The sequence below is a fragment of the Martes martes genome (assembly GCF_963455335.1).
Source record: "Martes martes genome assembly, chromosome: 7".
Classification (NCBI taxonomy): Eukaryota; Metazoa; Chordata; class Mammalia; order Carnivora; family Mustelidae; genus Martes; species Martes martes.
Window position 1 is genome coordinate 135,310,721 of NC_137894.1, and position 71,534 is coordinate 135,382,254.

The window sequence follows — 71,534 nt, forward strand, 5'->3', positions numbered from 1 at the left end:
CCCCATGCCACAACTTCTCTGTTCCTCTCTGGAAGGTTACCAGAGAGGAACAGAGAAGTTGTGGCATGGGGAAAAAAGCAGGCCTTTTTGGAACAAAAGGGAAGGTGGCAGGTGCCCAAGTCGGGTGTCAAAGGTTCTCCTCTGAGCGGAGAGGGGTAAAGAATGAGGGAGGAGGGGTCAGACAGATGCCATTTCCTGGTGTCTTCATGGTGTCTCCCCGGCAGTAGCTAGCTGGGAGATTCCCCCCTCTCGGAGCCCCCAGCTCCTCACTGATCAAATGCAACAATCATGGTCCTGGCTCACAGGGAGAGGGGTGAAAGGAGCCCCGGATATACAGCATGTCAATGTCCTTGCACGGCATTCGGTGCTCAAAACACAGTGGCTCTTAGGGACAGCATTTTTCAGTAGATGCCCTCGAAGATCTTAATGACATGTCCATACCTAGCGGAATCTCCAATGGGCAGTGGTGATTAATAAATCTGGAAACAATCACGTAGGACTTCAGAAATGCCACGTCAGGTAAGCCTGATCTACCAAAATGTTGCTTCCATTGGCAAAGCTAATCAAAGGGGGTGTGGTAGACTGGACTGTGCCCCACTCTGAGATTCATTTGTTGAAGCCCTAACCCCCATCTTTGGAGACGGGGCTTTTAAGGAGGTCACTGAGGTTACGTGAGGTCGTGAGGGTGGGGCCCTGATTTGATGGGATTGTGGTCCTTATAAGCAGAGGAAAGGAGAGCAGGAGGGGCCCTGGAAAGGCAAGGAGAGGAGGCAGCTGTCTGCAGGCCAGAAAGCCAGACCTCCAGGCACCTTGATCTTGGACTTGAAGCCTCCAGAACCATGAGAAGGTAAATGTCTGTCCCTTAAGCCACCCACTTCCTGATATTTTGTTTTGGCAGCCCACGCTGACTGACCCAGTGGGTACCAGTCCCAACCGTCCCTTGCTGCCACTAGAGTCATCTTCCTGGCACTTGTGGGTGTGCCCTGTGGGTGCCACGGGATAGTCCTGGGGCCTCAGAGCACGCATGGGTCACCTTCAGATGACCAGACAGTGAGCGTCCAAGGGAGAGGTCTGCCGCAGACCCTCTTAGAACGAGGAGCATGTATGAGAGATGTTTCAGCCTCTGCCAAGAACTGGGCTCACAGCTGTCCCTCCTTTTCTTCCTTCCTGGAGTGGGCCCTGTGGTGGCCCCCAAAAGATGTGCCCACGTCCCAACCTTGGGAACCCCTGAATGTGACCACCCATGGGAAAAGGGTCTTTGCAGATGTCATTAAGGATCTCGAGATCATCCTGGATTTAGGATGGGCCGTAAATGCCGTGAAAGTGTCCTTGTCAGACAAAAGCAGAAGGAGATCTGAAACAGAGATGCCCAGGGAGCCGGCCACCAACAACACAGAGATGGGTGTGACGCGGCCAGGAGCCCCGACTGCCCGAGGCCCTTGGAAGCTGGCAGAGGCGAGCATCCGAACCTCCCCGAGAGCCTTCGGAGGGATCAGCTCCCGCCAGCAGGTCGACTTCAGACTTCTGGTGCCCAGAACCATGAGAGAAGCATCTCTCCTATGTTAAGCCACCAAGGGAGGTGGTAACTTGGCCGGAAGTGGGTGCGCCTCCCGTCGCCTGCTTCAGCCCCTAAGCTTAGCTGACCGCACAGGCGAGATCATGTCATGACACAAAGCTCCTGATGGCAATAGTTCCGGTGTTTTCTTAAGAACTTGCTCCATGTGGACACTGGGCTAAGAACATTACACGTTCTTGTTATGGGTGAAGAAAAGGAAACTCAGGCAGGTTAGGGGACGTGCCCAAGGTCACAAAGCCTGCATCGGTCTTGAAGTGAGGCCATCAGGGTGGGGCCCTGCTCTGATAGGTTAGTGCAGGAATGAGGACCAAATGTGTCTAACTCCAAAGCCAGTGGGACCCTGAATATCCAGGTAACAGCAACAAACACTGTGTAAACACCAACTCGTGCCACAATGACAAGTAGAGTCAAAATCACAACCCCCAGCACAGCCAAGGAATCGGTGGTTCTCTGGGGTTTGTAGCAATCAGATTTTATCTCTGGGAACATTCTGGGGTCTGGGCAGGATCATCACCATGCCCTTAAGTCCCCCTGGTGACCTTAGAAGACCCAAATACCTGGTCACATTGCATGAGCCCCATCGTTCAGCAAAAATCCAAATTCAGTAGCCTTTACAGCGCTCCGGTCTGTGTGCTGCTGACTCTGCCGTCCATCCTGCCCACGGCGGGGTTCAGAGGAAGGAGAGGCAGGTGTGCACGGACAGCCCCCCTCTCCTCTGACATACACAGCAGGGCCTGGGAAGGAGAACCACAAGCTGGTGGCAAAAGGCACTCACTCACTCATTCATTCTACAGATCTCTCCTAGGTCCCAAAGTCAGAAGCAAGAACTACGTAACTAGTCCGAACACTCTTTAATCCCCACCATCTAACTAACACCCGGCCTAATACAGAGTAGAGGCTTAGTAAACGCCTCTAAGCTGAGCTAAACTGACAGGAAGGGAAACTGAAGCCCCGAGAGGAGGTGGGAGTCTTCTCCAGGCTCAAACCCAGGATGGGAAGGCAGAGTCTCTGAATCAGGCCAGTGATAAGTTCCCTGCTTCCTGCTCCCTGAGCCGCTCCGCAGGACTGACGGGATTTCAGGAGCCAGCATCACAGGGAGGCATCCTGGACAGGAGGAACCGCATGGACAGATGCCCAAGGAGGGAAATGGTGAGCTGTGGCTAAGGGCAGGACCAGCCCAGCCTGCCTGAGCACTGGCCTTTTTCTCCTCTCCTGGAGGCCACACACTCAACTCTCGGAGCTGCAAAGGGCTGGAGATGTTTTCCCTGTAAATGTCATCCTATAATGTTTCCAGAAGGAAAATCATGTTAGTTTCCTAAGTTCAAAGGAGTCATCGGGTTTCCTTGCTGCCTTCTCGCAGATCCTCAGATGCAATGGAACGTGGAAACACTGACACCATGGAATCGGAAAGAACAAGTCAGGGTCGCCATTCTTGTGTCATTACAAACAATAGTAGGATGAGTCAGATTTAGGGGACAGCATTTCGGGGCAAAGCAGGTGTATTCGTTTGTTCCAGCTGCTACGAGAAATTGCTGCAAGCTTGGTAGCTTGAAACAACAGAAAGCTTTCATCTTACAGTTCTGGAGGCCAGAAGTCCAAAATTACAGTGTGGATGGAGCCACGGTACCTCCGGGGGCTCTCAGGGAGACCCCTTCCTTGCCTTCTTACAGCTCCACGTGGCTACAGGTGTTCCTTGGCTTGTGATGGCATCAGCCTCATCTGCCTCTAGGTTTCAAGGTCTTCTCCCTGGTGAGTATCCTCTCCTTCTTCTTCTTTTTTAAGGTTTTTATTTTATTTATTTTTTTAATTTATTTTATTTTATTTATTTATTTTTATTTATTTTATTTTATTTTATTTATTTATTTTTTAAGGTTTTATTTTAAAGAGAGAGAGAGATCCCGAGCAGGGGGGAGGAGTAGAGGGAGAAGCAGACTCCCTGCTGAGCAGGGAGCCCAACGTGGGGCTCAATCCCAGGACCCTGGGATCATGACCTGAGCCAAAGGCAGACCCTTAACCAACTGAGCCACCCAGGTGCCCCTCCTCTTCTTCTTATAAGAACACCCCAAATCCAGGATGATTTCATCTTGAGATCTTTAACTTAATTACATCTATAAAGACCCTTTTACCAAAAACGGCACATTTGGAGGTTCCCGAGTTTAGGATGAGGACCTAACTTTTGGGGAACACAGTTTCTGCTCCAGGAAAAGAACAAAGAGGTCCAATGCTTGTGGAGGCCCCGCGCTCCCCTCAAAGGGCACAAACTCAATGTTCTAGATGTTTCTGTGGCCCACATTCCAAGGGAGCCACCTAACACATGGCAGGGGCCTTCCATCTCTGGCCGGGCTAGTGACTGGGCTGGATACTTCCATCATTCTAGGAGGCAACATGGAGGTGGGAGAGACCAAACAGTAGAGGTAAAGAATGTCAAAGTTGACAGCAACCCTGCCAGGTCCAAGGTCAAGTCTTCATGCCACCAGGGACTTTGCCTGACACCTGATTGCAGGACCCATCACACCGAGTGTCCACGCTCATCAAATCAGGTGACCCTCTCAACAACCCTACCAGGCCTAATGACTCTCCCTAACAGATGGGGAAACTGAGGCCCGGAGGCTGAGTGTGGTGGCCAAGTTTCACCAAGCCTGCAAGTGGCCCAAGCCTAACTTTTGATGGCGAATCCTGCTCTCTCTCTGCCCCATTCCTCTGCCCCTGCTGCCCCTCACTCCATCACCCTGTCCTCACTCACAGCCTCGAGGGACACCCCCCGCCCATCGTGATGCGGTAACACTCGCCCCAGCGAGAAGCTGTGTGCAACAATCAATCGGACTGCAAAGGCCTTGCCAGCACTCACAGACTTCGCTACCAAAACTGACCTGGGTCTGATCCCCGGGGGTGAGGCCACACTCGGGAATTAACAGACCTCCTCCTGGTTTGGTCTTTGCCAGAGGTTTTGAATGAAGGTGATCCCTCTTGCTATGCAAGGGGTGAGATTCTCTGCCAGTGCCATGGACGTTGGTACAGAGGTGGGGGAGGGTGGTAGCGACAGCTGTTTGGGGCAAATCTGCTCCCTGAAGCCTTAGAATCCCAGGGTCCCTGGCAAAAGCAGAGCCTGATTTATTTGGGGAGGGGACCAGCACGGCAATATGGGTCTGTATGGAGTCCCAGCCCGCCCTTTACAAACTCTTAGAATGCACAAGCACGCAGGCCAAAGTCTCGGAGGGCTACGAAAGGCTGGAGTGGTCCGAGAAGGCTGCCTGGAGGAAGGGGCTTCGGGAGGATTCGGTTACCGGGAGGGGCATGAGTTTGAGCCTCACTCCACGCAGAAACAAACGCGCTGCCACATCCAGAAAGAACAGCTACGCTCCTGCAAGTAGACAGAGCCAGATAGAGATGGAAAGTTCCGGGCTGGAGACTTCTGCTCTTCCACTCTTCTGGTCATGACTGTGTAATCTTAGGAAAGCAGCGTGATGGCCTATCCAGGTCCCCCTCTGTAAAATGGGAAGAACAGACCCCACCCTGCCCGCATCCCATGCTTGCCATAGACACAGAATTAAGAGCCGTGAAGGCCGTTCTGTGAGATGCTGCCCGCGTGCCTGGGACAGTTCCCGTGGGGTAGGATCACTGCCTGAGGCTGGAAGGGGGACTCGGAGCACAGGGGAGGCAGAAGAGAGGAGGCAGTTTTGACGTGTCAGCTGCCCAAAAATTACAGCATCTGGAAAAATCACTTTGATGAACTCAACTACCGCCACAAATCACTGTATTTTAAAATCCCTTCCAAAACAAAACAAAACAAAACAAAAAAACCCCTTCACTGCAGAAGGCTCCGAGTGAGATGTTTTTTTTTTCTCCCCTGATAGAAGATGGCAAGGACGTCCAGCAGATGCTGACAGGACACGGCCCCCAGGGGGCCACGAAGGCTGGTGCTTGGCAATGGCCGTGACGCATCCACCTGTCCGTGTGACCCTGGCCACCTCTCTGGCTATTGTCCGACATCTGGGAGGGCAGGGACCCCTATTCTGCAGGTTAGTTTTTATAAAACAGTGATCTGAGTCCCGCACAGTCCGACTCGCACCCTCATTGCCCTCCAGCCTCTACCCTGCCAAAGCCTCCCAGGCTCACCTCCACCCCTGCCCTCCCACCTCCCCGCATTTGCTCAAGCTGCTTCCTCTTCCTGAGGGCTCTCTCCCTCTTCGCCGTCCCCATCGCCCCCACCGCCACCCCGGGCCCCTCACCATGTGCCCAAAGCATGTGGCTCCAAGGATTCACTCTCAGAAGCTTCTAGGGCCCCAATGCTGCTCAACCATGGCACTGGTCATTTAGTGCTGGAGCAGCCCAAACCTCATGCCTCGATCTAGCGGCTCTGCTCGTGTTCGGGATCCAGTGCCGCACAGGGACTTCCCGGGTGTGGCAGGGGTGTGGCAAATGTAGGAGGAATGGAGGGAGCGTCAGCCTCCTCTCGCATTAGGTCGTCTCCTTTCCGCCATCTTACTTGCCTGTCCTGGTACTTCGGCTCTGTCCAGCCAAATACTAAACCCCCTGCGACTCCTGCTTCCTCCAGGAAGCCTTCCAGGGTTGCGGCTCTCTTCCCTCTTTGTCTCCTAGTCTATACCACATAATTGACTACTTCTTGACACACTGTTGTCCATTGTTCTAAAATTGTTTCTTGCACATCATTGAGAAAGCAGCACCCGGAGTCAGGCACCATATCGTGTTCCACCAGACCCACCTTATATCCTCCCCTCTGGCCCCATCACAGGGGCCCGATGCTGCACTAAAAGCAGAGAAGGAAATGACGCATTAGGCAAACAGGTATAAATCCTTGCTCCACCCCTTATTAGCCACAGTTTCCATTTTCGGCTTAAACTCTAAACTTTAGACCAGGGGTCGGCAAAGTCACCCTGTGGAACACCAAACAGCAGATATTTCCCGTCTGCGGGCCCTGTAGCTTCTGCTGCAACTACTCAGCTCCGCCTCTACAGGGGAAAGCGACCGTAGACAAGACATAAATGAACCAGGCACTGACTGTGTTCCAATAAAACTTTATTGACTAAACAGGCAGGTGGCCATATTAGCCCTAGCTAGGGCTATCGTTAGCCAGCCCTGGTACTGCAGGATTATTGGAGGTAACCTTTAATCCCCTTACCACACAGACCTCAGACCCGTCTGTGAAATAGCACAACTCTGCCCCAGCCCCAGCCCCCAGCCCCCTCTTCTCTTAGTTTTCAGTGTGGAACTTGGCATGGTCTGAAATGACGGCCTCTTTGGTGAGTGACTACCTTCTCCAATAGAACACAAACTCTAGGAGGGCACAGGCTCTCTCCCAGCACCTGGAACAGTACCGAGCAGACACTGGACACCCTTTTTGTATCTGTGGGCTGAAAGAAGGCCGTCATTACTACCGTTTCATTGAAGATCTTGAATAAGTATATTGTTTGAGTATGCGCTCATGAGGATTGTTATACTGTGTTGATATATTTCCCGTGATTAACCACTGGCATTTGCAAAGCCCCAGGTAATTTTCATGTGTTGCGGGAAATGATAATGCTGTTTTGGATATGAGGCGGCTGACACATAAAGAGGACACGGCCTGTTGGCGACCAGGCTGAGACTCAAACCCAGACCTCCTGGCTGGTCCTTATTCAGGAAGCCCAGCAGGACAGAAAGAAAAGTGGACTTGGAGTCTTAAGATCCAACCTTACTCAAATAGGTATGTCCTCTCACTTTCTGCTAGTGGTGAGGACAACACTAGCTTCGTGGGGACCTGGACAGGATGGATTCACCAGACGACAGAGGGGTTAAGCCAGACACAGGGCAGAAACTGTGGAAGTAGCCATTATGTGACCAGATGACGGTCACTCCTCTGCCCTGCCTCTTAAGGCTTAGAAGGGATTAGATAAGGACATGGCCAGGAAAATGATCACAAAACTTGTCAATTCCCAAATTAACCTAAGATTATTTTTTTTTTTCTTTACAACACCCTCTTGGAGTTGCCAAAAAGTATCTCTTCTTTAAAGAAAGAAAAACTATACGTGTACCTCTTCTATAAAGACAGAGATAAACCATAAAGACCTACAATTTTTTGAGAGTTGTAATGACAGTCCAGAAAAGGGTTAGGTTTTCAGTCAGTCACATTCTTAGCGGAGACCAGTTAGCACACAGGCCCACGCTGAAACAAAACCAGGAGGGTTTCACCACACCGAGGACAAAAGGACAGGGGTCTCCATTTTCACCCCCGTGCCCTGGGAGTCCGAAAGCAAAAGCAGACATGGAATAGAAAAACAGAATGGAACCCCAGCCGAGGAAGCACCCCCACCTCGCTCCTGGCGTCCTGCACCCACCGAAGGCGGGGTGGGGGGGGCACCCTCTCTGAAGGTTCCGAGCGTGGCTGGAGTGATGTTTGGGACAGCAGGGGACATCCACCAGCACACACAACTTTCCATCCCTGCCCACTTTAGTAGAAAGCGATTCACTCCGTTTCAGATTTAAATATTTATTCCTCAAATACAGAACAATGTCGAACACGCGCATCCCCTCATGTCCCAGCCATCTGGCCCCGGAGCCAGAACATCTTCAGATGAAGCCACCAGCTGGGATTCCGACTTCACAGAGTTCTGAGTCTCCCTCGCAGAGGGGGACTTTCCAAGCGCTTTGGGCCTCCCTGTTTCTCGGAGAAGGGGCAGTTCTCCTTTTCTGGTGCCATGGTTAGCACTTTGAGGATTTTCAAAGGAGGATTAGGCATACTCCATCTGGAAAGGCAGCGTCTCTAGGCCTTTGCCGGGCAGTGTCATTAATTTGCTTGGGACACGATTAAAGTGGACACAGTCACGGTGAGGCCGGCCAATGTGAGTCAGACCGCGGTGGGGCCCCGAGGCTGGCCTGCACGCCGGTAGCCGCTACCTAGCTGGCCCCAGCCGTCCCCGGCCACAAGCTTCCCCTCTCCGGAGGCACAGCCCCACCAGGAGGTCAAGTCTCCGGGCAGCCCAATGGCCACGTGCAGGGCAGCCACCTGGGACACCACACCTGTGATATGCCACCTTCTCACGGGAGGCTGCTGGACATTATGGGTTTGCTTTCCTCCGAAAATTTCTTACTTTTAAGTATTTCTGTCTCCGCCCCATCCTCCCCCCTCCCCAACACACACACACAAACACATTTTTTTAAACAAGTTACCATGTGTTCTGAGCATTGGGAGCACAGCAAATAGTCCGAAGGAAAGAATGTTCCCGCCAGGGAAAGGAGCTCAGCCTCCCTCTGTCTGACAAAGAGAATCTGTCTCCTTAACCTGCTGGCAGTTTTCTGTGGTCAGGAGCCTCCCGGATAACGCAGAGGCCGGGAGCATTCCCAGGGCTCCGCGTTCTAGGACCCGCAGATGAGGAAGGAAAGGATACGGACACTTCTGAACTCTGTCCATCACAGCTAAAATGATCTCACTAATGACAGCTTCCATAAATCAGCTCAGGTTAAGGGAGGGAGGCTGCAAACACTCGGCAAAACGCAGCTCACCCGACTGAACCCCGTCGTTCGCTTCGGTCAGCGGACTCTAGAGGACCTCGGAATTAGGAAAACAGAAGGTAGGAGTGGAACGAATCCCAGGGAAGAGAGGAGGGTTTGGGAGAGGGATTCTTAAGATCGCTCTTCACGGAGGCTTCCCAGGGCTGGACACTTGAGAACAAATGAGCGCTGCTGGAATCCAAAAATTATAGACCCACTTAAAAATACCGCAACATGCTGTAATTCATCCTGTTGTCCCATGGGTCTTTCGGACTGCAAAAGACAACTGTTTTTCCCCACTCCACCCCACTCCCAGATTTAAAACCAAGCCAGAGGTCCTCTGCATTGTCACATGGCTCTACGGATGGGCCTCGGGGACACACCACGTCTCCCCGAGAAGGCCCTGCACCCGGAAGACCCTGCTGGCTCCGTCTCTTCTAGAACTTTCGAGGAGCTCTGCCCCGGCTGCCGTCTTCCGTTTTCATTTTACTTTTGAAAAACTCCAAGGTCGTTTCATAAAACTTGGAAATGGAATCCAAACCCATGCCGAAGTCTCTCCTTTGCCCTGTATCTCCTCGTCCTAAACCTCTTGGGGGAGAATGCAACCTATCCCAACTTACCAGATGCTTCTTTGGCTTAAACCCATGGTGGTCACGTTTAATGTCATTACAGTCTGCGTCCTGCGGTCACACATGAACTCCTACACCAGCGACAATTAAAAACCAATGGGCATTCCTCAGTTCCTAGTTCCAACCTACTTACGGAGGGCATTATCCCGCCAACCTGAAGGTGCTCTTCAAAGGACACAATAAAAAATGTGTCAGACACTCTGCTGGGTTCTCAGACTATTATTCTAATCCTTCACCGCAGCTCACTGCGTAGGTGAGGAAGGAACCTCTCCCGGGTGACAGGATGCGCACATGGCCTCATCCAGATGCACACCTGTACCAGTCCCCCAGCCATCCCCTTGCCACCCCGCCGTCAGCATCGCCCTTGCCCTCCCTGGGCTGGAATTCCATCTTCCTTAAGGGAGAGGTTTCCATCTGCAGTTTGCCATGAATAAGGGAAAGTCGACTTGGGGGACCTGACCGGGATCTCTGGCTGGGAGTCTGGATGCCTGAACGATTTTACTTGTCACTTAAAACCCCCGTACAAGTCACAAAGATCACCCTCCCCACCTCCCAGCCTCCGGCTGCCCCCCCCCACACACATACACACAGAAACGAAAGAGAAATCTACCAGCTTCGATCTCACACATACCCATTAAAAAGACGTCCTTCACAAGGGGCTTAAGACAAGAGCTCACAGTTCTAAAGTCAGTAAAAAAGAATTTGATTCAAGAACTGTCACTGAAATATACACCCCAGGGGTGCGGTTTGTAAAACAATTGTTTCCAGGCCCTTTTGCCCCACGGGGCAAGCGCACAGCTCATGGCAACGATGAGAAGTATCTGCTCCACAGCATACCCAGAACCACCAGCAGCCCATCTCTTGCCCCACACACTCCACTCTCCGTACTTGTCAGCTGCCGGCAGCCAGGGTCCTTCTTGATCCAGGTGACCTGTGGCAGCTGGAAGCCATTACCTCATACCTTGCTATCACCCCAAGAGGTGTGTGGGAGAGTCTGCTCAGGTCTGGGGTTTTCGGGACCTGCCACACCATTTACTCTGTGTTCAAGGCAAGGCATGTCATCTGAGCCTCTACTTCCCATCTGCGAAATGGGCTGCAATTCTCTTCTCCAGAGGGCCAGAGATGGATGTGGGAGGGCTCCACGGTGAGAAGTGCGACTCCTAGGAGCGGCTGTGATTGTCATTCTTCTTTACCAGATATTTCTGGCACTTTAGGGCAGATTAATCCTATGTCCCCCAGAGGCAAAGTACACTCACTCCCACGATCATCTGCTGTTGGAGAACTTTTACCCACAGCTGCCTCCCCACCAAAAAGAATGTTCTCTGTTCAGTGGGGCAGCCTGATTTACAGAGATTTTAAAAGCCTCATCCCTTGAACATAACAGTTCTCGTTTTGGTCCCTTGTGCTCACCCCGTGCCTCAGCTGCTCTCAACTGTCCAACGGGGACAACGCCTTCATTTGAGGGTTTGGTGGGAGGTGTCATATAGGCGACCGGCCATTCAGGAAGTCGCTTGCTTTACGCCTTGCCCTTATACGTGCATACACACCACTTTCCAACACTGTGAGCCGAAGTCTCCAAGACAACGACAAGGCCCAAAGACAGCCCTTAAAGGCCAGGTGCCTTCCGCTCCAAGACAGACCTGTCCTTCTCTGATTCCAATGGCCAGGCTGAGACACAGCTGACCGGGGAATGCAAAAGGTGGGTGAACTATATATAATTAAGACCATCCCAACATTTCCCTCTTTGTTCCAGATGTTTATTATATTTCCAGTTGAGCTCGGCCTCGGCTGAGTCACTGTGGGGGGACAGGGAAGGATCTCCATCTTGCCACCTTGCCATTCGCCCGGAGTGAGCAGGGAGGAGCTCCCTGGTTCTTCTCCCTCCCCCTTCTGCAATACCCCATTTGTCCTGGCTTTTCACCAGGTGCTCCTTGGGGGGAAGAATGTCTGAGAACCTATGCCTCTTGCAATCCCTCTCTTCCTGTCACCTGACAGGGACACCTCTCCAGATCAGACAAATGCAGATCATGAGAAAAAATGGAAGATCCCAGTTTATAGGGAGTCAAAGGGCAAGTCATGGACCGTGACACAGGAGTTTACCACAGAGTTCTGGAACATCTGATGTCTCAGGGTAGAATAATGCTGCCCACTTAGGTCCTATATTAGAATGTTCTAGACTGGAGAAAGAGTAGAAGTGAGAGCTCTTCTTGCCCCCCACTCCGCCGGGGTTGAATTACTCTCTTTCCAATAGGACAGAGAACAACACCTAGAAACAGCAATGGAGGAGGATGGGTGCAGGGCAAGTCATCTTTACCATGAAGTCTGAGGTCTATGGAAGAGATGTCACAGCCATCGCAAGATTCGCTAGAAAATTAATGTAACAGCCTCTGAGTATTTCTCATCAGGACTAGTATCAGTGGGAAGATTCCCAATTACAGTTTAAGACCTACCTGGGCAAAAATACCCAAATACGATTATCTTCTGAAACTGAATGTTGTTAAAAGGCTTAGCTCTTAGGAGCCTTAATTTTCTTATCTGTAAAATGGTGGAAACTCCACACCTCAAGAGTTTTTTTGAAGGGCAAAACGAGAAGGAACATAAAAGCCCAAAATGCTGAGTCTGATAAAATATAACTAGCAGTATTTTAAAAAGGCAGGTAGCCATGCTGAAGGATTCCCCAAGCCAGCTGTTAACTCTAGAAGAGTTCAGTGCCTTTCCTGTCCACACCAGCCCCTGAAAGCAGAGATCATGGCTGTGCCCATTTTACAGTCCCAGAAGGTGCAAACAAACCCAAGGGGGTTCAGTCATTTGCTCAAGGTCACACATAAGCCAAGGCAACCTTGACCCTCTAGGCACCTGATCTCCAAACAGTGGTCTCCTGCTTCCATCTAGGGGATCCTCCTTATTAAACAGGTGACTGACTGGGCATCCCTCCTTATTTCCTACGTGTCCCCTTCACCCACTCGAGGAGTCAGTTTTCCTTTTAAACAAGAAAAGGCCATGGCCCGTTGGGGGGTGGGGTGGGGTGGAATATTGCCTCTTGTAAAAAGCCCTCCTTCCGCATGTGCTGTGCTCCACAGACTGGACGCACAGTCCTCCCCTGGAGGGTCCTTCCACCAAATACCCCAGACAGCTGAAAAGGTAGAACAAGGTCATTGCTCCCAGAGCGGGGGTGGGCCGGGGGATGGGGGGGTGGGGGGGGTGGGTGCACACACATAGCCGCCAACCCCAGCAGCTCTCAGAGTCTTAGCTTCCGTATCTATTAAAAAATGGATTTAGGTAAAATAAAGCTGAAGCATTAAAAACCACTCCTGCCTGCCTTTGGTCCTCACCCACCCCAACTACTGGCCCGGGGTCTGGGGAACCATACAGTATGCACGTTCTTGTCTTCATCCCTGTCCCAAGCACCCCGAGCTCTCAGCTGAGCCGGCACCCACACCAGGAAGCTTCTCTGCCTCTCCAGTCCTTCACACGCTGCTGACCAGCCCACCCACCAGCTGCGCTCTGGGGGTGCTCCCCCTCGGGCCCCATCTAGTGCACAGAGAAGATGGTCAGGGAGAAAGCCAAAGACGTCAGCACTCCCGCCTCCAAGTGCCTTGGTGGCCACCCCACACTCTAGTACCGGGTTGGCCAACAGAACTCAGGGCGCAGACCTGGCCACCCCAGGTGCCTGGGCCAAAGGACAATGGGCCCAGTGCCTGCAGAGGTTCCCAGTGGGCCCCAGACCGCTGCTTAGAGCCGCCAGACAGGATAGCAGCCAGCAGTGTTGTAGGGTGTTCACGCTGCCCCACAAAAAGGGCACTGGCAGAGCAGCCAGAAGATCCAGAAAAGATGTGGGGCGAGAGGCATGCCCATCCACCTAACTCCCCCTAAGAGTCCCAGCCTTAAAAGCGGGGATTTCGTGGGAACAGGGATAGGCTGAGCTAGCTCTCGGAGTGGCTCCCAGGATAGCCCAGCTCCCCACAGATCCTGCTTTCCCGCTATGGCTTCCCAGCAGCGGCAAGGGGAACAGGAACCCCATGCTGTCCCCTCTCTCGTAGGCAATGCTACCCACCCCCCACCAACCCCCCCCCCCCCCGCAGCAGCCTGCAAATCCCCTCTCCACCTCTTCCAGAAGACTACCAGACGAAGTGGACGGACACCCGTCCTGGAACGAATTCACGCCCAGAATTTTCCTCTTCTTTTTTTCTGGTAAGGGTCAGAGCTGCCCCGTTTTTCTTTGGAAGCTACAAGACTGAATAAATTTCTTTTTTGGGCCTCAGAAGGGGGTGGGGGAGGTGGGTACGAAATACAGAATGTGGCCCGTCTACATCGCCATCGCTTTATTGTATTGTCGCCGTTAACTTAACTATAAATACTACGATGGGGAGTGAGGCGCCGGCGGTCTAGGACTTCGGGGCTGTGAGCCCCGGCGCGACCCCCGACCCCAGGCGCCGACCCTCCCAGTTCTGTACACTATTTACAGCTCCTCATTCCTCTTTCTCGACCCCCTCCCGCAAGGCAGCGCGTGTGCAAGAAAGTAGCATCGTCTGTCTGTGCAAGTCCTTCGAGTTAGGCAAGAGCCACAGCCGGCCCGCAGCCGTCAGCTGTCCGAGTCCAAATCGCTTTTACCTTCCTCTTCCCTCTTCTCCGGCGACGCCTTAGACGACGTCTTGTTCCACTTCTCGGCGTTTTCCGACTCCTCCGACGAGGACCGCTTCTGCCGCCTCCATTTGGCACGGCGGTTTTTAAACCAGACCTGTTGCGCAACGGAAAACAAAACAAGAGTTAAGATCAAAGGCGCGCTCCCCGCACCGCCCTCCCCCCCCCCCCCACCGCCGCGGCCCGGGCACCCCTCGGGGCCCTGGGCAGCCGCGAGTGACGCCGGTAGGCTCGGAACCCGGGGATCCCGCGCGCACGCCCACAAAAAGAAGGGAGAGTCGCTCCCGCTTCCGCATTTCCGTGCAACTTCCTGGGCCTAAAGCGCCCTCCAGCAGCCTCCGGGCCGCCGCGGGATGTCGGTCAAGTTCAGGGAGACCGGAGGCGAGCCCAGCTGCAGAGCCAAGCTAAGCCGGCGGGGGCCCGAACTCGCCGGGAAGGGCCGGGCGGCGCGCGCACCTCCACTTTCTCCTCGCGGAGGTGCACCTTCCGGGCCAGCTGCTCGCGGGTGCCCACGTCTGGGTACTTGGTCTCCTGGAAGAGGTTCTCCAGCGCTTCCAGCTGCTCGTCGGTGAAGATGGTGCGGTGGCGCCGCTTCCGCCGACAGTGCAGCTGGTTGAGAAGTTGCAGCTCGGTGCGCGACAGCGTGCCCACGTTCATATAGGGCAACATCTGGTGCGGGACCGGGGACACCAGCACCGAGCCGGGGCCCTCGTAGCCTGCGACAGAGGAGCACGCACGGTCGGCCTTGCCGCGGCGCACACCGCCAGCCGGCCTGCCCCGCGACCCACTCCCTCTAAAAAGTCCTCTGCAACGGGGTGCTGGGAATTGGGGACGCGCGGAAATCGACAACGCAGGGAAATGGGGGAACCGTGCTAGAGAGTCCACCCGCTCACTCTCAAAGCCAGTTAGGGAATCCCTAAAAGCCTCGTCTTCCCCACGCAGCCAGTAAGTTAGTTTCCTCTAACTCTCGCCTCAAGTTTGCAGCAAGTGTACAATACAAACCCCCGTGCCCGATCGGCCAGGAAAAATGGGGAGAGAAGATCGTTAGTGCAAAAAACGAAGTTAGTACAGACTTAAGAAAAGCCAGCGCCACCGCCCACCCATGCCCCAGGGACCGAGGACCGCGGCAAGGCGGCCGGCGCGAGCGCGACCCTACCTGGGGGCGTCGGGACGCAGGAGCACTGCTGGGCACCCAGCGGCGGCACGGCCCCGCAGCAGGCCGGGCCCACCGGAGCCGCCTGCACGTGCAGCTGCCCGTAGAAGTAGTTGTTGTAGCCGAGGCGGGAGCCGCCGACCGCGGCCGGGAGGCCTGCGCCGCCGGGGGCCACGGGGCGCGGATAGAAGGCGCCATAGTCCGAGGAGGCACCGCCGCCGGCGCCGTAGAGCGAGTCCCCGTGCAGGGCCGGGAAGACGACGGGAGCCGCGGCGCTGGGCGCCACGGGCAGCACCGAGTCCTTGCAGCGCGGCCGGGCGGCCAGGATGTTGTCGATGCTGAACATGCTGGCGGGCATCCCCGAGCCCCGCGCCGGGACCGGGGGGCGGCGGGGAGGCGCCGGGGAAAAAGCCTCAAAGCCGGGGGGCGGGGGGCGGGGGTCCACGCTCCTCCAGCGGCGGACCAAAACGAAACAGAGCGCGGGCGAGCGCGCAGCCCCGCGCCCCTCCCCGCCCCCTGCGTCCGCTCTCCCTCCTCCCGCCCTCCCCTCGCTGCAGCGTTCGCCGAACTCAACCCGCGGGTAGGACGGAGTTTAGACCAGCTGAACCTCTTGTTGGTTTTATACTGAGTCGACGTCATCCTGGATTTAGTTCCTGGTAATATGCAGATGACAAACAGAACCAGATTTGGCCCTTTCTGTTCCTTGGGGGGGGGGGGCTTTAAGGAAGGGGGAAGGGGAGAGGTGCCAAGGGGAGGGGGTTGCGGGGGCCAGAAAAGGGATTGTGGATTGCAAATTAATGAAATTAACCTAATCTTTCCCATTCAGCGGCCCCGCCGCGGGCCGGCGGAGTTGGGCGGGCTTCCTAATTGCTCGGGTTAATCTCATTAATTCCATTGTGCGGCGCAGTTAACAACTCCCGCCGCCCGACCCCCCGCCCCCACCCCTTTTTCTCAGATTGGGTCCTATTATTGGGTGCGATTTCCTCTGCTAGAAACTCCAATTCATTGTGGCCAGTTTTACTTTGGGGCTACTTTTTGCCCCGTTTCGGAACTTGGTTTGTTTCAGAAAATGCAGAGGGGCTGCGTCCTTTCTCAAGATTAAAAAGTTCGCTCTTCCTCCGGATCCGCAAGCCCTCACCGCTAAATTTCTCCTCTATTTTTTTTTTTTTTTTTAAATCTCGAGATTCTCTCCCGAGTGGAACTGGTTAACCCCACCCCCAACCCTTTTGTTTTTGCAAAGGCCAAAATTTGTAAAAGCGAAATCGACGAAAGAGGTGCGTTGTGGTTCTTAAAATATGTGTATCTATTTTTTCCGCAGGCACTTTGGGTCTGAAAATTACTTTAGGAATCCGAAGGCCCCTACCCAGCAGAGACCAAATTCAGCCGATCATTAAACTTCGCCACCGAGAGTAGCTCGCTCCAGCGACGCTTCCAGCTGCTCCCCGCGTGGGTGTCGGTAGATTTTCTGTTTTTTTCTTTTGCTTTTAAAAAATTATTCTTGGAAATGGGGTGTCTTCTCCCGCATACTGTTTTTATTTTCAATGCAAAATCTGAAAACGGGGCTTTGGGGATTCCCCACCCCCTTCCCCAACAGTAAGTGGCATTTTCCCCATCCGTCTCGCCGGCTCCCTGACTGGGACAGGCCCCCTAGCTGTCTTTCTACCCGACAGGCCCGGGCTGGGCTCTGCAGCCCCAGCGGCCTGGCCGAAGGCGGGCTCTGCTCGCGGCAGGCGGCCCCCGCACTGGCCGTCCGCCGGAGCTGCTGGAGACGCACCCAGACCACGACGGTGCGCAGGCGACAGAACGCCCTTCGAAAAGGTAGGCGACGGTGCGCGCGGAACGAAAGTAGCCCCCGAGGTCATGGAGGGCCGGGCGCAAACCCCTGTCTTGCAGAGATGGCCTTTCTCAGAGGCCCTTCGCGCAGGAACCTCCAGCCATTCCAGGAATAGGGGTAGGGCCGAGCCCTGGCGAAACGGCCCGAGGGCCGGGTTGGGGGGCAGCTCGGGCGTGCCGAAGGAGGGCCGCCTTTAACTCGCGCCCATTTCTCCCTGGTGCTCTCTGGCTAATTAACAGGGATCCCCGCAGGGTTGTGTGATGTTGCTACGGCAAGGCCACGTCTGTGGGCTGCCTCCTCCCGGGCGGTAGGGCAAAGGGGAAAGGGCACTTGTCAATTGCTGTTCCCGGGTCAGGGGAGCGGTGGCGCGGAGGGTAGGACCGGCCCGGGAGCGGAACTCCCGCGGTGCGCGAGAGCGGCCGGGAGAAGCCAGGCGGCGGCGCTTCTCCTAGGCCTCCCCTCGTGGACCTCTGCACCCTCAGGCCCACTCGCTTCTTGGTTCTTTGAATGCTGAGCAGACTAAGAAGATGTCGTAGGGGGAGATTAGGGCGAGACCGGGATGGGTCTCAGTTTGGGTAGGCAATCGATTTTTTTTTTTTTTTAAATTAACGATAGAAACCACTCCCAGGGGATGGAGTGTGACCCTCCCCTTCAGAGAGGTCAGGTCTAGGGAAAGAAGTGCCTCGCTTTCCCTTTGCTGCTAACTAGGAATAGAGGCTCCCCCCCCCCCCACTCTGGGAGACTTAAAAAACCACCAGTTCCCCGGGCACACATTCCCCGCCAACCTTTCCTGGGTTTGATTCTGCAGGGCAATTGATGGAAGACGACTAGAGGCTGCCACTCCCGTAGTGAGCCTTGGCCACGTTTGTGTTCCGGGCCGGGCGCTCTGGGCAGCGCGTGCGTTAGTGGATCTTTTAAGACCTCTGCTGAACCGGGCGGAGGCAGAAGCGCCGCAGAAAACCGAGGCAGATTCCCGGTCCATTTCTGTGAAGTTGCTCAAACTGGCAAGGCACGGACACGTCAGCCAGGTTTCTAAAAAGAGCGCTTTCTAGTTTTTAAATAAAGCGACCTCACCACACACGCGTCATGCCTCCTTCCACTTGGTACACTGTTGTTTTTAATAATCAGATTTAGCAAACCCCGAGATTTCGCCCCTTGCTTTTCTGCAGTGCGCTCTTGGTACCATCCGATTCCTGGAAGGAAGAGCACTGTACAAGGAGTCTGAGCGTCAGAGCTCTCGACTCATTGTTGCCACCTTGCAAATTATCCCTCCTCTAGGTCTCGGGTTTTTTTGCATTTTGTTTTTGTTTTGTTTTGTTTCCAACGCCAGCAATCACTGGGTCCCTTACAACTGTAAGAATTAACGAGGCTGGGTAATTGTCGTCCCTTCCCCAGGGAGACTGAGGGTAGACCTGGGGCATTTTTCTAGTTCTTTTCACTGGGGCAAATGAGCTTGCTATCCCCACCCCTCCGAGGGCAGGGTCTCTATCAGCTGGGTCCAAGATGAGGAAAAGGGAGTCTGAAAGCTCTGTCCTCTTGCGGAAGGGACTTTCTGGGACCACACAGGGAACCAATCGCCGCTGCACTCCGGAGATTCGGCTCTTCTCGTTCTCAGGGAGCTCACCCCCTGCGCAGCTGGGGCTCCCCGTCCTGCTTGCCCCTCAATCTGCTGGCTGCACGGTGTCCGCGGGGAAGCGGGAGCCCGGGGAAGGCGGTGCGCCTCGCGGTGCCCCGCGCTGAGTGTCCTCCACGGGCCGAAACCCACAAGTGTCCGCCAGGCACTAAACAAACAATCATCCGCCTTGCGCCGCCAGGCGCAATTGGAATAACAAATGCAACGCACGCAAATTGCCCGCCTCCTGTTCCTAAGCGATTGTTTGTCGGCCTGCAGGCTCCGCTCAGCAGGGGAGGACCGGGAGCGTCCGGAGGCGGCCAGCAAGCGCCTTGGTCGGACATGCAGTAAACATGCCGCTGATTTTACTTATTATCACCCAAACACGATTTCACACAAAGCAATCACCATGCCAGAAGTCTATGAAAATGTGTTCGTTGAGGAATCAGTCGCCCCAGTAATAGCCCTCATTTTTAATATATTAAAGAACAGATCAGCGGATTGCGAGTGCGTAAGGTATGCGTGCGGTTGGGTATCTGTCAAGGCGCTTTTTTTCTCCACAATCATCGCTAAATTGACTCGTAGAGCATAGATTAAATTGCCTCTCTGATTTAAAACACAGTCCCCAAATTTGGAGTGTGCGTCTGGATATCACCTCGGACCCCGAGGGATTCTCATCTTGGTGGAAACTGTCGCCCACTGTCCTTCTGCACACGCATGCACACACGGCTGTTAAAAAAAAAATGCACATGCGGTCCTAACTTCTTGAGGTTTCGGGAACTTTCTTAATTCTTTCGGCGTCTCACCCGATCGCAGCTCATGATCGGATGCCCTTAAGAAGGATTTTTCGCGGCATGGGCAAAAAGCTGGCTTGTCCTTTTCAAAGGGTGAATTAGCTGGGGCAGAGGAATGAGGAACAATGAGCAGACCGGGCTGTGGCCGGTGCGCAGCGTGGAGACCCCCATCCAAGCCTTCACAGCGCAAATGGGCTTTATTGTCTGTAGACGGGCTTAAAAAAAAAAAAAAAATCCAGTGCCTCGAAATTGTGTTCAAGCCCCAGTTCTCGGCCCTGCGCCTTGGAGGACACCTCCCCTAGCCCCAGGGGGGGTTCCGTGTGAGGTCGGGTGGGTGGCCGACAGCCCCAGGTGCAGATCCCACCGCGCGCTAAGGGGCAAGTGCACACAAGGGCTGGATCTCCCGCACCCGTTCAAGAGCGCTGTAGGGACGCTTACTAGCTCAGTTTTGCTCAAAGTTTTGCAACATTGCAAATAAGCGCTCTGAGCCCCTGAGGACCAAATAATCAAGGTGTTAGGAAAACTCAGCATAACTGGGGGTGGGGGGGGTGGGGCGGGAAGGATGGGAGGAGGAAGAAGAGGGTGTCGAAAAATGATGTCTTCCCAAAGCATCAGAAAAAAATAGCCCCGGGTTTCTAGGGTTGCAGAAACCCGCTCTCAGCCGAGCTGTTTACCAAAGTTGGTTTCAAAGTGACTTGCACCGTTGCTTTTGCAAATCACAGAATGCAAATGACGATAATTTGTTCTTGGTGGAACTTTCTCTTGAAATGATTAGCGGAGTCAGTCATTTGAAAATGAGAGCGAATGCACAGACGGTTCCCGAAGCCCCTCGCTAACCGATAGCAGCTTCTAAAGTTTTCATTCATGTAAACCTCATTAATGAAGATCTTTTATTTAAACGTCAAGGGGATTTGAAATTTAGAGTAAATTATGAAGCTTGTATGTCTAGCCAAGTCATGGGTCAAATGCATTTGTGAAAAACTGCTAAAAGAGCATATGGTTTTGAATTTTTCTACAATGACTAGTGTTTAAATAAATTGCTTGTACTGCTTAACTTCATGTGTAATTTTGACAGAAATTGGCCTATAGCCTTTTGATATGTAAACATTTCAGCCTTTTATGCGGTATAAAAAAGACACTTGCTTTTTAAGGATCAGCTCAGGCAGTCACCCTGTAATTCTGAAAGCTGGCACCTACCATTACATTCTTGCTAGATTTCAACTTTCCAGTGGCAGCCTCGGGGAGAAAAAAAAAGGAAAGAAAGAAAGAAAGAAAGAGGATATTTCAAAAGCAATGTCCATTTGGGATTAAAAGCTACAAATGAGGTGAGAACGTGCCACTTACTATCTGAAAGAAATGGATAAACCATAGTTATTAAAGAACATTTTCTGTCATTTTTCTTTAAGCCAGCCCGTCTGAGGGGACACTTAAGCAGGCCTGGGACTGACTGCCGTATCATTAAATGCTTATCGCAGAGCCGAGCCAATCCGTCCAGCACACAAATAGGTGTTAAAAATCTAGGTATCACTTCAGGATGTTACCAGCGAAATGGCTCCCGTGTCACAGAACCCATTAAGATGCAAAAATCACTCCGTCTGGGAAGAGAATCACCCTGGGCTCGGAATCACTGGACACAAATGGCAGGTCTGAGTCACGCACGGGGGTCTTCCGCAGGGGGAGGCGATAGCTGGGGATTGCAGAGACAGCAGAGGGCACAGTTTGGAGAGCCCTCTGGGCTGCTGGGTGGTTCTGAAACACACAGATAAATCTACATAAACCCATTTGTTGCTAATATCTCTGTCTCCCGTAAACAAGCTTGGGATGTGGATTGGAAGGCAGGTCACCCCGAGGGAGGGAGACAAAGCAAGGATCCTGGCCCCTGAAATGACCAGGTTACCCCAGTGCTCGACAGGGCCATACATTGACTTGGTAGGCACCCTGGCCTGGCGGCCACAGCACCTTCCCCTATGTTCTCCCAGTCCTACCCTGTTTATCCTACATGTCAGCGTTGCCCTACACATACTTTCCCGAGAGGCATCTCCCCTCTGTGAAGTTTTGGAGGAACTAAGGGGAGATGGGAAACAAACGGGAGCAAACAGATCTTTATATAAGAGAGACTGTCTTGGGACCCAGCCGCGATGCAGAAAAAAAGGCTGGCCAAGAAAGACAGGAGGAGGTGTTTTATTTACATTTCTTACGCATTCCAACCCATCATACTGTGGTCAGCAAACCGGAAAGGAGAGGACATATTTCAGAGCATAAAGAAGGCACCAGACTTTTTTTTGTTTTTTTCCTGAGTGTTCTACATTCCTGTCTAACTTCTTCTGTCCATTTTGAAATGAATAAGGGTATTTTTTTTCCCCTGTTAGCTGTCGTTTCAAAGTTCTTAGAAAAACAATTGATTTGCTAATAAAATATTTCCGTAGCTTTCAGCTGCTTAACTTTTAGGAACTTACCCCAAAAATGTGTTTGTGATCAAAATTAGCTGGGCGAGGGATGTATTGGGGGTAAAGGAGGAACACTTAATATTTCAAAGCTAATTTGAGAGGTTGAGGGCTTTGGGGTTTTTGTGTTTTGTTTTGTTTTGGAAGGAGAGAATATTACAAAATAAAACTGAAAATTAGAGGAAAAGATAGTCGTGCCTGGGTGGCTGTGTTAGTGTCCAGAAAGGTCAGTGTCAGTGGAGATGTGTGTCAGAGGAAACTTTGCTCGTACGTTCATCTTTTTAGGGAGGACTTGCTGAAATGGGCATTGGGCAGCACGTCCTCTTAAGATCTGGATGTGAAATGTATAGCAGGGAGCATTGTTGGTTCTTTTTAAACAACAGAGTGAGGAAATTAACAAGCCTCTTCCCAGGTGTGTCTTGACCTTCAAAGCAGTCACCCACCAAGGGAGGCCCGGATTTGCCCCAGCATCACTGTCAGTGGTGCTTTTAAATAGCTTTCTGAACTCCAGAAAGGGCCCTCACTTGGGCCCATTCATTCCTGTCTGCCTTTTCAAGAAGCAGTCAGACTCCCTTGTCCCTTGGTGACATGCAGAAATCAAGGCTTCAGAAGCCTACGGGCGTCAGAGTCACAGGAAGTGGGGGGAAGAAAGCCACTTTCGGAGGTCACAGGTCATGTCACCTGCTCAGTCCCACCCTCCAGAGGGTCTGATGCTGTCGTTCAACCTTAACTTGGCTTTGCCATGGGCAGAAGAGGCTGATAATTCCCATCACGTCTCTGTCCCCGAGGGGAAAAGGGAGGAGAATTCTCAGAAACAACCTCAACTTGCCATTTGTTTGATTTGTGTTGGGGCTTTTATTATCTTTTCATAGTCAGGAGATCAGGAGTTGGGGAATATACTGCCCCCCCCCCTCACACACACACACACACACACACACACACACACACACACACCCTCCCCCAGCCCCCTATGCCTTCATTTTGCACACTTGGTCATTTCTGGGCCAGTGAGCCCCAATACCAGCTCCTTGGTCCCCTCCTTTCTGGAGCTTGTGTTTATTTTCTTGTTTTGAGTATCTGCCTGCCGCCAGGGACAAAAAATGAGTGACGCTGGGTCTCAAGGTGGATTTGCTTTCACTTAGCAGTAAAATTCTTTCTGCAGACCAGAAGGTCTTGGATTTAAAATCACAAGAGTCCATCTCCCCTGTCATTGGGTTGTTTGTAATTTATGGATAATGGGGAAAAGTAGTCTGTTTGTAGAAATGATAGCTTGGGGAATTGAGTGTATGAGCCAAACGTAGGACAGTTGAACTGAAAAGAACCCCTCTTGTCTACATGATATCTCGCAGGTTTTTTTTTAACAGGTCCCCGAAGAACCTCTCATCCCCTTCTCAGAAGGTTTGTAGATAGAGTTGTCTTCAGCTCTGCCTGGTAGGTCAGCACAGTATTTGCAAGCAAAATGCTGATGTCAACAAATGCGTTCAGTGCCTAGCTAATGACGATGCTTTCTCTGAAACTCTAGGATTCTGGAATTATTTGGATCTTAAAGGATGTCTGGTTGACTTTAAGATGGGAACAGAGAGGGATTCCTGGGTGGCTCAGTGGGTTAAGCCTCTCTGCCTTTAGCTCGGGTCATGATCTCAGGGCCTTGGGATTGAGCCCCGAATCGGGTTCTCTGCTCGGTGGGGAGCCTGCTCCCCCCCGCCCCCCGCCCACTCTCTGTCTGCCTCTCTGCCTGCTTCTGATCTCTGTCAAATAAATAAATAAAATCTTTAAAAAAAAAAAAAAGATGGGAACAGAGGTTTTTGATAATGCTGTCCACCTTCTGATTTAAGCTCTGGCCGTTTTCCCTCCCCCCGCCCCTGAACAAACCCTCAGAAAGTAGCTTTCCAAGTTCAACTAGGTGATCGAGTGAATGTTTCACTTGAAATAATTTTTGCAATAACTTGTGCACCATTCGCGTCCTTGGGGAAGAGAGCAGCAGTGCAGTGGGCCGCTTTCAGAGCTGTGTGCTGGCGAGGAACTGGGGATATAGAATACGTGTGACGAATGCACGCCACTCCATATTTCAGGGAAATTCTTTATTGAATATTTCTCGCTTGGAAAGCCGGAGTCGCTGTGAAATCTCGCTCCTTGGATCTCTGTCGGGCTGACCTCCTCTCCCAGCCTAGGAACAAATTGCCTTTTTATGGGTTCCTGTTCTAAATGGGAACAAACATCTGCATCCCGGGGCGGAAGGCGGTGGAAACTGGTATTGAGGACCAGCCACAACTATGTCTAATTAGGACAAACCACCCGTTCGGTTGTTCTAGAAAATGCAGCTCTGGGCTGCTCGTTCTCTGTACCTTCTCTGGCACTCTTCTCCCCGCCTACGTGGCCTGCCCCTCCTGGCTCTGCGTGGCCACACTGGTGTCCCTGTCCAGCTGTGTGGACATGGCCTCAGCCTCTCTGAAGGCCTGGAGGTAGTTGTTGGGGCCTTCCTGGGCCGCAGGGAGAGGCCTCCTAGAGCTGGAGGCGTCGGGACTGGGACCCCATGGGCAGAACCTGCCTTAATTTTGCTCCACGTGTCCCACCAGCTGACCACGGGCCTTGGCCCAAGGAGTGTGCCAAACCCCTTGTTTAAGGAGAGAATACATTTTCACCCCTTCCCCCACACCATCTCCTTGCTTCTACATCCCCTCAAATTCCAGGCTAAAACCATTAGCAGGAGAGTGTTAATAAACCCCAGCGGGTGCTCTCCTGAAACAGATAAAAGGGCGGGTGAGGGAGAAGGTCTGTCCATCCGCCCACCCAGATGCTGGCTGGGGTCATCGTGTGGCTAGTGTGTGCACGGGGAGTTCAGGGGCGTGCAAGGGAACCTTGTGTCTCTTCCAGCCACACCTGTGTGCACATGGAGGCCGACTGTCACCTGTGAACAAGAGGACTGACATGTCTGGGTGGAGTGTCCCGTTGTCCTCCGGGAGGGTCTTGAGTGAAGAAAGCATGAAGACTCCCCCAACCGGCCTGGGTTGTTATCTCCACTGGAGCCTTCCTTTTCCCATCTCTGAAATGGGCAAGCAGTCAGGAAACGAGCTGCAAATCCCCTCCCAGCTCAGACAGCTGCTGGTGTTCAACCTGACTCTGAGTCTGGCTGGGTTCAGGGAGGACACATCCCCACTTCGAAGTGGTACAATCCTAGGGGGCCAGAAGGTATCAGAATCTAGTTCAAGGCCACATGGAGATGTGAGGGCAGAGCTGCCTGGATGAAGCCGGCGCTCCCTGATGCTTTCCTTTTGCTCTTGGGTGGTTGAAAACACTGCCTCTTAGAGACCCCCACAGTGACAGGTACTGCTGGTGGGGGCCCCCACCTTTGGGAGACCTCTTTGAAATCCATGTTTTTTTTTTTTTTTAAGATTTTTATTTATTTATTTGACAGAGAGAGAGAGATCACAAGTAAGAGAGAGACAGGCAGAGAAGAGGGAGAAGCAGGCTCCCTGCTGAGCAGACAGCCTGATGCGGGGCTCAATCCCAGGACCCTGAGACCATGACCTGAGCTGAAGGCAGAGGCTTACCCCACTGAGCCACCCAGACGCCCCCCTGAAATCCATGCTTACCAATGCCTGCCCCTTCACACGGACAAAGCAAGCCAAGGAGGAGCTGCCACAGTGAAGCTCTAGGTTCATCTCGTGAAAGAATCGTGTTGAACGCTGGCGAAGGTCAACTTTGTCTGGTTCCAAGAGCCGCTTCCCCCTGTGGGTGGTGTGGTGACTAAAAGTCCAGGCTTCCAGCTCTGACATTTGCACTCTGTGTGAGCTGGAGCAAACCCCATCCCCTGTCTGAGTCTCGGCCTTGGACTCTATAAAGTGGGGATGGTAGGATCCCATGCTCAGGGCAAGCGAGCGTGTGCACCCATCGAAGAGCGGTAGCCATGGTTACAGTGGAAAGTCCTTCCCATGTGAAGGAATAGTTACCATTAAGGTTCCCCAGCTCCTGTGTACAGTTTAAGGAAGCTATTCATCAAGGGACAGAGAAGCATAACCAGCTGGAGCCCAGTAGACAGAGGCCTGGGATTTTGCTCGCTGCAAAACAAAAGCTTCGAATCCTATCCTGGGGGAATTCCCAAGGAAAATGGGGCATCACTCAGGAATTGCAATTCTCTACCACGTCATCAGATTCTAGCTTAAAGAAACTGGGAGCCACAGGGCAGGGACGAGTAACTCGGCTTGCCCAAAGAAGAGACCGAGGGTCAGAGCTGTCTAAGGACTTTGCTCCTCTTGGACTTTGCTCCTGGTCTCAGAGGGCGGGTCGAAGCACCGTGGTCTTGCCTGGCTGGGCTTCCTGGTAGCCTGGGGCTCCTTCCACTAGACCCCTCCTTGTGCAGCCTAGCCTTCTGCTTCTTCAAACAACCAGCTCCTCCAGCTCTGCTTTGGAAAAATCAAGGTGGCTTCCAACTGTGGGGAGTCTGAGAGGCTGGGGGCCACTTGCTGGGAGGGTGGGGTCCTCGAAAAAGCTGTGCATACACCTCCCGGGGAGGTATCTGCCTCCCAAGGAGGCCGGCGTGGAAGGGGCCGTTTTTAAGTCAGAGTTCACAAGTAACCCCAGGCCCTACCCCTCTTCCTCCTCCTCCCCCAACTCTTCTTCCTCCTCCCCCCACCACCCTGCCCCAAACCTGTTTGGGCGTGACATACATTATTCATACACTAACCTACTGAAGATTAAGATTTAAGACCCCCTGAGTAAATGCATGCTGGTGATCCCCTCCACGCGCACTGCACACAGGTCTGCAGAAGGCTGTTCATGAAGGATGATGAAATTCGTCAGGGGCAACCTAAATGTTCATGGGTAGGGTCCTCATTAAATAAACCAGTGCGCAGGCGTACTAGTAACCACGCGGCCATTGAGGAGAATAAGGCCATAATATTACATGTACTAATACGGAACGATCTCCAGGATGTCTTGTGGAATAATAAAGACAAGTTATAGAACTCCAATATTACGACTCTGTGTGTGTGCGTGCGTGCATACAAAACCCAGCAACACTGACTGTGGGCTTATATGAGTGAATATTTAGGAAGCGGTTGGAACAATGTACGGAACATAGTAAGTGCTGTATGGTGTGTGAGAAATAAATCTAAACACAAAAGAGAAAGATCTGGAAGGTCCACCGCTGAATCAACGGGACCAGTCACCTCTTTGTAGGAAGGCCTGGGATTGGAGTAGATGCTTAAAGGGGACCGGAGCCTTATTGTTAACGTTTTGCTTTTGTACAAAGACACGGCATCCGTGTTTTACTTGTGAAATCAAAACTAAACATGAATCCAAACCCAGTATTTACAAAATCTGAAACTCCTTTCCTCCTCTGCACAGGCAGTGTTCCAAGGAAACAGCACCAGGGTCAAACAAATAATGGGATAAGCAACACTCCCCCCCCCCCCATTTCCTCAACTAACACCTCATCACAGGCAAATAGCGTCCTTGGAAATGAGTCGCCCTCGCTAATGACTTGCTCCCCTGGGTTCCTGGACCATGGCTGGGGGCGTGAACAGGAGGGGAGTCCTAAAGAGACACATTATAGTTTTAAAGTCTTAAGACTGGATTCTAGTCCCCAAACTTGCCCGTCGTGTGTGTAAGTCACTTCTCATAGGCACCCCTTAATGCCCGAGAAACAAGGGAGGCAAGGGAGCATCATGAAAATTATAATCATCTTTGTCCCTCAGCACCTAACAGTGCCCGGCCTATTGTAGGCACTCAGTGGATGTTTGCAAGATGGAGCTGAAAATCGTTTGTAAGGAATTAAAATAATAACAAAGGAATTGCTTTTTTATAGCATGAAATTAATATTTTGATCTTTCGAGTTCATGTTCGCAGTGCACTCCTTCAACAGCTGTTTATTGGTTGCGTTCTGTGTGCGGGCCACTGGGCTATGTGCTGGGGAAGAAAGACGAACACGAAAAAGTCCCTGACCTCATGGTAAGTCCCGTAGACTCAAAGAGATTGCCATGGCCAAGGAGAAATAAAGCAGGTGATCTTAGCTGTGGGGGTGCAGTGAACAGGGCAGGAAATTATTGTTACAGCTCAGTGTGTTACAACAGAGCACAAATATCTGAGTTACACGGAGTCCCAGAGACTCAGGTGGAGATGCCAAGTTTGATATTGATGGGTCTGTATCCACAGATCCTGCTCAGGCTTTTTGTAATGAACCTGCCTGATCTTCATCTGACAATCGGAGAATGTTAACCGTGATGTCATGATACTTTGGACCAAGCACCATACTCAGACCTGAGCTTAAATCCCGCTTTCACCAACTCCTAGCCCGGTCATGAGGGGGCCAGAGCAAGTTGTCAGTGTGTCAGAGCCTCAGGACTCATCCGAGGGAGATGACTTGTTAGGACTGCTCTCGGGGTGTTGTTGCACAGATGAGTACAGGTGCACAGAAGGGGCTCAGCCAATGGCAGCATTCTGGCCCAGGCGGGAGGGGCAGCAAAACACCTGTACCCCCACCAAGGCTGGTCACTAAATGGTAGCCTGGGGAGGTGTTCTGCATTTTTCCAAGACCCTAAATACCTTTCAGACTCAAGGCCGTGTATGGATACTCAATGTGACCCAGATAATTCACCTGGATCTTCTTCAAGGGGAAAGATAAAGAAGATCTTGATAGTACTTCCTTATCTCTAATATACTTGAAAGGCCTTTTAACTTGCATTATTATCCTCATTTCCACATGAGGAAATGGGATCCCGGAAGATTAAGTGATCTTACAGATCGTAAGAAAGCAGCTGAAATGGGCGCCTGGGTGGCTCGCTGGGTTAAGCCGCTGCCTTTGGCTCAGGTCATGATCTCAGGGTCCTCGGATCGAGTCCTGAGTCAGGCTCTCTGCTCAGTGGGAAGCCTGCTTCCCTCTCTCTCTCTCTCTCTGCCTGTCTCTCTGCCTACTTGGGATCTCTCTGTGTCAAATAAATAAATAAAATCTTAAAAAAAAAAAAAGGCAGCAGAAGTATGACACAAACCCAGGTCTCCCTGGAGCCTGTACTCTGCATTCAGCCCCCGGCGAGGCAAAGAGCAGAAGCTGAGAATGAAAGCTTTCAACCGGGGCTTTCTGTGTTAGCGGGCTCTGGAGGTTTTGAACTTCCCTGAGCCTCAGTTTTTGCATCCATAAAATGGGCTAGTGGTCATCCCATCCACGTAGGTTATTATGAGGAATAAAGGAGCCAATTAGGAATAGCTTTCACAGGGATGATGGCTCAGAGGGTGATGCTATGTGGAGACCCAGGGACCTAATTCACAGAAGCTGGACTCTTGTCAGAGGAAGACAGTTCACCTGGCTCTCGCTGTCCTTCCTGTGCACACGAGAGAGTGACAGAGAATGGAAATTACTCTATAGCTACATTAGGCAAAAGTTCACATCACATCAGAATGAAGGTGCTCAGTGGGTATGTCTGCACAGATGCGCACGTGACTTTGACGTGGTGCTTAGCAGGTGCTAAGGTTGGGTTATTAAAGAGAGATGGTGGGCAGGTGAAATCAGGATTTGAACCCGTTACCTGGTGTCCTGCTTTACATTGTGCGGAGACTAGTTGAGAAAGGGGTGTGGTAGCACTTCACAGACTGCTCCCGGGGACTGCTGATCGGAGAATCCCTGCCCTACCCTTCCCCCTTGCAGCTGGTGGGACAATGCGGAGTGTTTAGAAGAACTGGGTCTGACTGGAGGTGTGGGATGTGGCCAGATCCCTTCAGCTCTCTTCCTCTCCAGAAGTGGGCTGGGACAGCTGTGGGGTACCCACCTGCGCCTGGAGGGCACAGGACGTAGACGGATGGACACCGGGCCAGCTGCACAGGGCTCAAATCAGGCCCTGCCAGGCGGCTTCCAGAAGTGGAAGAATGTGCTGGCAACCAGGGCAAGGCTGCTCATGCCTAGGAACGAGGGTCCCACTCCCTGGCCTTCCCTGCACCTCTCTGAGGAGAGTCCTGCGGGGGATCCCCTCACCCCATGTTGGTTAACTTGGCTTTCCTGAGTGCCCCTCCCGGTGTAGGCTGCTGTCTGTTGGTGGCAGGAAGCGCTTTCCCGTACCCCGCAGCTGTTTCCTCCCCGGGGTCTGGTCTGATCTCCATCTGGGGCTACCCCAGAGCCTGGGGAGCTCTTTGCATTTCTTTCTTCGGGTCTGGGCCTCGGGCTCCCTGAAGTGCAGGAAACTACACAGACTTCAAAGTTGAACCGCTTTGGGCTCCGATCACCTCTGCCACTTGAAACCATACGGTTGTAGGTAAATCCCCTAAGGTCTGATCCAGACTCACTCTGCCCATCTTTAAAATGGGAAGCTACCCACCAACATACCTAAAAGAACTGATGCAGAGTTACGGCTGCTAATGGTGTTGGTGTTGGAGTTAAGGATAGGGCTACTTGTAGGGTTAGGGTTAGAGGTTCGTCTGGAGTGAAATCAGAGTTTGGGGCCACCCCGGGAGCCAGATGAACCCTGGGATGAGTCTGAATGGACCTCTGGACCATGCATCTCACCCAGGATTGCTGCAGAGTTAGCTTAGATGACGTTTTTGGCATTTTCTATATTTTGCCAATTCTGAGATACACTTGTTAGCCACACTTTTAACATGTCCGATGTTAGGGTTCGACTTGCACCTGATGGCATCAGTGGGCAGAGCATTTACAAAATAATGATGCATCTGATGTCGGATGGTCCCTTCAGTCGGAAGCAATAGACTATGGTTGCTATCATAGAGCTGCTCTTCTGGGCTGACCCCACTCGGCTTGGAGGGTAGCCGTGCCCCCATCCCCTGGCCCCTTGGCTCCCATCGTGAAGATAGGTGTTGCATGGTATTTTCTGTTCACTAGATTGATACTCTTCTAGCCTGCTCCTAGGAGATCCTCTGGGGAGGAGCTGGTCTTCCTCATACCCCCATCGCTATGCGGCCTGGCTCCCCAGCTCCATGCCCAGTGATCTGATATGGACCATGATGCCATTTGTTGAACACCTACAAAGAGTGAGGCGTTGGCCAGCAGCTGTGCATTTCTGGTCTCATTTATCCCCGTAATAGCCCTCAGAGGTAGGTGGTAGTATTACCCCAATGTATAGGTAAAACTGAAGCATGAGAGTTTAAGGAGCTTATTCAAGGTCATTTTTTATAATACTCTTGAGGCATCTTTAAAGACAATTTTCTTTGAGGATTTATTTATTTATTTGAGAGAGAGAGAGGGTGTGTACACAGGGTGGGGGACAGCAGAGGGAGAGAGAGAATCTCAAGGTGACTCCCTGCTGAGTGCAGAGCCTGACACCGGGCTCGATCTCACAACCCTGAGATCATGACCTGAGCTGAAATCAAAAGTTGGATGCTTAACTGGCTAAGTCCTAAGCTGACATGCCTCAGTAGTCTTTCATGGCTGCCCCGCTTTCTTATATAACAGGATGTTCCAGAATTACCTAATTCGTTTCCTACCCGAGACCTGGAATCAACCATTCCTGGCTTCTTTAAGAGAGAAACGGTATTTAGAGACCATAGTCTGGATTATGGGGGTGCTCATTTACACTGTTGAGATACTGCTTCTGGGTGTTTCCTGTGGATCAACAGTTAACAGAGTTAAAAAATACAGATAATTTTTAAAAGATTTTATTTATTTATTTGAGAGAGAGAGAGACACCAAGAGAGGGAACAGAAGTGGGGTGAGGGGGGCAGGAGAAGGAGAAGGGACCCCAATGCGGGGCTCGATCCCAGGACCCCAGGATCATGACCTAAGCGGAAGGCAGACACTTAACGACTGAGCCACCCAGGCGCCCCTACAGATAATTTTTTTTTTTTCCTACAGATAATTTTTTAAAAGATAAATTATTTCATGAGTTTGTACTGATTCTTCTAATCCTAACTCAGGCTCTATTTAACCTTTTTAAACTCAGATCTCCGCCTTTTCTCTTAACACCAAAATCCTGGCTCCTAATGACAAGTACAAGAGAGAAAACACACTGAGAAATGAAGTGCAGGAGGAAACTGCCCAAGGTCACACAGCTAGTTCAGGGCCAAGTCTGGATTCAGACTCAGGCAGGGGGGCTCCTGGGCAAGACCCTCTGCACCTTCCTCCTTAACCCCCTGCCCCTGCTTACAATGGCAGCCAGTGGAAGGCAACCATAGCCTGGGAGAGAAGCAGCTACAGAACTAAGAAATTGAGTCATCACTTCCACAGCAGGCTGAGGAGACCAGGAAGGGTCCTGTGATGTCCTGGGTTCCGGGGACACTGGCTAGGTCAGGACAGGGACCCAGGTGAGGCCTGTCATGCCTGGTGCACCATGGGTCACATTCAATCTCAGACTGATAAGCAAACTTCATCCTTCACTGAGGCAGCCCCAGGAAGTCTTGGGCAACTGGCTTGTGTTCTCTAGTTCGGCCCGTTGTGATCTGGCCTTGAGTGTGAAAGGGAGTCAAAATGCAGCCATACCCAAGGGGAGTGGAACTCAGGTGAGGGGATTCCTGTGAAGGAGTCCCGCAGTCAGCAAGCCTGAGTGAGGTAATACGGTGGCCATGATGACCCTGATGGAATGCAAGCCCCGCCCCCCAACTGTTCCAAGTTGTCCCAGTGTCACTCCTCTCTATTGACAAATGAGGAAACGAGACTGGGGAGAAACAGATAATCCTGAGCTCAAGCAGCTGTGAAGTGGTAAAACCAGGCCATGACCCCAAGGTTCTGCCTCCCAGCCTGGGCTCCTGCCTTTACATTTTGCAGCCAGTGAATTCGGGTCATGACGCTGAGGGTGTATTAGCTTCCTAGCATTGCTGTAACAAAATGCCACACCCTGGAAGACTTCACCAACAGAAATGTATTGTCCCAGAGTCTGGAGGCTGCAAATCCAAGGTCAAGGTGTTGGCAGGGTTGGTCCCTTCTGAGGGCCATGAGGGAGACTCTGTTCCAGGCCTCTCTCCAGGCTTCTGGAAGCCCTGGTGTTCCTTGGATTGTCGATGATGTTCTCCCTATGTCTTCACATCATATTCCTTCTGTGTGTATGTCTGCGTCCAAATTTCTCCTTTTATGACGACAAAGGTCATATTGGATTAAGTCCTACCCTCATGACCTCATTTTGCTTTGATTTTTTTCTGTAAAGACCTTATCTCAAAATAGGTCATATTCTGAGGTATTGAGGGTTAGGATTTCAACAAATGAATTTGGGAGGGACCCATCAACCCATGACACTGGGGATGGAGGTCTTGTCCCCTACACAGTGCCTGGGGGCTGGGCAAACCTCAGGCTCCAGCAGACCCCTCCAGGCTGCTAAGCTCCCCTTGAAGCTCTCACTTGGCATTTTCCTGCCACTCCTTTCACAGGCACGTGCGTGTGTGCATGCGTGCTTGTGCATGTGTGTATGCATGCATGTGTGTCCTCTGTGCTCTATCTGTTTTGTCTCCCCCATCTGATCATGAGACACTCTGATGGCAGGGACCACATCTTGGTTAATCTGGTCCCTTCCTCCCAAACCAGCTTTGCAGATTCAAAATTCTGCATACAATGGAGTAACGTCTTCCAGGCCTTTATCTTAAGCTAACTCAACCCTTCACCTGTGTTCCCCCCACTCTGTCTCTCTTTCCCATCTTTAAAGAGAATTTGCAGCTCTCCTAATAAAAATTGGTTCTGGGCAAAAATCGCTGATGGATGCTAAAACCTTTGGGTGAAATTGTTAGGAAACATGATGCTTATACACACTCAAAGCCTCATGCTACGGATTACTCAACAATTACAAAAGGAGACCAGAGATTTCTTAATAATTAAAAAGGAGAAGATTGGGGCATCAGGATGGCTCAGTCGGTTGAGCTGTCTGCCTTTGGCTCAGGTCATGATCTCAGGGTCCTGGGATCCAGTCCCGTGTCAGGCTCCCTGCTCAGCGGGGAGCCTGCTTCTCCCTCACCCTCTGCCTGCCGCTCCCCCTGCTTGTGCTCTCTCTCTCTGTGTCTCAAATAAATAAAATCTTTTAAAAAATAAAACATAAATAAAATAAAAGGGAGAAGATCTAGGAGACACCACCTCAATTAGTGATTGCAGGATGGGACCTACCATAGCAGGATGGGACCACCAGACACTACCAGCCCCCTGGGGCAGGATACAGCTTCATTTACGCTGCATATTTGTAAAGTATTTTCAACTTGAATCTAATAATGAGGAGTCAGTCAGACATATCCAGGTAGGGGAGGACTCTAGAAAACAGCTCTCCCACAATCTTCAAAAACGCCAATATTGTGAGAGATGAAGGAAGGTGAGGAATTGTTCCAGACCGATGAGACCCCAGACACAGGACAAGTAAATGCTGCATGAAATACCACTTTGCATTCTGGGTCAGGGGAAAGTTGCTCTGTAAAACGGTATCGCGGAAATCTGAATATGGAATGCCTATGAGAGATTAGTATTGTCAACATGTTAACTTTCCTGAATTTCATGATGGTTTCCTGAATTTCATGATTTAAAGGAACGGACCTGTTCTTAAGAAATGTATACTGGATGCTCACTTCAGCAGCACATACACTAACCTCAGAATGATACAGAGAAGATGAGCCTGGGCCCTGGGCCCAGATGATATGCAAATTCATGAAGCTTTCCGTATTTTTAGAATTTCTTTACAGCCATACCTCGGATATATTGCAGGTCGGGTTCTAGACTACCACAGTAAAATGAATAGTGCAATAATGTGAATCAATGAAAAAAAGAGAGAGAAATACATACTGAGGGGCGCCTGGGTGGCTCAGTCGGTTAAGCGTCTAACTCTTGATTTCAGTTCAGGTCATGATCTCAGGGTCCTGGGATCGAGCCCTGTGTTGGGCTCAGCCACTGAGTGTGGAGCCTGCTTAAGATTCTCTCTCCTTCTTCCTTTGCCCCTCCCCCATCCTCTCTGTCTCTCTCCCCTCCTCTAAGTAAGTAAGTAAGTAAATAAATAAAGGTACTAGGTCTTTAAAAAAAAAAGAAAAATATATACTGAGACAGTCAAGAGTAAAAGGTCAGAATATCTACAACTTACAAATGGTTCATCAAAATAATAACAGTACGTGGGAAAATTATGTAAACTAAGGTTTTGCTGTGTACTGTTACCTACTGTGTATTACCGAGTCTGTGCATCATATCCCCGTGGACTGGCCCAGGGACACGGTACTGCATGCCCACTTTGAGGGCTTTTTATGGTTAATTTTGCCTAGAACAGTGTTTGCCTCACATTCTGACTTTAGAACAAACCCCCCATGGAGGAAGCATCTCCAGTGTAAATATTGTCCAAAACATTCAGCTAAAAAGCAAGGGAACGGCCCTGGGGTTGGGGGTATGTTGAGGCTGAACATCCCAGTGGGTGGAAGAGAGAAGAACCAGGGGGACAAAGAACCGAGCCTTAGGCCAATAGTCCCATGTACATTATTGGCGATGGAATAGAGGAAGGCATTTGCCTTTGAATCGCTAGAACAGAGCAGCTGAGCGCTTAGACCGATGCCATCCAACAAAAACAGAAGGTGAGCCACAGTGCAATTTCCGTTTGTCTGGTGGTTGCATTCCAGGTGGGGCACTTGGCAGGTAGTGAGCCCTCTATGCAAGCATTCTGTTTATCCTGAACAAACCACTGGGTGAGTATAGATTAGGACCAATGCCAGCAACGCTATGCTCATGATAAATGCATGTAGAAGATGCTGGGAAGAAGAGATCACCTGTCATCTGTGACGACTCCTAGCTCAAAGGCAGACCATTTCGAGGGCCCTAATCAGCCCAAGGATTTTATTCAACAACTAACTCTTCACCCTACAAACGTTTGCTGCACCAAAAGGTCTAGAATTGTAGGAGGAGGTAGCAGTTAGACAAGATGGCAGGACCTGGACAAAGGAACTTGAGGGTGAGCTAGGCAAGGACTTGCAGTTGTGAGGGGCAGGAAAAGGCCCATGGAAGACAGAAGAGACCTGGCGAAGAAAGAGGGAGGGAAATGGCATGAAGCCCATGCGGAGGCAGATGGGAAATACACAGCCTCAAGGCCATCACATGGACCAAGGGATCAGAAAGGGTGCTAAGAAGTAAAGGGGAGATGGTGTTTGTTCTAAGAGAACAAACCACATGTGTGAAGGTCAAATCTCAGGGAAGGGCCTGGGAAGTTTGGGGACTGGGCTGAGAGGGCAGGGTTGGGAAGGTGGGGAGTGGTTGGAGCCTGAGGGAGGGTGCACTGTGAAGGGCTGCGCAAAGGTGGTAATGGAGTTGGGACTTTTATCAAATGGCATTAGAATGGAACTAATGGTTCTGCTCCGTAGGATCTGGAAGGAGGCCCTTTGGCGCAGGTGGGCCCCTCTTAGGGGAAGATAGCCACTGAAGATCAGAGAGGAGGGTCGAGACCAAGAACTTGCCCTGGGTCTCAGCGGGGGGTGGGAGAACCAGAACCACAACTCTGTCTTTTCTCTGGAAACCAGCCCCACGGGATGGACCCATGGAGAATGGCCTTGGCCCACAGCCTCAGCAGATAACATGGCCAAAGTGCCTGACCGTGGAGTCAGAGAGGAGGACCTCATTGTGTGGGAACTCAGGAAGAGGATTAGCAGATTTCCCCCAACAAATCTAGATCATCCCATTCTTGTCTCTGGGCCTTTGCACTTGCTGTTATCTGTCTGTTACCTAGAAACTAAGTTCACTCTACATATTTGCACAGCTGCCCTTTCTCAGCAAGCAGGTCTTATTCAGACACCAGCTGCAAAGGCCTTTCTAGCACTGTTGTCCCTATACGTCCTCTTTCCACACAACCCAACTCATTATCCTGGCTTTAGATAGCACCTCCCCTGCCCAAAATCAGATCATTTGCTCATGATTGCCTATTTCCTCGCCTAGAAGGTAACATGCTCCTTAAGGGTAGGCCTTAGCCTTGTTCCCTGTTCTCTCTCCACCATTTGGCAGTACTTGACATCTAGGAAATGTCCAAAAGATCGCTGTTGTCTGAATGAATGCATGGCTGGATAGATGGATGGACGGACAGATGGATGGATGGATGGATGGATGGATATATGAACTTGGTGACTCTTTCAATGTGACTGAAAGTAGGGTGAATGGGGAGGATGCCCATAATCTGAACTAAAAGAGGAAGTTACTTGGTATGGTCCTCCTATGTCAGAAATATTTCAAGGCTAGACTTGATCTTAGTGACTGTGGAGTTTGCGTGTGGGGGCAAAAGAGATAAGGAGCTCAGGTCCTCAAACAGGATAGAAAGGGGCCACCCAGGAGCCACATCTAATCTACGGAGATGGTTGATTTGAGCTGCACTATGTTTAAACATTTTTTTAAAAAATGACTTGCCAGCATTTAAAACTCTGTAAAGGTTTCAAATAACAGATTTAGATTTCTAGATATCTATTTTCACTTAACCAAAAAATCTGGCCAACATCAGGCCTGCATTTTTCCGGGGCAGCAATGTGCTGGAGCTGACTAGCATTCATTCCCATTGTATCTGGCCTTTGCTGTCCCGTTACTCGAAACCGCACTAGCCCACTTCCTCCTTCCCATCACAGGCCTGGCCCCATCCATCCACTTTCGAATCTACTTTTCTTGCTCTAATGCTCTCAATCACCATTCAAAGTGGTTTTCTATTCTTTGAGGTATGAAAACCCCTTCCTAAAACAACCGGTTCCCTATAATCATGAAACTAATACAGGCCCACAGCAGAAGCTCAAGAAACAGAGAAAATCAAAGAGCCCATACATATCAGCCCCACACTCAACACATAGAGATAAGCATATTTACGTGCAATGGATGTGACCATCTCTAAAATCTTTATGGCTCTCAGGCCCTCATCATTTTATACATAATGAATATTCATTGACCGAAATAAGATGTGATTTTAAAAACCAATGATTTCAGGGGTGCCTGGGTGAATCGGTTGATTAAGCCTCTGCCTTCAGCTCAGCTCATGATCCTGGGGTCCTGGGATTGAGCCCCATGGGATCTCTGCTCAGCATGGAGTCTGCTTTTCCTCTCCCTTTGCCCCTCCCCCTTGCTCATGCGCGCTCTCTCCCTTTTTCTCTCTGTCTCTCAAATAAATAAATCTTCAAAAAAATTTTTAAAGGATTAAAAAAAAAAACTATGATTTCAGAAACACGGATGAAGGAAGGAATGTACATACTTCCTTGAAAACATAGCTTACCCAGTCATTCGGGAAGTACTCCCATGTGCACGCGGGTGCATATGCATATGCATATGCATATACTCCTTAGTGCCCATGGTTTTTGACTTATCTTTTTGGGCCCATAACTTGTACTTTCAGAAAATATCGTGAGGACGGCAAAGTGGGCCAATCTGGCATTATGGCCGTCTGTCTGAAGGACTCCCTTATCTCAATTAGAGCGGGGCAAAATGACAGCCAATGTATTTTAATATACTGATGAGCTCATTGGAAATAAGGGCACGCTTAAGGCCATGATAAATACGTAAGCAAGAAATTAAGTAAATAAGTAAGTAAATACATAAATAAATACCAGGGAGCCGTAGCCAAAGCAAGGAATGGTAAATAGTAAGCCAGTAATAACTATAAGGCAGGGTTGTCCTAAGGTAAAATATATCAGCACTACCAATGAGAAACTAAGTGATTTTTTAAAAAAAATTATTTATTTATTTGACAGAGAGAGACACAGTGAGAGAGGAAACACAAGCAAGGGGAGTGGGAGAGGGAGAAGCAGACTTCCCGCCAAGCAGTGAGCCCGATGTGGGGCTCCATCGCAGGACCCTGGGATCAGGACCTGAGCCAAAAGCAGACACTTAACGACTGAGCCACCCAGGTGCCCCTAAATTATTTTTTTTTAAGATTTTTATTTATTTATTTTAGAGAAAGAGGGAGAGAGAGAGCGCGCATGAGTGGGGGGGGGGGCAGAGGGAGAGGGAGAGAGAATCCCAAGCAGACTCTGTGCTGAGTGTGGATCCTGAAATGGGGATTCATCCCAGGACCCGGAGATCATGACCTGAGCTGAAATCAAAAGTCGGACGCTTAAACGACGGAACTACCCAAGTGCCCAGAAACTAAGTTATTTTTAAGAAAAAGATGCAATATAAATATATGTAATATACATGTTTATATATATAAGTCAACATATAATGATAAAGAAGTTCAATTCCCCTGTAAGATGTGACATTGTAAACTTGTATCCACTGTATAAAGCTTCAAAAATATTAAACAAAATATTGAAAATAAGTACAGGGAGAAATGGAAAAATCTACCCTAACGGTTGAGTATTTCAGCACCTTTAGGAGGTACTGAAACCTCAAACAGACCAAAAAAAAAATGAGGAAAGATAGAAGATTTGAATGATAATTGCCCCGTTGTGACTTAGGGGACACACAACTGGTGATGAAATCATGGTTGTTCTTCTCAAGCATATGTAGAAACTTTCATCTGTGTTTTGCAATGTCCTAGCACTGGTTTTCATGAGTCCCTTGTCTGGCTCTGTGCTGGCTATGGAGCCTTTTTAAGATTCTCTCTGTATGCCCATTTACTCCTTCCCATGTGCTGTGTCTCTCAATAAAATAAAATAAAAAACAACAAACCAAAAAAACACCCTCATGAATAAAAGAATAATAATGTGAATTTTTTTGGTGAATTTTAAAATAATGAGAACTGTATGATACTAAAATGATTATTTGTCATTGTGCAGCAAAAGTGATACTTTGAATGGAGATCTGTAACCTTAAATATTATATTAGTACGAAGGGAAGTTGAAACTGTAGGCAGTAAAGAGAAAAATAGAGGGACACCTGGGTGGCTCAGTCCATTAAGCCGCTGCCTTTGGCTTGGGTCATGATCCCAGAGTCCTGGGATCAAGTCCCCCATTGGGCTCCTTGCTCAGCGGGGAGCTTCCTTCTCTCTCCACCTCAGCCTGCTGCTCTGCCTGCACGCTCTCTCTCTCTCTCTTTGACAAATAAATAAATAAAATCTTTAAAAAGAGAGAGAGAGAAAAATAGATAAAATAGAATACCCTCAAAGAAAGCAGAGACAATACAGATAAGAACAGAAATTAATGAAATGGGAATAAAAAAGATTCAACAGAGCAGATCAACAAGGCTAAATGTAGGTTCTTTGAAGAGATTAATTAAGATTAATAAAATAGGCTACGTCTGGTAGACTGCTTTAAAAAAAAATGAAAGCATACACATATAACAATGCCAGGAATGTAAATGGATCAAAATTATAGCCACAACCGAGGTTTAGTAGAATACTATAAAAATCTTCATGCCAAAATCTGAATTCTTAGAAAAATATAAAATTGACTCAAAGGAAAATTGACTCAAGGAAAATTTAAAAAGCCCCAATTTCTTTTTTTTTTTTTTTTAATTTTTTATTTATTTTCAGCGTAACAGTATTCATTGTTTTTTCACCACACCCAGTGCTCCATGCAATCTGTGCCCTCCCTAATACCCACCACCTGGTTCCCCTACCCTCCCACCCCGCCCCTTCAAAACCCTCAGGTTGTTTTTCAGAGTCCATAGTCTCTCATGGTTCACCTCCCCTTCCAATTTCCCTCAACTCCCTTCTCCTCTCCATCTACCCTTGTCCTCTATATTATTTGTTATGCTCCACCAATAAGTGAAACCATATGATACTTGACTTTCTCTGTTTGACTTATTTCACTCAGCATAATCTCTTCCAGTCCTGTCCATGTTGCTACAAAAGTTGGGTATTCGTCCTTTCTGATGGAGGCATAATACTCCATAGTGTATATGGACCACATCTTCCTTATCCATTCATCCGTTGAAGGGCATCTTGGTTCTTTCCACAGTTTGGCGACCGTGGCCATTGCTGCTATAAACATTGGGGTACAGATGGCCCTTCTTTTCACTACATCTGTATCTTTGGGGTAAATACCCAGCAGTGCAATTGCAGGGTCATAGGGAAGATCTATTTTTAATTTCCTGAGGAATCTCCACACTGTTCTCCAAAGTAAAAAGCCCCAATTTCTTAAAACCATTTATAGAATGAATTAGAGGTTAATTATCTTCCTACGGGAAAAAATAATGACAGGTACCAGATTTTTTTTTTTTTAAACAGGGGAGTTCAACTAAACTTTCAAGCTCATTCCAGTTGTACAGAAAATCTTCCAGAGATTAATAAAAAGTGCCTAATTCATTCCATGATGGTAATATAACGTCGATATCAAAACCTACTGTCAGGGACAGTGTGAGAAAGAACTAGTACAGACCAATCTCACTCAGTAACATGAATGTAAAATTCTCATCTTCAATATCACCAAACAGAATCAGGCGATGCATAAAAAAGATAACGCATGAGAGCTACATTGGATTTAATCCCAATGAAGCAAAGGTGATTTAATATTGGAAAAAAGTCAATAAATACTCACTAGCTTAGCAGACTGAAGGAGACAAACCATCCCATATGTATAGAAATATGAATTTAGAAAACTTATTACCCATTTGTATTCAATCAGTTAAACAAGAAATATTTACCAGCCTAGAAATGGGAAAGATCTTCTTAGATGAGGTTTACCTACCAAAATCATCAGTCTTAATGGTGGTAAATTAGAATCTTTTCCTTAGAAATTAGAAATAAGATAAGAATGCATTCTATCACCACTATTGCATCCAAGTCCCTAGCCAGTTCAACAGGACAAGAAAAAGATGTACAAGATGTTATGATTGGGAAAACAAAGCAAAAAACCCTCTCATTATTCACAGATGATAGCTTCATTTACATAGGAAATACAAAAGAATCTACAAATTAAGACTAATGAGAGTTCAGCTAAGTACCTAGATAAAAAATCAATAATGAAAAAAAATTAATGGCATTTCCATATAGCAACAACGAGCAACAACAACAAAAAAGAAAATGTAATTTAAAAAATGATTCCATTTATAATAGCAATGACAAGAAGGTACAAATTGTCTGAGGATCTTAATTTTTAAATGTGGAAAACCTTTATAGAGAAAAGTATACAATGTTAGAGAAAATCGTTTAAAAGGTCATAAATAAATGGAGAAATATTTTTCAATTCATGTCTAGGAAGACAGTATGTTGGCGGTCTCAAGTATCCCCACTTTGAGTCATGGGCTTTACACACTGCCAATCAAAATCCCAAATGGATTTGTCAAGGAGCCAAACAAGCTGATTCTAAAATTTATATCGAAGAACAAAGACCCAAGAATAGCCAAGACATTCCTGGAGAGGCATGAAGGGGGGCGAGTTGCCTAGAAGATGTTGAGATTTAGTGTAAAGCTATGTGGATTACGGCAGTGTTACTGGCTCAGAGAAACTGACCAGTGAAGCAGAAGAAAAAGCTCACAAACCAACCCAAGCACGTTTGGGAACCTGATCTAGGGCTGCAGCAGCATCTGTCCACCAGAGAGATGAACACCGGGTCTAATCGAGGATGCTAGGACCACTTGTATCCAGGAAGGAAAAAAACAAAAATGGGTCTACTCCTGAGCCTTCACTAATAAAAACTAGATCCAGATAAATTAAAATGGTAAATAGGGAAAGCACAGTTTTAAAACATTTAGAAAAAAGCGCTGGAGGGTAGTCTTATGGCCTCCAAGAAAGTAAGAATTTTCTACATAAGACTCAAAAAGGACAGTCATAGAAAGGATTGGTAAATAGGACTTCAGTGAATCGGGAACTCTTGTTCAAACTCCCCTGCAGCAAACAAACTACAAAAGGGAAAAAGACAATATAACACTTTAACAGAAAAAGGATTAGTATCCACCATACATAAACAATTCCTATAATCCAATGAGGAAAAAAAAAAACCTTCTATAAACAATCGCGATATTCAAGAAGGATACTCCCATGCCCCCGAGGTATAAATAGGGCTGTTTCTTTTGATTTTTGGTGGTCTCAGAGTTTTGTGCTAGGAGAAAGCTAAAAATATGTATTTTACCCAAGAGTGCTCTTACTCAGGAAAATGTGTCACTGCAGCTTGGAGGAATGCTTTCGGAGGGGTGGGGGTAGACAGGGAGCTCAAATTCCCCAGAGGCCACAGGTAACAGGACTGAGGAAGAGAATCAGGTGAGGACAGGGTTGCTGAGTGGATTACATGAGATAAGCAAACTGTTTGATAAATAAAATAAAAATTCTCTTTTTATGGTTGTCTTCTTGAATAATTAAATTAATGGGATTAACCCAAAGGCAAAGGACTTTGAAAACAAAGGGCAATTTTATCAATGGTGGGTGCGGTCCCTTCTGGGTGATGTGGGGATGTGGCTTGGTCCTACTGCGAGCTCCAAGTCCTCAAGGACACAGGATGAGAAGCTGTAGAGCCCCTTGCCCGAAGCTTTTGCACACAGCCAGCAGTCCCAGACTGCAAGATGGCCAGACACCGGCGCTAACGCCCTGGGAGAGGTGGGAACACTAAGCTTCAGCTCTGCTCTTGTAATAGTGTGTAATAACACACGCACACACATACACACGCACACACGCACACACGCACGCACGCGCGTGGCCTGCCCCAGAATGTGACAAGACTTGGTGCATGGTGCGAATTCTGCCATGTTCAACGGATTTCTGCTTTGGGAGACCCAACAACCATCTGCTGGGATTTCCTCCTTCCTCTTGCTTTGCTTCTCCCTTTCTCCCCAGTTTTTCCCTTTCCTCTTCCCATCAACATTTAACCACCAGTCTCCCTGCATATTTTGATTTCCAAACCCCAGAGGGGGATGCAAATGAATGCACCCCAGTCATTCTAGCGGCTTTAAACAGAAGGGACCCTTTTGGAATCAGGCTATGGTCATGACACAATGAACATCAAATAAAGTCAATAATCATAGTCATGAAACTTGCTGCAATTTGGCCAAGACGGAGGCTAAATACCCTGTCTACTTTCTCTGGTTGAATTCTCATTCATTCCATCCCAAGGACCCAGGCACTGTCCTTATGCCCATTTTACAGATGTGAAAACTGAAGCCAGGGAGAAGCTGTGTATCTTGCCCAAGGTCACAGGCTTGTTGGAATAAGAATCATGCATTTTCTGTAGATCCGCCTGTCAGCGTGGCACAGTGCTTGACAGTAACTCGGTGCAATGGGTGGGGAACGTGTTCTTGGGCCGACATTCCCGGCTCCTGCCTTACTGCCTACCAGCTTTAGAACTTTAGGCAACGCTCCCAGACTCAGATGTTCTCATGTGTAAAATGGGGCCAGCCTCCCCCTGCCCACCCCCGCCTGCTTCAGAGCTTAGTAAAGCACTTGGAGCCGTGCCCGGCACAGAGTCCCTGCTCTATCAGGATCGTCCAGATCCCAGATGAGCCCCCTTTGATGGAGGACCCCACAGGTGCTTGGAGATCATGTGACTTGATCAACCATGGGCTGGGTCAGAGCTTCGGCAACACACGGACCCCTTCCAGCCCCTGGATGTCAGGGGTGGAGGGGAGTGTATTGGTCTCCCAGGGCTGCCCTAATGAAGGACCACAAACCGGGGGACTTCCAGTGACACAGAATCAGTTCTGGAGGCTGGAGGTCTGAACCCCAGGAGTCAGCAGGGCCCTCTCCCGGAGGCAGTAGGGAAAGACCTTCTCTCCCTCTTCTCAGCTTCTGGCGGTTGCCGGATCCTTGGCATTCCCGTGTCCCTGGTCACATGACCTCCTTCCTTGTGTGTCTGTCTGTCCTCTCCCTTTCTCATAAGGACACCAGGTGATGGATTTGGGGCCCACTTTAATATGAGCTTAACCTAACCACATCTGCCAAGACACTCTTTCTAACAAAGGTCATATTCTGAGGTTCCAGGTGGATGTGAATTCTGGGGGTCCTGCCGAACCCACTCTGGTTGGTGTGGCTGGAGCCCAGGGGGTGACAGGGGGTGCGTAGCAGGAGTTGCTGGAAAGCAGATGAAGGGCTGTGACCCTTGGCTCATGACCTGGACTTTATTTTCCTCTTGCGGAGGATTTTCAGTGTGATAATGATTCAGTGCCATCTGACTCTCTAGAATCTCCGTGTTTTCTGCCTGCCATGAACATCCCAGCTTTCCAGGCTCTCACTAGCCCTGTGGCAGAGCCATTCTGGCCAGCCCTGAGCTCATGGCCTGGCCTCTGCTCAGCCCCCAGGCCGTGCTCACCGAGCTTGCACGGCTTGTCTCGACCTGCGGACGCGGCCATCTCTCTTCTCCTTGAACAGGAACTCTTGGGGGATAGAGGCCGTTTTCATTTGTTTCCGAATCTTCCGCTCCTGGCCAGGAGGGCACAGAACGGATGGGGACAAAGGGATGGGGCGCCCTCGAAGATCAGTCTCAGAGCCAATGCACAGGTTCGTCGGGATTGTTTCCCAAAGAGGTGTTTTCTTTCGGGCATTCTCCTGAGTGCGGTTTTCCCCAGATCAGAGATTCCCTCTCTGAAGCTCAGCTCCCTTCTAAACAGGCTTCGGTCCCTCAGCTGCCGAAAGAAGGGCCCGAGTGGCCCCGTGGATCAGGTGCCCAAGCCCTCCACCTGCCTCGGCTCCCTGCCGGCAGCCCCCCCCCCCCCGGCCCAGCTGTCTGCAGCCGGACCCCTCCACTCAGCCCACCTCTGATGACAGGCCCCGCGTTTCCAAGACAAGGCGCGGTCATAAAATCAACTGTCCACAGCCATTTAGGTCCAGGCATGGTTTATGCCAAAACTGGCCTCCAAATTGACAGTTAATGAGGGAAAATGCAAAGGGCGTGTTAACAGACACAGGCTCGAGGTAATAAACAGGCCATTAAAGCCGGGTAGTAAACAGCTTGCCAAAGGCCATTTATGAATTTATTTTTTTGAAAGGGGGAAAAATTAACCAACAAGGCTTGTCTCCTTTGGTGACTAGGTCTGACTGGCAGTAGGAAGAAGGAAGAGGTTGCTTGGGGGGCAGAGCTGGAGGGGACGTGGAGAGGCGGTCCCAGGAGGCACCCTCAGGTCTGGAGGTGCAGGTGTGTGGCTGGGACCCTGGGACCCGGGCAGTGGGCTCGCGACAGGCGCTCACGGACAGGAGTTTGGCCCCCGCCATGCCACATCCCCTTGGAGGCCGTGTGTGGTGCAGGAATCCTGGCACAGCTCCTAGTTCCACCTTGTCTGATGCCGTAAGCCAATTTCTCTGGCCCCAGTATCCCCTTGTGCAAAGACGAGAATGGACTCCACTGTCTCTTCAAGGCCTCAGAGAGAGTTAAAGAGTGTCCCCACTGCCCCCAATTCATGTCCTTCCTGGGGCCTTGGGATGCAGCTCCGATTGGAAATGGGGCTGCTGCAGATGTCCTTTGTTAAGAGAAGTAGGTGGGGCACCTACGCCAATAGGACTGGTGTCCTTGCCGGTAGAGAAGAGACTCAGAGAAACACACAGCGGAGAAGGCCACATGGAGACAGAGGCAGAGATTGGAGGAGATGTGTCTATAAACCAAGGAGTGCCGGCCACACACTCCTGCCAGCAGCCGGGAGGGGCCAGGAAGGAGCCCCTGCCAGAGCCCCGGAGGAAGCAGGGCTCTGCAGACTTCGGGTTTCTACGGTTGGGAGACGGTCCGTTTCTCTCCCAGTGTTTGTGGACCTTTCTCAAGGCAGTATCTTCTATGTGGGCTGCAGGTATCCCAAATCTTCCCCAGATGAAAGGGAGTTCCTGGAGGGCAGGTGCAGACCATTTGCACGTACCTGGGGAGATTTCGCACTCAGGAGACATTTGCAACATCTCAGGACACTTTTGGTTGTCACAACGGGGGGTGGGGTGGGGAAAGGGGTGCGGTATGCTCCCGGCGGGTAGGGGCACCCACCATGCACTGGACAGCCCCCACCACAGAGAATTACCCCAGCCAAAATGACCATAGTGTCCGGGCCAAGGGCCGCTGGCAGTGTGTGAGTATCGATTCTGGGCACTGTTAAATGTAAACTGAGGCACGTTCGAGTTTTCAAGAGTTTATTTGAGCATAGGTTGGTGTGAACGGAGCAGTACCCCCAGAGGATGATTAGAACTCTCTACATCTAAAAAAAAAAAAAAAAAAACAACTCTCTACATCTATGATTAGACCTTGAAGCAAAGCAAAACAATTATTTGATGGATTAGAGTATAAGCAGTTGCCGTCCTGGGGAAAGCCCCATTGACTGTGACTGGTCGTCCCCGAGTTTCGTCTTCTTGGCTTCGAGTGCCCTGACTGTGGCTTAGTGTTGGTTTGCTCACGTAGCGACCCAGGCGTTTGAGCGACCGTGGGGTACTGGGCTCGTGGGGCAGGGCTGCCTGCAGGACAGCCCCGGAGAGCTGCCTGTGCCTGATGCCCAGTGCAGGCGACCCAGGTACCAGAGAACCAGGTACAGGGCCATTCAGTACAGTATCAGAGGATCTAACCTGGCTCCACCGAGCCTGCCAGTTGATACAGCCCCTCCCCCAGCCCCCACGTGCACACACACATCCTATGAGGATATACAGTGGGATTTGCCGCATTTGCAAATATGTCAACCCTAGGCGGACAGTAGAATTAGTGTGGGCACTGGTCAGATTTTATTTATTTGTCAGAGAGCGCACAAGCAGGGGGAGCAGCAGGCAGAGGGAGAAGCAGACTCCCCACCGAGCAAGGAGCCTGATGTGGTACTCCATCCCAGGATCCCAGGATCATGACCTGAGCCGAAGGCAGATGCCCAACCAACTGAGCCACCCAGGCGTTCCAAAGACCCTGAATTTTAATAGCTTGAAGACACTCCCAGGGGTGGGTGACACCCCTTTGTTCTCTTGACTCTGGGAGGGGAGTCTCTGGCCAGAGGCTCTGGGCACCTCAGCAGGCGCTCATCCCCAGTAATAAGCCCACTGCCACAAGCCTACTGATGGACCATTTCGGAGACCAACCTTTTGGGAAGGTACCCCAAAGAACATGCCGGGTAGGAGACGGTATGCATTAACTGGAGGGCTAGTTTAGATGGAGTAGATAAGTTTTTGATGCGGAGTTGAGGGGTTTTGTAAGGAATATAACTAAATTCAGACGCTCCCCCCTGGGCAGTTTCCATGGTGTTGCTTCAAAGCTCACGGTCAAAGCGCATGGTGCTTTTCACTCTACTCTGACTTTGCGGGCCAAGGTGGTGTGTCACCCCTGGTGTGTCCGTGACCCGCACTGGCCTGGCACTGGAGTCTGCTTTTTTTCTTTTTTTCCTTGGAGAGAGCGCATGTGCCCGAGCCAGGTGGGGAGGGGCAGAGGGAGAGAATCTTAAGCAGGTTCCACACTCAGTGCGGAGCCGACCCAGGGCTCAATCTCACGGCCCTGAGATCAGAACCTAAGCTGAAATCAAGAGTCAGACGCCGAACCCATTGTGCCAGCCACGTGCCCTAGGCGTCTGCTTTAATGAGCACCCACCTGCCCCCTGGTGCTTCCCCTCAGATGTACCTTCCTGTCCCCGCCACTCCTCTTTCCTCCCCGCCCGTGCCCCCATATTTAAGGAGCAGCAAGGAGCTCTGGCTTCGGGGCGCCTCTTGGCACAGCAGCTGCCTGGGGGCTCCCACAGGTCCCCGAAGTTGCAAGCTGCCGTCCCTTGTTGGGACAATGTGGGCCAATAGAACATACAAACTTCTCAGGGTTTCGTGAGGTTAAATGAGGTGATTCAGCAAAAGAAAACACGAGCACAGGGTGTCGGACGCCCCCAGATGCCTGCTTTACACCAGCATCCTTGTGGCAGGGGTCAGACTTTTCTGCTCTCACAGCACAGGCCTCGAGAGGCAGACGGACACTAGCCAGACGGGTGGTTTCTGGTGAGTGCCTGATCCCTCTGGGCCTCAGTTTGTACAGCTGTGAACTGGGAATAACACGTTGGGAACATTAAATTGGGTAAATGTTCAGGAAGTTTCCTGGGGCTTTACACGCACTCTTTTCTTTCTCTCCTCATTCTGGTCGGGGGCTGTCTTTCTCACCACCGAGGAAATCTGGGGCCTGGATGCCGGCACCTGGAGGCCATCAGGTCTATCTCTAAAGGCACATCTGGGCCTAGAGTTTGGGATGTTACCCAGAGGCAATCAGCACCCAATGTTCCAATTTTACAAAGGGAAGACTGAGTCCCAGACAGGACAGTGACCCACTCCCTAAGGTCACCCAGCAGGTCAGAGCAAGGCCTCAGCCAGCCCCTTTCTCCTTACACAGTGCTGCCAAGTTCACCCCATAAGTGCTTGTGATCCCTAAAGGTCGCCAGGTGCTGTGTGAGGCCTGTGGACAGGTGATTCCATATCTTCCCTCCCGGGCTGAGTAGGGTAAGTGAGGGACCCCCAAAAGATACACCCACGTCCTTTGGACACGTCTCTGGAAAAAGGCTCTTGGCAGATATAATTGCATTAAGAATATCGAGCTGAGATTATCCTGGATTATCCAGGCGGGGCCTGAATCCAGTGCACGTGTCCTTCTAAGGGCCAGAAGAGGAAAGAGGAAAGGGAAGGCCCTGTGAGGAGGGAGACAGAGACTAGACACAGGGACACTTGTTGTCCCATTTTACAGGTAAGAAAACTGAGACTCAGAGGCCAGGAGGAGGTGGAATTGGAAAGGAAACCAAGCTGCCCCTGGTCTGTTGTGCTCTTGGCCTCAGTGTGGGTTCTCAAACACAGGGACTTCTCTTTGGCCCTCTCCTGAAGCCAGCCTTTACAGAGACCTTGCCCAGTGGGGCAGGTAGATTTGGGGAAAGAATAACAATAGGGCTGAGCAAGGAACATTCCCTGAGCGGCTCCTGTGTGCCAAGCACGGTCCAAGGCACAGACATGAATTACCTGATTTCTCCTTCATCACAGCTCTGTCAAGCGATGACTATTATCATGATCCCATTTTCCAGATGGGAAAATCGAGGTTTCCAGTTGAGGCCTGTTTGGGGCAGAGTCGTAACCTCAAGCGCCCCGGCGGGAGTGGAGTCGTCCATCTCCGTGGCTCTTCTCTTCTGGCTGGCTTCGACACGGTCAGACGGAAGCTCCTTGAGCTCGGAAACCTGCATGGCGAGCGTTGTGTCACTGTCACTGGCACGGAGGGGCAGCCATGGATCTCCACCTCCCCAGCGAGAGGCTGACTCTCTGGGGTCGGGACGTGGATCCCAGAGTCCCGCGCAGACTGTTGGAACCTCGATGGGAAGGAGGAGCCGCCCGACGGGGTGTCCTCCTGAACCAATAGCCCCATTTCCGCGACTGATATATGTGCGTGAAAATGGTATTTAATTGGCTAAAACCAGAGCTGTCATCACCTAATCAGAGAGCCTGAAAATAGATTTTCAGCACCTCCCGCTTCTGCTCGGGAGCGACGGTGCAGCCGCCCGGGGACCGCGGGGCTGCTGGAGACATCAGCAGGCGTCCGTCTGTCTGGGGAGCAGCTGGAGCAGTGGTTATTCAATCAGGGGCGTCCGTGGCCTGGAGGAAGCTCGGGGTGCTGAGGGGGCCTTCATTTCCGGGAGGGCCGACAAACCCATTTGTTTCTTTGGCTTAAATAATGGTCATCATTGTTCCCTCGGGCCCGGCCCTTGATAGTTTGCAAAGCGCTTTCCCATTCCCAGCGCACCCAGGAGGGGATCCGGCGGGACTGTCACCCAGCGTCACGGCCAAGGGGACCAAGGCTCGGGCAAGGCCACCCGGCTGTGAACCACCATGCCTCCTCTGCTTCCTCAAAAGGCCTTCTTCAGCATCCCTTTCCGCTTGTAGGCACGCCCTCCCTCCCAATGGGGCTGCCAAAACTTGACCCAAACCGGTTTGGGAATGAAGTCATCCCGGGGACCCCTTCTCACACCCCCACCCCCTTCTTGGTCGCTGCTGGGTCTCTCCTCATGCTTGGCTCTCTTGGACTCCAGGAGTCCGCCTCATGCCTCAGGCCCTCTGCCTGGTGTAACACCAGCCCTCGGCCTGGTCTTCAGCCCGGCCCTCATCCCTGGGAGGCTCGACTCAGCAGTCACCCTGTCCAGAAAGCTCCCTGGGACCCTCCTGGCCCTGGTGGGGTGACCTTCCTCTGCCCTTCTTTGGCCACTAGATTCTAGAACCTTCTCCCGAGGCTGGGGGTGGAGACAGACCGCACTTCGACAGAGATTGGGGGCTGCATGGAACTGGGCGGCACCCGCAGTGGGTGCCACCGAAGACGCCGGAATGAGGGGTGGAGGGCAGAGGGGTGGTCAGGGCGAGCGAGGGGGGGAAGCTGTGACTACTGTCAGCTCTGAGCGGACAGGGCAGGGAGTAGCTCAAGAGCGGCCTGCCGGTGACTTTGACCAGAGGCCACCTGGCAGGGAGTGAGCATGCGCAATAAACAGTTCACCCCCCCACCTGCTGCGTCCGGTCTCCTACCCCCTTCTCCCACCGGCCAGACCCAGCACAAAGCCAGAGGAGGAGGAGTCTGGGGGAGGCGCTCCGCACGGGTCAGCCTCGTGGGCTCCGAGCAGGCTGGGAAACATCCAGCAAGGCCCACGGGGGCCCCATCCGGCGAATCGCCACCACGGGTGGTTTGGGGTTTCAAAATTCAGATTCCTGGGCCCCGTCCCTACCTCAGATACTCTGACTGCGTGGGGCTGTGGTGTGTCTCCAGCATCGGCTTTTTAAAACAGTAGTGACTTTCCAGAGGCAATGTCAGCTCAGCGCGAACATTCTCCCCGGCAGCCTTTCGCTCGGGTCCCTGGGAGGGCGGAGGTCTGCTCGCATCCCAGTGTCATCGTGTGGCTCCCAGCCAGTCACTTTCACTTTCACCGTCTGGGCCAGGGTGCATGGGACGGTGCTAAGTTGCCACCCATGCAGCCAGCCCGTGAGCTCAGCCCTAAGTCCCGGGGCCGGCTGAGGGCAGACGGGGGTGGCCCCAGAGGTGACGGTCCATGTGCCCCAGCTCCCGGCATTCCCCAGCCCTCTGAAGCTGACAGGTGCTGACAGAGAGGATGTGACAAGGATGCATGGCTGCCCTCTGGTTTGTTGGTCTATGAAGTGTACGTCCTCCTGACCAAATGGAGGCCACTGACATTGGGAATCCAAGATAGACGTGGGGAGGGGGGAGGGAGGGACAGGGTTATATGGATTCAGGAGGCCTCCACCCCCCACCAGTCAGGCCTCCATGGCCAGGTGGCCACAGTCCATGAGCCTTGCCCCTTCCCTGGCTCCTCCGGACCCCTTACTTTGGTTGGGGGCACCAGGTATGACCTCCAGGAGGAAAGATAGAGTCTGTCCCCTAAGGGGACTGCATTCTCAAGAGACCTCCATGGCCCACTTCTTATGCAAGCCCTGAGAGGACAGTTGGAGAGGAAGCCCCGTTGCTGCCATTGTAAGCCATGGGCTCTTGTATGTGAGCACAGGACTGGCCTGCTGTTCCTTCCTTCCTTCACTCCTCCCTCCCTTCCTCCCTCCTTCCCTCCTTTCAAGATTTTATTTATTTTACAGAGACAGAGAGAGAATGTGAGCAGGAGGAGGGGCAGAGGGGGAAGGAGAAGGGGAGAAGGGGAGAAGGGGGAAATAACCTGCAGCAGACCCCTCGCTCAACGCAGAGCCCGACAGAGGCCTCCATCCTGCAACTCTGAGATCATGACCTGAGCCGAAACCAAGAGTCGACACTCAACTGAGTGACTCACCCAAGCACCCCTGGCTCGCTCATTCTGCCCAACACTGTCCCTGGGGATCATTCATCTTTTATCCTGAATGCCGGGCACGAGCCTGGCCCCTCGTCGGGAAGCAGGCCGTGTTTGGCAAATAGACAAACACAAGATCTACTTGGACTTCCCTTGTGCATTTCCAGCCAGCCCCGAAGACACAGCTGCCTGTTATCTCCCCGACCTTGAATCCAGCTTGCAACAAAGTCCAGCCACCGGCCCCATGCCGGATGGAAACCCAGCCGCCATTGTGCAGCCAATTCTCAGACATTCTCTGGCGGTTGAGAAGGGCAGGGGCTGACTTAAAAGAGCCGGAACCACCTCCCCACCCAGGTCCAGGGGAAGGTATTTGCTCTCCTCAGGGCTTATTATTCTTCTGGCTCTTACTATTACTGCTGGTAATAGCTGTCACTTACAAAGGCCCGGAGAAGTTAGGGGACTCGCCCACGCTCCCTCGGGTAATGAGCTGCCTCATCCTTCCTGGCGTCTGCAGCGTAAACACTGTTGAGCACCGCCAGCCCTGCTCCCCCACGCCATGAGCCCTTGTCCCTCGGTTCCTCTGTCGTCTTCAGAGAAGACACACCTCTCTCTGTCTTCAACTTCTTGTCATATTTCTTCTCAGTCCTCTTTTCTGGCACTGGGTTATCTTCTCCCTCCATCCCTGGGCACTTGAGGATTGCTTTCCTGCACACCTTGCCATCCTGATGACCTGAGTTGCCATTGCCTTCAGCCTGGTTGGTCCCTGATGGTCCCGACCTTGATCTCACAGTTGCCTCCTGGGCAACGTCCTTAGGGAGATCCACCATCCTTGCAGTCTCTGTATCTGGAAGCTCCCTTGTCATCTTCCCACCCAAATCTGTCCCTTTCTTCACCTCCCAGACAGTGCTGTTAGCTAAAGGCTTTCCTCCCCTTACTCAGACCAGTGAGGACACAGGCGGACCAAGCCAGGTCTTGAACCCAGCCAAGTTCGTCTGAGTCCAGAGTTCAAGCTCTTGAAATCCCTCCACACAAGGGGCAAATACATCATTATGAGAGTATTAGTTGTTTTTTTTAAAACAACAGATCTCTCTATATATACTTTTGGAAGACTTTCCATCACTTGGCCACTTTCCGCCACTTGGCTTGCCCTACAGTTATGCCGCGGTGCCCCCACAGATGCTCTCTGAGGCCGCTACAAAGAGAAGCCTCATGTTTGAAGCATAGCACTGAGTCACCCAGCGCTTGTACCCTGGCATTAAACTGAATCGTGCTGGGTTTTGTGTTTCCGAAGTGCTGGGAAGCATCTTGGTTGGCGTTTCCCACCCTTGGGGCCAGTCTCAGAGCCTCCAGCCTCCTGAGTGGGGGATTGCATTTATGGATTCCCCAAATAGATGTTTTAGCATCTAGACTCTGCTCTGAGCTCTGGGGGTCCAGTGGGGAACAAGACACATGAAGTCCTTGCCCCCCCTGGGGTGACATACAACTGAAGGAAACACGATTACAAGGAAGGGTCATTTCAGAGTGTGACAGCATTTGAAAGGATGTCCTGTGTGATGCAATGACAAAGCCAGGGGGAGGGGTGGGGGTTGGTGGTAGGGAGAGGCAGTGTTAGCGGGAAGGCTTAGGGAAGGCTTCCTCAAGGCAGTGACATCCAAAGAGTGAAAAGGAACCACCCACGTGAAGAGATGGGAGGGGAACAAGTACAAAGGGCTTGAGGAGGCCTTTGTGGCCAAAGCAGAGTGAATGAGAGCAGGGGGAGTGGGAGGTGAGGTCAGAAGGCAGGCAGGGGCCAGATCTCCCTGGGCCTTGAAAGCAATGGGAGATGGCCTGAATCTTGTTCTAGGTTAACAGGCATTCATCTTATTGGGTATGCCGTGGATGGAAGGCTCTGGGCCTCTTTATCTGAGCCATTTCTCAGGGTTGTGTTTGCAGTGAGAAAGCTTGAGACATGAAGGAATAGGTCCTCTTCATGACAGAGAACAGATTTATTTCCCGCTTGCTATAAAAGCTCAGTTTCTCTCCTGTAATGCAAACCCATGGCATGTGTAGGCATTCATCGAGGCCCATCCACGTCACCCCTGTGGGAATCGGGGCTAAGAGACCATCAAGGGGCCTGCACTGCCCATTGTTCTTGTTGTGAGGGATGAAGTCTGTTGTCTCTGACCCAAGAGTCTCGTGTCTCTTGTCAGCGTCCATGAAACCAGCCTGATCTGTCAGCTTTCAGCCGAGTGAGATCTCAGCCCCTTCGAAGTTCAGGTGTGTGACCACGCCCTGCGTGGCTGGTGGCTGCCCCTCGGCAAGATGGGAAGGTTAGTAGAGGAGCAGTCTGATGGGCTCTGGTTCAGCCACATGAGGTCTGAGACCCCTGAGAGATGTGCAGTGAGAGCGTGAAGGTCTGGAGATCGACAAGAGTCCTGGGCTGGATAAGGGGACTGGGGACTGCCGGCATGCAGGCGCTGCAGAGAGCCACATGGGGGGCTGTCGGCCCCTCCCCGCCAGGAGCTGAGTCCTGAGTGCATCCTGGTGAAACCCCCCATACTACCCTGAGTGGGACCCTGAAAGGGCCCCTCTGGTCCCCAGCCCTCCCTGAACTCCCCACAGCCACCACTGTCTCTGGACCGGCCTTGAGGCCTGGCACGTCGTAAACTAGAGAAAGTCTCCAGAGCCAACGGCCACCCTGCAGAATCCTTGACATCTGGACTGAACCCCCTATTCTCAGGGTGCCAGTGGGGAAATGACTTGGCTTCTTTAAGCCCTGTTTTCTAACTCCGTAGAACAAGAATAACACACCCACCTCTTGGGTTGTCCTGTGGATTAAACGAGATTACTTCCCGCGAAGCATTCTGCGCGGGACCCGACACGCTAAGCATGCAGGAACACCGACTGCTGTGTCTATCCCTTCCTTTCATTCAGGGGCTGCTTGTAGGGCCTGGAATTCCAGGCCAGGCCCAGTTCTAGGCTCTGCAGACACGGTAGCGAATGAAACAGGAAGGGGGAGCTCACATTCTTGTGGAGGGGGGCGTAGACTGTGAAAAAACACATAGAATGGAGGATAGAAAAGCAGAGCATGGTGGGACCTGTGTTCTGCCACCCAGCTGTCCCTTCAGAATGGCAACTTGCACGACCCCCCACCCCCCAGGCCTGCAGGGAGTGTGGGTTGCCAGCAGCTCTCAGCTGAGTCTCTCTCGGTGCTGAGTGTCCTTATTCATTCAGGCTCATAATTGATTCCCAAGGGTATCTGTATCCAATGACTGGTCGATGTGGGGGTGTAGAGGCCATGGCTCAGTTGGGATCAATTCTGAACTGGTTAGGCCTTTGTTGTGTAGTGGAGTCTGAAAGTTTTAGATGGATGGATGGACGGATGGATGGGCAGGCGGACAGATGGATAGATGCCTGGCACTTGCTGTATTTAACCTATTCACCTGAAGTCCACTCTCCTGGGTCCTCCCTGTTGCTCTCTGTGCATGGTACTGTGTGGTCCACAGCGATATTCTGCCACTGGCCAGCCTTTCTCCCATTAGCCGTTTGAGGACTAGCACAGTCATGTGGAGTGCGCACTAGCTCCAGACTCAGAAAGACCTCGGTCCAAGCTCAACTCAGCTCTCCTGCCATAGAGGATCTGCCGTGCATCCTCAATTTCTTTAAGAAGTTATATTGGGTGCTTACCTAATGCAATGGACACCCGATCCATGGCCACTGAAAGTCATTTCCCTCCTCTCCTGCCCTCTATCATGATCTCTTCTGTCCTTCCGTCCTGAGTTTCCGTTCAGAGAACAGCAGCCTCAGAAACCAAAAACTATCGTGTCTTTGTATCCTGCTTCTTTGTGAAGACGTGGTGGGCAAGCTTAGGTTGAAGTTTGATTTTGGAAAAGATCGTCAGAAAAGAAATCAGGAATTAGGAAAAGAGAGGACTCTGACCCACTACCCGTAATGTACAAGCAGTTGCTGGCTCCGAGCTACCTGGCAGATGAGGTGAAAAGGGGTATGGGCTCCCTTGCACAGCTCTCATGATCAGAGAAGGAAAAATCTGCCAAGTCGTCCCAGGAGATCAGGAAAGGAGCATTCTACACGCAACAGAAGAAACTAAACCCCACCTCCTTCTAAATTTCTTCAGTTGAAAGAATTTTGGAATGCTCTGCTTTCCTGTTCCTAGGTAGAATTTCTACATAAAACCTGGGGGTGGGGGGCGGGGGGAGTTGGAAAGAAGGGAAGTAGAGGCTGTGAAAACATTATTCTTATTACACATAGCGATGGGGCTTAAACTAACATCTCTGATCTGCCGTGTCTCAGCATACGCACGCTGGCTGGAAAAATGCTTCCGCCTAATTGCCAGTGGATGAAACACTTTATTTATAGACATCCAGAAGGAAATTTGGCTCCCTGCTCTATAATACGGCAGGGAACAGGGCCAGGTAGCTGCCGGCTCCAGAGCATTCTGTGTTCTGTATGGCGGAATGTGGAACCACTTTCCATGTAAACACAGTGGGTGCTTCTCTTTTTCTTTCTTATGCTTTTTTCTTTCTTTTTAATTTTAGAGCTCTTTGGAGAAGAATGCACTTAACCACGAAGGCAAGGGGTTAGTCACCCCCTCCGTGTGGCTGGAGGCACCGCCAGAGCTGACTTCTCTTCCTCGGGTTCTAATTAGCGACCAAGGAAATAAGCGACCAAGGATGGGGGTGCCCCCAGCTCCCAGAGTCGGGAGACCATGCCCATAGGCAGCCTGACATTCTCAGCCCCCACAAGAGGACTGGGGGCCCTGCACAGAATCTAGTAACGGCCCAACCCGTGGGCCCTTTGCAGCAGGGACGTCCCCTAGGAGGGAAACCTTTGCTCCACTGCACTTAAGGGTGGGTCAAGGGAAGCCAGGGAGAGCTGCGGAATGCGGGCTGGGGCGGGCTGTGTTCCAAGGCGGAATGGGAGCGGGGATTTGGGCTGCAGCTCAGGTTCCCCAAATGGTGTTTCAGTCCAAGGAGAGAGGCCCCGGGCAGAGCAGGCCCAAGGGTAATAAAGAGAGCACGCAGACAGCGCCTTACAGCATCCAGAATGCTCTCAGCTACTGTGTGCCTGCGTTTCTGGTTGGCCAACGCGGACGGTGCACCTGCCGTGTGCCGGCCATGACGGACGGGCTTCCAGGGGAACAGAAGCAGTCACATCCTCTGGTTTGAGAACCACATGCCCATGAGTTTGCAGCATCCCCGCTACCCCTGTGGCCTGGGCCCCCACCTCTTGCACGCTACCAGGGGCCTGCAGTGGCCTCGGGACGCATCGTGTCCCTGGTGGCAGCCAGTCATGCCCCTGCGAGTCATTCTCCACGAGGACCCCGAAGGATCCTTTTCCAATCACTCAGATCAGGTCACTTAAGAGTAAATCGAAACTACACCAGGTACATGAACAGGTAGAATGTCATCTGCATAAAACCTTCCAAGAGCCTGGTGATGGTGACGTTATGGGTCAGCGTGGCTGGACCCCAGCACCCAGTCACTGATCCAGACACAAATCTGGGTGTTGCTGCGAGGGCCTTTTGTAGAGGTGCTGAACACCCACCGACAGCCTTTGCACCTGCTGTCCTGCTGCTGGGCACACCCTTCCTCCAGACGTCTGCACTCTTCTTCTCACTTGACTTCTTCCTCTGGTCTCTGCTAAAATGTCACCTTCCCTGACCACCTGAACACTCTGTCCTGTCACTCCTGTACCCCGCTCTATTCCCCCCCCCCTTGAACTTGGTACCCGCTATTGGAATACATATGTCCTGGCATTTTTCTCTTTGTTTTCTTTCTCCTCGCTGGAGAAGGGAAGCAATCTGAGGGCACAGCCTTTGGTTTGTCTTGATGACTGCTGTTATCTCCGGCACCTGGCTCTGTCTGGCACATGGCAGGTGCTTACTTATTTTGGCCGGCTCAGGCCGCCGTCACAAAGTCCCACAGACCAGGGAACTTAATCCACAGAAGTGTAGTTTTTTACAGTCTGGAGGCTGGCAGTCCAAGATCGAGGTTCCGGCAGTTTCCGTTTCTGGGGACAGCCCCCTTCCCAGCTTGCAGATGGCCACCTCCTCACTTACCTTTAATCACCCTGGTAAAGGCCCCCTATCTCCAGGTGCGGTCACCTTGAGGGGTTAAGGCCATAACCTACTGGAAAGAACCTCAAATGGTACGTATCTAACACAGGTCACTGAGCTCAAGGGAAGCCGAGCAGTGCTCTCAGTGCTCTCAATGCTCCCACTGCTCCCAGTGCTCCCAGTGCCCACAGTCAGTCCCCTGACAGCAGGGAGTGGGCCGGATCTCATGGTTCTCCGTGGAAGGCTGTTGCTGCACCTGTCCTAAATCACAAACCAGAAACCTCACTTATATCCTGTGAATCTAAAAAAGGGGGCTGGGGGGCGGGCACAAACAGAATGAGGTCTTAGGGAAAATGGACCAAGGAAGCTGCATTTATTTGTTTGTTCATTTATTTGTTTAATTTATTTGAGAGAGAAAAAGCGAGAGCATGAGTGGGGTGGAGGGACGAAGGGAGAGGGCGAACAAGCTCTCTGCTGAGCAGGGGGCCCAACATGGAGGTCGATCCTAGGACCCTGGGATCATGAAACTGAGCTGAAGGTAGACGCTTAACACCTGAGCTGCCTGGGCGCCCCCAGGGAACTCAATTTGTAAGACAAGGATCCAGGGTGGCTCAGTCAGTTAAGGGCAGCTGAGCGGCTGCCGTTGGCTCAGGTCTTGATCTCAGGGTCCTGGGATTGCGCCCCACATTGAGCTCCCTGCTCAGTGGGGAGCCTGCTTCTCCCTCTCCCTCTGCCCCTACCTCCCGCTTGTGCGCTCGCTCTCTCTCTCTCTCAAATAAATAAAATCTTTAAAAAAAATAAATAAAAGACAAGCATCATCAGTATCTACTACAACTAAGCACAGGTTGACGCTTTGAGCCAGCATTTCCACCCCTGGGTGTTCTATACCCAAGAGAAACACGTGTTTCTCAAGCCCAGAAGACGTGTACGAGAATGTTCATGGGAGCCTTATTCCTAATTGTCCAACTAGAAGTAACCCAGGTGTCTGTCAACCGGAGAATGGGTAAATAAATTGCGGTGTATACGTGCAATTAAATACTACATGGTAATAAAAAAGAACCAGTCATTGATACACAAACATGATGAATTTCACAAACATATGGATGACCAAAGTCCGTTGTGCCTGTGTTTGAAGTTCTACTAGATAATTCTATTTATAGGAAGAGCAAACACAGGCAAAACTCACTCATGGGGAAGGAAATCAGAAATGGTGGTCCTGGTGGGGTAGAAGGATATTGACTGGGGGACGCGTGAGGGAGCCTCCTGCCTGAGGGTGCTGAACAAGTTCAATGTCCTGATTGTGATGGAGGTTACCCTCTGCCAAGCTATAAGCTGGAGGTTTACGCATTTTACCGTATATAGATTATATCTACAATGAACTTTATTTTTAGAAAGAAGTCAAGTGCAGGAGTCTCAAGCAAGGACAGGGACAAGGGTGGTCCCCTCTCTTGCCCCAGGCACCAAGCATGGTTGTGTGGCCCACAGAAGACCCCGTAAATTATTGTTAGAGGAAAGGGTGTATGAATGTCATCAATAATCTCATATAAAAAAAAAAATACCGGCTCCTTAGAGAAGGGAAGGAAGTGGAAAATGAAGCTAGACAAAACATTCAGGTTAATATACCACAAATCTCCATTTATCTATCCAATTTGGAGAAAGTCAAAGAGTGCTAGGCAGCCCTGATTACAATGCCAGCCCCTGTTTTGGTTGACAAATTAATCTGCCCAGGGTTTGGGAAGTGAGGGAGCATCTCTCTGCATCATCCCACTGGCCAGGCGGCCTCCTCTGATTTCAGGGGAATAGTGGAAGGCTGCCTGATTTTCATGTAGATTACTCGAGAGCTGAATGTAAATTGATGTAAATCAGGGAAACAGATCAGTGGCCACGATACCTCATTCTCCATGGTGGGGCCTCTCCTGTGCAGCCACTGGCCAGTGGCTCTCTGGGTACCTTTCCAATCTGAGCCAGGCAGCCTTCTGGGGGTGGGGCTGGTGGGGGGGCAGGAAAGTCCAAGGGGAGGTCATGGGGGCTCCGTGGAGCCCGTGAGGAAATAGGGTCTCCCAGGAAGGAGATCAATGACAACCACCAGCAGTGAGGCTCTCTGCAATGGCCTCGGACACATCTCGGCCCTAATTGACACATCGAGTTGCAAAGAGAAGATGGTTATGGTTTTTATAAAGGCAATATATGCTCATCGTAGGAAGACTAGCAAATTTAGATAAGCAAAAAGAAAAGAATAACGAGGACCCACAACTCCACGAGTCACGAGTAATCAGCTGAAATTCAGATGTGCCTCCTTTCAGACCTGTCCTAATATACCTGCAGATGTGTATGACTGCGTAAGAAATTTGTGTTTTCATGATTTGTCATTTGTAACTGTCTTATTCCTTTGGCTCCATGTAATGAACTTAGAAACTGAATCGGGATAAATGAGGTTTAGCCAGCGGTAGATTTTCCTTGGAGCTAACAATGCTTAAGCGACAGGACCCTTCCCCCACCTACACATCCCCTTCCAGGGTCCTGTACCTAACCTTGCATTCATCCTTTAGTGGTCTTTTCCTTCAAATGGGCTCCCCAGACCAACTCTATGCTCCGTGAAACCCGATTCTGTGCCAGCATTTAGCCACGGGTCAGTGCTAGAGGTTGAATTGCGCTCCCTGAAAAGGTATGTTGAAGTCCTAGCCCCCAGTGGTACCTGTGAATGTGACCTTATTGCGGAGAGGGTCTTTGCAGATATAATCAAGTTCAAATGAGATCATACTGGATTAAGGTGGGTGCCAATTGGTGCAACGCCTCTACAAGCGAAGGCACCGCCAAGGACTGCCAACCACCACCAGAAGCCAGGAGAGGCAAGGAAGGATTCTCCCTTAGAATATTCAGAGAAAGCAAAGCCCCGTGGACACCTCGATTTCAGATTTTTTAACCTCCAGAACTGAAAGAGAATAAATTTCTGCTGTTTGGGGGCGCCTGGGTGCCTCAGTCGGTTAAGCATTTGCCTTCAGCTCAGGTCATGATCCCAGCATTCTGGGATCGAGCCTTATGTCGGGCTCCCTGCTTCTCCCTCTGTCTCTCCCCACTCATTCTTGCTCGCTCTCTCTTTCTCCCTCTGAAGTAAATAAAGAAAATCTTTAAATTTTTTTTCTGTTGTTTTAAGCTGCACAGTTTGTGTTATTTTGTTTGCCAACCCTAGAAAGCCAAGGTAGCCAGTGAACCTCAAAGCTTGCTGGGTGTCAGAATTGCTGGCAAGACTGAGGTGACCAGTGGGAGGCTGTTAGAGGAGTGAGGGCCCAGATCAATGGAAGGGAGCATGTCGGTGGCATGTTCTTGGCCCCCAGCTGGGTGCCTCCACAGTCTGCACACATCCCTATTAGTTGGCGTCTGACTTAAGCAGTGCTCATTTAAAATGAAACATACCTTCTTGTATTGACTTGACTTTTCCTCCACTGACGCCAGGAGAGGAAAGCAAGTTCCCTGAGCATCTACGAGGTGTCAGGCTCTGAGCCAGGCCTCCCTCCTGCCATTTGTCTGCGTAAACGTCCCGGTCGCTCCCAAGGAAAATAATATTATCCCCATTTTGCTGACAAGAAACCTGAGAGTCTGGAAGTTGATGCAGCTTGCTCAAGGTCATAGGGAGCAGGTGACAGAGCCAGGGTCTGAGCCTAAAGTGCTCTTGCACCAAAGTCCATGTTCCTTTCTCTCTTGCTTCCCTAAAAGGGAGCCTGGAACGTAACGTTCAAATTTCGGCTCTCATTGTCCACTGTTTACCAGCTGGTGAGCCCATGGTGAGCATGCAGTGAAGAAGAAAGAATCTTCCCTTAAAAAAACCAACCAACCAACCAACCAACCTTCCAATAAAAAGAAATAGGGAAATAATAACTGCTGGTGGGTATGCGAGGAAATTGGAACTCTTGGATGTTGCTGGTGAGAATGCAAAATGGCTCAGCTGCTATGGAAAACACTTCCATGGTTCCTCAACCAGTTAAACATAGAATTACTATAGGACCCAGCAATTCTGCTCCCACGTGTCTACCAAAAAGAATCGAATGGGTGTTCTAGAAAAATCTTGTACATGCATATTCACAGCAGCACTGTCCACAATAGCCAAGTGGTGGAAACAACCCAAATGTCCGTCGATGAAAGAATGGAACCACAAATGTCCCATACCCATGCAATGGAGGATTATTCAGCCACGAAAAGGAATCAAGTATTGACACCTGCTACGAAAGTGTCAATGGATGAACCTTGAAAACGTCACGCTGAGTGAGAGAAGCCGGTCACAAACGGCCACATACTGGATGATTTCATTTATATGAACTGTTCAGAATAGGTAGATCCACAGTGATGGAATGCAGACTGGGGAGGAAGAGGGGAGGAACGTGGAATGACTGCTGATGGGTACGCGGTCCCCTTGGGAGAGGATGCAAATGTTTTGGGACTTGTAGTGGTGATGGCTGCACAGCATTGTGAATGTATTAATGCCACTCAATTGTACATGTTAAAATGGCAAATTATATGTTGTGTATATTTAACCACAGTGAAGGCTATTTCAAAAAAATCTTCAGTGAATTTCTCATGGTACTCCCTTCTCTCCCCTCTCCCGTTTCTGTCACAGTCAAACTTCTCCAAGGAGCTGTCCCTACAGGCTATTTCCACGTGGCTGGCCATCACCCACTCACCCATTATGTCCTCCTGTCTGGCTTTGGGCACCATCATGACTTTGACATTGTCCCATCAAGTCACCTTCTCACCTCTCATCTTAACCTGGCCTGGAGGCATCATCAGACAACATGAACACACACACACACACACACACACACACACACACACACACACATCTTTTTCCATTTGGGGTGAGGTGCCCTCCCTGAAGACTGTTTTGTTCCTGACACAGCTCACTGGGCTTTGGAAACTTTCAGACTGACACCTCAACACTGACCTTGAGCAAGGTTTCATTCTCCAGCAGGAGAGACAGGGACAGAGCCCAGCAATTACGTGCTGATGGCCGTCAACCTAGCTCGTCCTGGGGACAGAGATTCTCGCCCCCGCAGGCATCAGATGTGAAATATATATTCATGAGAGTCAAAAGGTAATTTGTACGTGTCTCAAATTGCATCCTATCTTTGCCCCCTCCATTTTCCTTTCCTGCAGAAGGCAAAATTAAAGGCTTCAGAATATTATACCTTTTAGTAGTTACCAGGTGACAGGGAATCAAGGTGTCAAAGTTATTGACAGGCTTGGGCTTGGAATATCCCTTTATCATAGCTACAATCAGGGCACTTTGTAACCAGGTCCCAGAGACAACAGCAATTAATTTAGGCGCACCACAACCACCGTGAAAACTCCTACAAACAATTTTACCAGCACACCTTCAAAACTCTTTGGGCTCCCTGGGGTTCAACTTCATTGGAAGTCGGAGGTGACAAAGCACAGGGATTCAGAAGGAGGCTTTTCTATGAAGACAACCTGGCACACACCCCTTCTCAGCTTTGTGGCCTTGGACCTGTCACTTGCTTCTCTGAAGTTTGGTGTCCTCCTCCATAGACTGGGGGCAGTACTCATTCCTCCAGCACAGGATTTCTCTGACATTTCAAGGAACACATTTCTCCACCTTTATTATGTGCTGGGCACTGGGGGCAGGATGAAGAACCAGCCAGGTGAGTCCCGCCGTCCACATGTGTGCATGCTAGAAAAACTGCAGGTACTGAACTAGGGCAAGGTCTGGCTTCCCTTCAGCCTTTAGTGAATGCTAGTTAACATTATTTTGAGTACATTTTTTCCTTTTTTACTGAGATATCACACGTTGTACAGTGCACAAAGTGTACTGCTCAGTAACTTTTTTTAAAAAAAATAGACTTCATTTTTTAGAGCAGTTCACAGCAAAATTGAGTGATGGTACAGACAGTTGCCATGTCCTCCCTGCCCTACCCGCACACAGCTTCCCCCACCGTCAACATCCCCCCTCAAGTGCACCGAGCATTTGCTGCAGTCGATGAACCTACAATTACACATGATCGTCACCCAACACCTGTACTCTGCCTTCGGGTTCCCTCTTGGTGTTGTATATTTAATGGCCTTGAATAAATGTGTGGTAACATGTATCCACCATTCCAGTGTTATGCAGAATAGTTTCACGGCCCCCCAAATCCTCTGTGCTCTGCCTATTTATTCCTTTCCCTCCTTCCCTCCCTCCCTGGAAACCATGGATCTTTCTCCAGTCTCCAAAGTTTTGCCTTTTCCAGAATGTCATCGAGTTAGACTCCTGCAGTGTGTAGTCTTCCCAGACTGGCTTCTTTCACTTACTGCTAAGCCTCGAAGTCTCATCCATGTCTTTTCATGGCTTGGTAGTTCTTTCGTTTTTAATAAAAACGAGTAATAGTCCACTGTCTAGTGCACCACAGTGTAAAGCTCCATGAGCTCTTACGTGTGTAACCACCATCCGGGTCAGGAGAGAGGACGGCTCTGGACCTCGCCAGGCCCCCTAGCTTTCCCTCCAGGACAAACCTCCTCCCCGTAACCACTTCTCTCTCCTCCATCCCCAATAATTGGTTTTGCCCTGTTTGACCTCTGTAGAAATTGAGTCTTCTACTTATCATCCTCGTTTATACCCGGCTTCTTTCGTTTAACCTGACGTCTGAACGGTTCGTCCATATTATGGGTAGCGGAGTTCATTTTTTCGTTGCCGCATTGCATAGGAATCTGTCGATTCTGTGTTCTATCTTCAACTACGAGCACGTCTTGTGGATCAGACGCTGAGCTGGGTCCCAGGGACTCCGGAGCGGGGCCATCGCAGCGGCTGCGCTCAGCGAGGGCGCGGGGCAAGAGTGGATACGAGCCATCCTACATTTCCCCCACTGCAGGGTCTCGCTGGGTGGAGCCGGAACGAGGAGCATATCATACTTTACGGGAACGCTGCTGGGGAGGAAATGTAGTCATTGAAACACTCGGCGAGCTCTCATAAGGAGCCCAGCCCTCCCCGAGAGCCGGCGGGAGAGGAAGTGGACAGGCAATGCCTCCTGCTCTTGGGAAGCTAATATCAGGACAAGGGGGGAGTAGAGACAAGTTGCAAAGTGAAATGTGCTATAATAGAGGTTCCACAGCGGACTCTGGAAATCCAGATGGGGCGGGCCCTCCCAGGCGAGGAGTCAGGGAAGATGCCGTAGACACTGTTGGCCTCGGCTACAGAGAAGCCCCCTCCTGCTCACAGCCGAGCCTTCTAGGTGCAGGAATTTTTTTTTTCAAAATGGCGGCCACCTCTTCCGGGAAGGTTGAGCGCCCTCCCCCCTCCCCCTGCTCCATAGGATGACTGCTGATTGGTCCGAGCCAAGCAAGAGGTTCCTGTTCTCCACCAGCCACCGACTCAGCCAGAAGCACGTGATAACTCCTGGCCAATTAGATCTGAGCGGAAGTCACGTGGAGTGGTTGAGGCGGTTGTCTGGGAAGGGGTCTTCGCACTGATATGCCTCTGGTCTTCATCGTGGGTGGATGATGTTGTGTGTTTTGCTCATGAAAGTAGAATTAACCCGGAACTACTTCTCTCTGGACTTCTAGTTCTGGACCATAACAAACCTTCTGTTACCTACAGACAAAAACATTCCAGTTTACAGTCTCAGAGGACACGGGCTCTCAGCGGGGTCTTCAAGGATGCTCAAGAATTCACGCGGGAGGAAACTCCGTGGAAGGATGTTCGCCTGCAGACCGGGACCCCCCCAAGAGTGAAAGTGGGCATTGCCAGCGCTTACCCACGGCCTGAAGGACCTGAAGCAGTTCTGCCCTGGGCGAAATGGGACACGCGGACACAGTTCCCACTGCCTGGCAGTTGGGGTGCCCTGGATCGGTGTTCCACGATCCCGCCGATCCTCAGACTTTCCCGGGGCAGGTTGAAGATCAAACCCAAGGAACAAGAAAGTTGCTTGCAGGTGTCCTGTGCGCAGCCAGCAGGTCACGGTCAGTAAACTCAGGGCGGGGATGGGGTAGGGTGGGGGGTGGAGGTTTCAGCCTGGGCCTCAGGGACCCCCAAAGCCTTCAGGGTTGCACGGCGGGGAAGCAGGATCCATAGGGATGGGACTGCTTACCTGCTCAGTCGCTGTCCTCATTCTTTGCCCGTTTTGTAGCTGGGGTTTCTGAACAAGCTTTCATTTGTGATAAGGGGGGAAAAAAAGTGCACTGCTTACAATATTTATTTTTATTTTTTGAAAACCCCTGCTCCAGAACCGATTTCCTAATATGGAATGCATGGAACTAGGGGTCCTTGGCTGGACTTCCAGGAACTGGGGGAAGTTTCTGGAATCCGAAGCAGAAATCTGTGGCATTTGCATTTTTTTTTTTCCCTCAAGAAGGAGACTCCATGGCTTTCCGTTATTATGAAGGACTCTTGAGGCTCTTATCGTGAAAGGTAAGAAGTGGAGATCACTTTTCAAACAAATGTGCACCCGGATCTCCTGAGGACTTTGTCAAAGGGCAGATTCAGACTCCGTATGTCTGGGGTGAGGCTTGAGCATCTGCATTTCTCAGGGGCTCCCACCTGACAGCGCTGGTGCTGTTGGTCCATGGACCAAACTGAAAAACCAGCATCTACGGCTGAGCTGCCTAACCTGGGAGGGACTGACTACGTGCAGCCCCTGAGCTCCTGACAGGTGGCCAGATTGAGATGTGCTCTAAGTGTGAAATTCACATCAGATTTCAAAGACTCTAACCCAAAACATAAAATCTCTCATTCGTAATTTTCCTACCAATTGGATGTTGCAATGATAATATATTGGAAGTATGGAGTTAACTAAAATGTAGTACTTAAATTCATTTCACCTGTTCTTATTTACTTTTTAAAAATATGGCCAGTAAAAACAACAACAACAGAACCTTTGATCACATGAAACTCACATTATATTTCTTGTGGCTACTATTAAACGGCCGGTGACTCAGGAATGAAGAATTGGTGTGAGGCAGTGGAATTTAGTCCCAGGGTCAAGTCCCAGTGGTCCAGAGACCTTGGACCCATCGCTTTTCCTGCCCAGGCCTGAGTGAGTTCTCTGTATAATAGGGAGGTGGGAGAAGTGAATGCTCCTTTCGGGTCTTGTAGGTCCTGCGGCTCTGACATGAGCGCCCCAACTTCTATAGCTTAATGTCTTCCAGAGTCTTCCGGAGAAGCAGCACAGGGGCAGGGGTGGGTGGTCTGGGGCAGACTGCCTGTGTCCACATCCTGGCTTGCAAGTTGTCACCTGTGTGGCCTGGGGCGAGATGCTGCAGGTCTCCACCAGACCTTGGTTTTTCCATCTGTAAAATGGATGTACTAATAGTATCCATTTGACAATGTCAATTTCGGGGAATCGAAGAGTTCGTACCTAAAAATGTTCAGACCATCACGCGGCATACCACAAGCCCTCCATTAATAGGAACTGTTTTCATTCGTCACAAGCCAGAATTAAAATCCACAGTCCACTCCTTCCGGGTGAGATGAGCTTAGCCTTTTACTTGTCACCTTCCATTCCGTCTTGTAAAAGAAAGACACCAATTCTGGCAAACAAGTGATGTTCATAGAGTGCCTAACGCTGTGGGGGGGGGGGACACAGATGGCCCCAAATAAATGACAAGTGGTCATCCTCTTCTCCTTCCTGCTATTTTTGTGTGTATCACACAGACCAGGAGATGTTGTGTTTCATCGCACAAAATGTCCCTCTCTTCCCCTGGGGCTCAGCATCATCTAAGCTGGAGGGAAGGCACCTTTTTCATCAAGATGAGGTCGGGTTATAGGCTTAGGTAAACTTGTAGCATGAACCTTCTGGAGAGCTGTTCTGTGCCCATCCGGAACTTGGTCAAATCAAAAATTAAAAAGAACAAAATCCAGCCCCCCTTGCAAGGAGCTTCCTGGATGGCTCCCGTGGGTCATGGCGCTCTGATTCATTCGCAAGGCCTGGAAACTTGAAAATTGCGCTTAAAGACTCTGTGTTTGCCTCCTTCCCTCTCCGCGTTGTGTGTTTGGGCCTCGGTTGTCATGTATTTTAGGTTTGCAGCTGCATATGACACTTCGGGTTTTTCTTCGCCTGACGGACGGGGTCCAGAAGGCTACCTGTTCGCCCTGCATGGGACATTGCGTTTCCCAAGTGGAGTGGCCTAGCGGAAAGGCCTGGAAAATGATTTACGGGTGGTGGGGCGTCGCCTTGCACGCAGTAAAGGATGGGTGAAGGGGCCGGTCCCCACTCGGGAAAGAGAGTGTTTTTTGTTCCAGGAAACTGAGGACCACAACTATTTGAGACAAGCCGGCTTGGCAGTTCCTTCCCGCCAAGCTTCACAGAAGGTTGCAGGGCTCATCAACTTTTCCAGGCTCTGCAGCAAAAAGGCAGCTGTGGTGTGGCAGAAAGTCTGCCAGCGTCGTAGCTGGCCCCACGGCCCGCCTCTGCCTATTGTGACCTGGCCTCTGCTTCCTCTTGGGCGCACCGGGGCTAATGCTACATGGCTCCCCGCTTAGCTGTGAGAATTCGAAGGAAGAGGTGTGAGCTGCTGTGTCAGGCTTAGAAAGGGGGCGCCGTCAATGTTTATTGAGTTGAAAACCCATCACACGAGGACGTCCCGTCTTGGGGAGGGACCAGTGAGAGGAGAATTTCAAGCTCTGTGGCCAAAGCGCTGAAAATCCCTGAATTCAAAATGGTGTCTGTGACCCCCCAGGGAGGGCTTCCTGTAGGCTCCCTGGGGTCAGTCCTGTAAGGGTTGTGAGGAGACAGAAGACGGGCCTGCAGCTCCGGCCTGGCTGTGTTTGGCCTCTTCAGGGAATGATGCCCTTGGTGAATGGATATGGTACATCCGATGCTGGCTTCGGAAAGCTAGCTAGTGTTCCGGGCTCAATGACTGGCTGTTTCCCTTCCTTTGTTCAAATGGCTCATGACACCTTGGTGTCCATTCTCTCCTTTTTGTCTTTAGTCACTATAAACACCACACCTCCCTCCCCTCCACGCACGCACGTGCGCGCGCGCGCTCCCACGTGCACACGCATGCACAGAGCAGGATTTTTTTTCTCTTGGGACTAAAGGTTGTATATTGTTTTATTCTCATTATAAATGCAGACAGTAGCCAATCGGAATGAAAAGAATTTATAATCTCGTCAGAGGTAGGGCACCACCGCTCATGGCTTCACGATCTACCCTTCTAGGATGGGCGCCTCCGGTTTCATTTCAGAAAGAGGATTCTTTCCCTATACGCGGGTTCGTGAAAAATTTTTTTTCACTTCAAGTTACATTGTGAAACGGATCTTTTGAACAAAGGAGGTACAGGTGGGATTGGGTGTGTATGTTTTACCTGTCCCCGTTCACACATACATGTGGATATCAACCTAATCTGTGCAGCAACAGCAAAGTACAAATGAGATCATAGCAGGCGGAGAACCAGACCTCCAATGGCCATGTCTTTCTTGAGAAATTCCAAGACTGGACCCATGAGCCTTTAGGACTCGTGGAAGATAAAGTGGTTCCATGGCTTTGAACCCGAGTTTCTTATGTCACGAACTTTGAGTATTTAAACATTTCTATTTTTAATAAAATGCAAAAAAAGTTGTACCCCCGCCCCAGATTGCATTGTGAGCACTTTCCCACGCGGTTACGTTTTCTTAGAAACACATTTCCTTGGAAACTTTTATCAGCCAATAGTATTCCATAATATGGATACACTGTTATTTACTTATATCCAATCTATTATTGGATACTTGATAATTTCATTTCGCCGTTCTCCTGCTATTAAAAATACACTTATATGAGAAACCTAATACTGATGGTTTAGTGCCCATTTCTGACCCTAGCTCTTGGGTAGATTCTTCAAAGTGGACTTGTTGGGTCAAAGGGCATGACTATATTTAAGGCTCTTAATATATCTTGCCAAATTTCCTTCCAGAAAAGCTGCAATGCAGCACATTCCCACCAGAAATAGATGAGAATGGGTCTTAGAACCATGACCTGGATCATGGGGACGTAGGACCCCCAGCCTGTCCCTGATGTCCCCCAGGGAGCTTGTTAATCCTCATTTGATAAAGAGTATGGCGTGGTTGGCTGAGAATGGCAGAGGGGAATAGACACTCTTACGGGGCACTGTAGAATGATCCCATACCACACAGGGACCAAGGGGGTGGCCGCATTTATTTCTAGTTCCGTCTTCGGCAAGGGAGCAGTGACTGCTCTTAGCCAGACTGCCCAAGGGCTGGTGGCAGGTCTGGCCCAGTCTGGCTGGCTCATCTCTCAAAGTCTGCCTTCTCATTCCATACTGGGTTGCCCTGGCATGGTCACTGTCTTTTGTTAGTATCTTTGCTCACAATCTCTGCCTGAGATCACTTTAAATCCAGTCTTTCCTAAGTGTGTGACCAAGCAGGAGAGTATCCTTGAATATTCTCTGCACGAAGTCTGCCACCAGGAACTGGAGACATTCGCTTATCTCTGTATTCGTTCATTTTTTCGTTCAACACACATATAATGACTACCCCCTATTGCCAGGCACAGTGGGAAGCACAGTGGTAGACAAGACACGCATGGTGCCTCCCCTCATAGAGCTTATTGGCTCATGGCGGAGCCACATAATGGGCCACAGATAAACAAAATAATATGTAATTTCCAAACTTTGACCCACACCAGAAGGGACCCAAATAGAAGCCTAGGCCAGAGACCGTTGTGGATCTACTTCAGAGAAGTGGGCAGGGATGCCTCTTTGAGGAGGTGGAGTTTAATCTGAGACTTGGATGAGAATGCGAATGGGATGATTGAGGGGAAAGTTTTCTTGGCAACAGGAATATCAATCAGCCTATCCTTGAGATAGGAGAGCTTTTTGTGTTTATAAGGGACTAAAGGACCACGGTGGAGTGAAGCGGAGGGTAACCGTGGCACGAGTGGGGGTTTGGAGCCAAGGGCAGTGAGCAGTTT

At 50.7% G+C, this 71,534-nt stretch overlaps 1 protein-coding gene across 1 annotated transcript; it reads right to left on the reverse strand.

Moving 5' to 3' along the window:
- Positions 1 to 14,002: 14,002 nt before the first annotated feature.
- Positions 14,003 to 15,845, reverse strand: GSC (goosecoid homeobox; the record flags this gene model as incomplete). The annotated part of the gene is made up of 3 exons (XM_080809209.1): positions 14,003 to 14,431; positions 14,791 to 15,050; positions 15,491 to 15,845. The coding sequence occupies 3 exons, from the start codon at positions 15,843 to 15,845 to the stop codon at positions 14,276 to 14,278; spliced, it is 771 nt and encodes a 256-aa protein (XP_080665335.1). The 3' UTR covers positions 14,003 to 14,275.
- Between the last annotated feature and the right edge of the window lie 55,689 nt (positions 15,846 to 71,534).